At 34.4% G+C, this 63146-nt stretch overlaps 8 protein-coding genes across 9 annotated transcripts; 3 read left to right on the top strand and 5 right to left on the bottom strand.

Annotated features, from left to right (window-relative positions):
- Nucleotides 1-2578: 2578 nt before the first annotated feature.
- LOC144559615 (protein NEN1-like) lies at nt 2579-6330 on the top strand. Its single transcript, XM_078308680.1, has 6 exons — nt 2579-3092; nt 3409-3566; nt 3988-4034; nt 4117-4180; nt 4954-5504; nt 5860-6330. The coding sequence occupies exons 1-6, from the start codon at nt 2789-2791 to the stop codon at nt 6092-6094; spliced, it is 1359 nt and encodes a 452-aa protein (XP_078164806.1). The 5' UTR covers nt 2579-2788; the 3' UTR covers nt 6095-6330.
- A 3340-nt stretch (nt 6331-9670) lies between these two features.
- Nucleotides 9671-11393, top strand: LOC144559159 (uncharacterized). Its single transcript, XM_078308138.1, has 5 exons — nt 9671-10067; nt 10326-10412; nt 10557-10706; nt 10816-11013; nt 11112-11393. The coding sequence occupies exons 1-5, from the start codon at nt 9837-9839 to the stop codon at nt 11268-11270; spliced, it is 825 nt and encodes a 274-aa protein (XP_078164264.1). The 5' UTR covers nt 9671-9836; the 3' UTR covers nt 11271-11393.
- Nucleotides 11394-12106: 713 nt separating this feature from the next.
- LOC144559563 (plant/protein) lies at nt 12107-13971 on the bottom strand. Its single transcript, XM_078308625.1, has 5 exons — nt 13503-13971; nt 13287-13386; nt 13067-13199; nt 12507-12602; nt 12107-12395 (listed from the first exon to the last, which is right to left on the bottom strand). The coding sequence occupies exons 1-5, from the start codon at nt 13870-13872 to the stop codon at nt 12273-12275; spliced, it is 822 nt and encodes a 273-aa protein (XP_078164751.1). The 5' UTR covers nt 13873-13971; the 3' UTR covers nt 12107-12272.
- A 7232-nt stretch (nt 13972-21203) lies between these two features.
- LOC144559379 (uncharacterized) lies at nt 21204-22653 on the top strand. The gene is made up of 4 exons (XM_078308394.1): nt 21204-21614; nt 21712-21715; nt 21882-21989; nt 22086-22653. Exons 1-4 carry the CDS (start codon nt 21276-21278, stop codon nt 22547-22549), a joined length of 915 nt encoding a protein of 304 aa, XP_078164520.1. The 5' UTR covers nt 21204-21275; the 3' UTR covers nt 22550-22653.
- A 921-nt stretch (nt 22654-23574) lies between these two features.
- LOC144559407 (Galactose oxidase/kelch repeat superfamily protein) lies at nt 23575-26757 on the bottom strand. Its single transcript, XM_078308427.1, has 3 exons — nt 26454-26757; nt 25651-25963; nt 23575-25143 (listed from the first exon to the last, which is right to left on the bottom strand). The coding sequence occupies exons 1-3, from the start codon at nt 26514-26516 to the stop codon at nt 24203-24205; spliced, it is 1317 nt and encodes a 438-aa protein (XP_078164553.1). The 5' UTR covers nt 26517-26757; the 3' UTR covers nt 23575-24202.
- A 9483-nt stretch (nt 26758-36240) lies between these two features.
- On the bottom strand, nt 36241-40815 carry LOC144559158 (fatty acyl-CoA reductase 2, chloroplastic-like). The gene is made up of 9 exons (XM_078308137.1): nt 40004-40815; nt 39782-39885; nt 38851-39050; nt 38537-38637; nt 38247-38442; nt 37933-38094; nt 37775-37856; nt 37272-37669; nt 36241-36681 (listed from the first exon to the last, which is right to left on the bottom strand). Exons 1-9 carry the CDS (start codon nt 40326-40328, stop codon nt 36516-36518), a joined length of 1734 nt encoding a protein of 577 aa, XP_078164263.1. The 5' UTR covers nt 40329-40815; the 3' UTR covers nt 36241-36515.
- Nucleotides 40816-45315: 4500 nt separating this feature from the next.
- On the bottom strand, nt 45316-47980 carry SDG38 (SET domain protein 38). 2 transcript variants are annotated; one of them, XM_078308650.1, is made up of 8 exons: nt 47656-47980; nt 47483-47578; nt 47327-47382; nt 47115-47241; nt 46942-47011; nt 46236-46380; nt 46047-46118; nt 45316-45971 (listed from the first exon to the last, which is right to left on the bottom strand). In XM_078308650.1, exons 1-7 carry the CDS (start codon nt 47911-47913, stop codon nt 46052-46054), a joined length of 819 nt encoding a protein of 272 aa, XP_078164776.1. In that variant the 5' UTR covers nt 47914-47980; the 3' UTR covers nt 45316-45971; nt 46047-46051. The 2 variants fall into 2 exon arrangements, with proteins under 2 accessions (XP_078164776.1, XP_078164774.1); XM_078308648.1 differs by having other exon boundaries at nt 46201-46380; nt 47656-47971.
- Nucleotides 47981-49383: 1403 nt separating this feature from the next.
- On the bottom strand, nt 49384-52173 carry LOC144559673 (Lipase/lipooxygenase, PLAT/LH2 family protein). Its single transcript, XM_078308771.1, has 3 exons — nt 51934-52173; nt 50785-51165; nt 49384-50300 (listed from the first exon to the last, which is right to left on the bottom strand). The coding sequence occupies exons 1-3, from the start codon at nt 52112-52114 to the stop codon at nt 49624-49626; spliced, it is 1239 nt and encodes a 412-aa protein (XP_078164897.1). The 5' UTR covers nt 52115-52173; the 3' UTR covers nt 49384-49623.
- Between the last annotated feature and the right edge of the window lie 10973 nt (nt 52174-63146).

The raw sequence follows: 63146 nt of genomic DNA, 5'->3' as shown, positions 1-63146 counted from the left end.
CCACTCTTCTAGTTACGGTACTAGTAGGTGATCAAGTTGAAATTAAGAGAGTATCATCAAAACACAATAGACCAGGAGACGGGAAATTGAAGATGTCTATTATCTCTATTTTTTCTAACAGATGGAATGGAATTCTTTATTCTGAGAATTATCTTGCACAAGAACATCAAAATAAGGTCCATCTGTATCAGTGCTCCAAGTTTTCAGCCCAAAATTTATCCTAATTCATAATTCATCAATCATGCTCTATATTGGGCTTCGAACAAGCGCGGCCCATAATCAGAACTTATTTAAGGGTTTCTTTGCGCGACCTTTTCTTCTTTGGAGCCCTCAGTCGGCGCCGTCCATTCCAAAAGGATAAAGTTCATTAGGGGGTAAATTGTTCATAATTGATGAGTCGTTCATAATTTCTTCATTAAAAAATTGTTTAAATTTACTTATTTATTAACTTGCTTAAACTCGCTCATTAACAACTCGTTCATTTACTTAATGAGCGAGTATGAGCACGGTCCAACTCGCTTATTAAGGATTTGTCACATCTAATTCCTGCAACATTCAATCCTGTGTAATCCTGTGTAACATCAACATTACCTCATTAAATACTGCGTAATATTCATAGTTTCACACATTCATTTTTTTTGTATATCGGTATTAAATCCTGTGTAATATTACTTAATGAGTGAGTTGTTAATTTTTGGTGGATTTTTACAATTTGTTAAATTTTGGTACTCATAAGTCATAACTCGTGAGCCGCTCATAACTTGCTCATTAAAAACTCGTCCATTTGTCAACTCGTTTAAACTCACCCATTTAATAAATGAGCAAGCATGAGCATACTCTAACTTGCTCATGCTCACTCATTAATCACCCCTAAAGTACATACAACCAAATATTGACAGAGGTAGTTTAATTTCGTACAACGCATACATTCTGTGGAATTGTATCGTACTATAGAGGATTACACTCACTTTACGGTTTAAGATTAAATCTCAAGCGGCTTGGAATCTTGGTTACAATGGGGGCAGTTAGTGTGGAAAAAACGTGCCGTGCCGTAACTAATACGCCGTGACTTTGATCTCGTGCCGTGTCGTGTCGTGATCAAGTGAACAGTGATCTGTGTCGTGATCAAAATATCAAGGGGTAGTCACGGCAAGCGAGTCATGCATGCCGTGTCCAAACGTAACCAGTCACGTTTCTCACGTTTAACTATTTTTCATAATTTAAGTTAGTTTATTTATGATTCACCATTTGATTAAAACATAACGATCTTAATTATACGTGACTCACGTGATTACGTGCTGTGCCGTGACTAAAATATCAAGGGGTGATCACGGCACGCGACACGCAAGTCACATCATGGAACAGTAACATGTGCCGTTCCGTGACGGAGCCAATTCTTCCGTGCCATTTTTCCCACCCTAGGGTAGGGGTGTCAATGGGTACGGTACGGGTCGGGTGGAGACATTTTCATACCCATACCCATTAAAATTGACCTTACCCATACCCTACCCATACCCATTAAAAATTGATCTTACCCTACCCTACCCTTACCCGTTAATATTATCGGGTAACAAAACGGTAGCGGGTGAATAACGAATAATACTAGTATAATAATTAGTTTTATTATATTTTACAAATTAAACATCAAAAACTCATTCATTTTAACAACTAAATTAATTTTTATAAAGAATAAAAATTAAAAAATACGAATATACATTTAAGTGGGTTGGAAATTGAATTAAATATACATTTAAGTAGGTTGGAAATTGAATTGAATATATATATGGATTTTATAATTACTCTTTAGGGTAACAGGTACGAAATAGTCATTACCCATACTCTTATCCATTTATTTAACGAAAAAAAATTCTTATCCATACTCATACCCAATAAGCTAATGAAAAAAAAATCTTACCCATACCCGCCTTATCGAATACGATACGGGTCGGATAAACGGCTAAAAAGGTACCATTGACACCCCTACCCTAGGGGCAGTATTATTGGATTTTGAAATTCGTGCGAGTTAAAAAGAACGGTCCGATCTAATAATTGTCGTTCGTTTTAACTCGGTGCCAAGCCGCCGACTGGAATTCATATCCTCTGAGATATCTCAAACTTTGCGTGAATTTATGAAAGATCCCAACCGTTTAAATACGTTATGCATGAATCTCAAAGCACATATAATACTGACCCCTACATCACTCCCGAATAGGCACCGGACACGTCGGTCACGCAAAAGTTGAGATATCTCAGAGGATAGGCACTCCGCCGACTAAGGGCTCCAAAGAAAGGAGTTCACATCCTCTCCAACTGATAAGGGAATCTTTTACAATTATTAGATCTGGACCGTTATTTTTAACTCTACACGAATCTCAAAGCCCAATAATAGTGCTCCCATTGTAGTCCGAATTTCAAACCGGTTGAGATTTAATCTCAAACCAAACCGTAAAGTGAGGGTAATCCTATGCGAATCCTTGGCCATGGGTATTTTCACTTTTTCAGTCGAGCAAGATAAGAAACTTTAAAGAGAAGCGAACGATTAATTTTGACGAGATATAATCTCTATTTATTTATAAATCATCCGTCACTACTCACCCGGTCAAATTTGAAGCCTTGTTCCCACGAAACCTCACCTCCTTCCTTCCCCTACGAAACCCCCGACCGCATTACCTCTCTCGGACGCCAAGCAATTCCAAATCCAAACCCCAATCCAATTCAAGCGCTGGTCATCTCAACCTCATTTCTTATATTTCAAGTCCGAATCCAGCGGAAACAGGGAAGGAGAGAGATGGATACCGCCAGTCCTGCCAGGTGGGTCCCACGTCCAGAGGGCCCTGAGATTGCTTTCTTCGACACCGAAACTACCGTGCCTTCGCGCAAAGGAGAGAGCTATTCCCTGCTGGAATTCGGTGCTATTCTCGTTTGCCCTAAGAGGCTTGTGGAGGTGTTTAGTTACTCCACTCTGATCAAGCCGGCCGATTTGGATGCCATCTCTGTCACCTCGGTGAGGTGTAATGGCATCTCTCGCGAGTCGGTTGGGTCTGCACCGACTTTTGCTGACGTGGCTGACACAGTCTATGCCATTCTTCATGGTGAGTTCTTTTTTTTTTCTTCTTTTCTTTTTACTTTTATTATACTTTTTGTCTTTATATCTTTACGTATTGCATATAGTAGTTGTTATCATGGTGTTGTTTATGAGTTATGACCTTGGAGGATTCAGAATTATCAGTTTCTTTAGTCAATTTTTTCTTCATTTAAAGCACAAAAATCTGGCTTCTACGTTACTTAATGAAATTTAATTTTGAATTGCTTGACAAACTAGAAAACAATAATGAAATTGAATAACTTGGGGTCTAGCTAAACATTTTACATTTTGACAAAGTATTGTATGATGATGTGTATATGCAGGGAGAGTATGGGCAGGGCATAACATAGTGAGATTTGATTGCCCAAGAATAAAGGAGGCCTATGCTGAGATTGGTCGGCCGGCGCCAGAACCAAAGGGTTTGATAGACACCTTACCGCTACTCACTCAGAGGTTTGGTCGGAGAGCTGGTAATATGAAGGTACTTGACGTTTTCTCTTGAGGTTCTATTTTTTTTCAGAAGAAAAACTTGAACTGTTACCCCTTGCTATCATAAACTTTTCAGAATTTTGAAATATTGAGTGAGAAAAATCAATTTCAAAACTTTATATTTTGGTTTTTAAGGGCTGTTTCCCTGTATTTGTTAAGTTGCATATTTTTTCAGAATGAAAATTTTGGTAGTGCTTAAATAGAACTTGAGGGCTTAATATTTATATTTGCAAGGAGGTTTATATTTTTCCTTTCATTTTTTCGAATGATGGAAAAGGATGGCGCTTTCTGTAATTTGTTTTTGTACAGTATTTTTGTACATTTTCCTTTCCCAATACTAGTTTTCTTGTAGAAAATGTATTGAAGATAATTATCGGTATAACATTGTTGAACCTCAATGTTGCTATTTGCAGATGGCTAGCTTGGCATGTTATTTTGGTCTTGGACGGCAATCACACAGGTTGAAGAGGCATTTTTACTATTATTTTCTCTTCTTCTATATTTTTATTTCGTGTTTTTAACCCTCAATAAATTATTAATAGGAGCTTGGATGATGTGAGGATGAATCTTGAAGTTGTGAAGTATTGTGCTACTGTGCTTTTCCTTGTAAGTACTTTCCTCTATTTTTACCCAATGTGTCATATCAGGGAGCGAATTTCTTGGATACCCCCTCAAACCTCAAAGTATAATGGATAGCTAGGGGTGCAAACGGGTCGGATATTACCCGTCCGAATCCAGATTTTTTTTTATGCGGATTCGGATAATTATCCGGATCCGGATATTTTAATTTTTCGGATATCCGGATATATTAAGACTTGAGAGAATTTTTTGTTGTCTATTTATCTTTTATATTAGAATATCTTTAAAGAGAATCTTGTGTGTTGGTATTTTTAATTAAAGTTATATTTATGTTGGTGAATTTTAGTTAATTAGATATATATTTTGTAATGGTGTAATAAGTTAATTAAATATATATTTTGAATTAGAAATCCGAATTATATCCGTATCTGTATTCGTATCCGAAAATATCCGATCCGTATCCGTATCCGATTACTATCCGATCCGTATCCGAAAAAAAATACAGATACGGATATGGGTTGAGCACTATCCGATCCGTTTGCACCCCTATGGATAGCACTACAAAATAAGAGAACTCGTATGCTCCTGTGCGGAACATGGAAAATATCATGCATAAATTAACATTTTTGACTTAATAGTAAATCATTTTCTTTCAGTTAGTTTTGTACATTTGGTTTCTTCGAATAAATTAGAAAAGCAAGGGTGTCAAGTGGTTCCCAGTGTTTTTAGGGATATATATGGACTTTTCAGGTTTTGAAGGGCACAAATGAGAAAATATCTAACACAAGTTTGTTTTTCAGGAAGCAAGCTTGCCGGATGTGCTATCTGCTGCTACACCAATAGATGAACTTCCTATAACTAGAATCGATACAGACATAACTACATCATCTAATGAAACCTCTGTTCTAGTAGCACATATAGAAGAAATGAAACTTGACAGCTCAAATGCTGGTACAACCCCATCCCCATCTTACACTACTGTACCAATTACTGAAGGCTCAAGTGGTTTCTCAGGCTACCTAGAACCTGAAGAAGTTATGACCCAACATATTACAGTTTCATCCCTTCCTTTCGGTCAATTTGCAAAAACGGCTGTGTACCACAAAGATGTACCGCTACATTTGTGTTGTGCCAATCTCAATGTATGTTTTGGTGTTAGCACAAAATTTCTGGATAATGCTGGACGACCGAAGCTTAATATAGTGGTTGAAATACCAGAAAATTTGTGTAAAGTACTAGACAAATGTGATGAAGTGGCACATAAGATGTCTCAGGAGGCGGGAAGCATTTCTCAGTGGAGACCTCTGGTGAAGAAAGATGGTTATGTTAATCTGCCGACTGTTCGTCTACAGTACGTTTTCATATGAACCATTTTAATATTTTTTGGAATTAGTTATTCTGACAATGCAGCACTGTAAATTCTTATGTTACCAGCAACAAAATTAAAATTATGGAATTAAGGCTATTTGAACTGTAGACTCTGGGAAAACACAATTGAACAAAAATATTCTGTAGTAGATAGATGGTACAGTAGTGAATGCCAGTTGACCACATTTGTTTTATTAATCTTTATTTGTGCTTGAATGTGCTGCGAGCATCATCTAATATATTCAGACAAGAAAATTATATCTTTTACATAATCGGGATGGTGAGGAAGGAAGATATCAAAGTCCCTTATTCTGACATTTCTGACCTTCCTTCTGTAGCATACCCACTGTGGCGAATGGAGACCATGCCATCTATTCGACAGAGATGTATCAGAGAGAGTCATCTGGAAATATCCAGAAGCTCGTTTTCACCAAGGTTGATGCATCAGAACTGGATACTCTCTTCGTACCTGGTAATATGCTAGATGCATTCTTCGACTTAGATGTATATGATTATCAACAAAATGCTGGAATTCGATTGGTGGCCAAGAGGCTAGTTTTGCATTCCAAATAACTACTGGTGAATCATCTTGGAATCTAAAAGTGCTAACACATGGCATTGATGTAGCATATGTAAATTAAACATTGATTTAGGTTTTATTTAATTTAACTTAGGATTGATTCTCTCGTGTGAATGTTAAAAGACTAATAATAGAAGATACACTGTTAATTAGTTTTCTCTGCTCTTTCAATGTAAATAAATTTATTACCCAATTTAGTAGTCAAATTTGTTAGATAGTTCTTATATAAGTTCTTTTTCAGACATTAAATTTAGTAGCAGTAGTTCAGTGTACACTTATATTTGCTTTTCACATGATAGTGTAGTGCAGAAAATTAACGTCAATAATATATCTAGAGAGCTGGTTGTAAAAATTGAACTATGAAAATATCAAAATGTCCTGAAAGCTATAAGCAATTTAAACATGTCAAAAGAAAACAAAAGAAAACAAAAGAAAAACTGCCTCCCCTAATTTAGGTTTTAATGAAAGCTTATAAATCAGGACTCACAATGTAAATGTCAAAATATCGGGAAAGCTATAAGCAATTTACAATTTTTAACATGTCCAAATTAAGAAAACAAAAGAGAGACTGACTGTCTCCCCTATTTTATGTGTGGCCATGGTAATTAACTAATTATTCAAAAAAAACATGATTCCAAGAAGCCAAGCTAGCACGATTTGTTTTACATTTTTATTCGTTGGAATTAAAGTATCCCTCTTAGTTAGATGTGCTTTTATATTGTATTTTCTTTTCAATGGAAATTGCTTACGGCCTTGATGTCAAAAGAAGAAAAAAACAGAGAATAAGCTGCATTATATTCTACAATATATATTTGTTTCATCATACGAAGCGCCAGATTGGTACGAGGTACAGTTTTATGGTGCATTTGGCTAGAAAGTAACAAGCTTTGTTTTCAAAATTGTTCAATAGGAACAAAAGTTATATCCATGGCCTCCTTTTGGTGTCATACTTTGGGTAATAATTATTTTCTTAAATTATCTTTACTCATGCCTTTTTTTTTTGAAGGTCAAGGGCAAGGTGTCCTCCGACAATTTTGTATTAAATAAAATAGAGAGTAATATTTACAGGGTCACCTCAGCATATCAAATTTTCACTAATCTATCTATTTTGAATAAGCTGCAGTCAATAAAATACAAAATCCTCGCACAAAGTCTCTCTCTAAATCACCTCCTATAGATGGAGTGAGCAGCTTATAAAACAGCCTGCCTTTACTCATGCCTTTAGATACTATTAATTTGCAGAACCAGGAAATGATCCAGATAAGAGGAAGAGGTAGAGGTGGCTTCGGCTGAGCAAGTGCTAGAGGATGGGCTCCCCCATAGTTGGAGAGCCCAATCCTTATGTATGGCGTAAAACCCTGACTCCCCTTAGAATTACATACAAAGCTGCTGCTATTGGTTATAGTGCTATGCATATTTTTGTATCAGTTTGCTTTGTGTTCTTAGATTGTCAGTATGTTCTGGTTTTGTTTAAACCAGCATCTTTTGTTTTTTGTTTATGCAATTCGGCAAAGGCTGTTTTGGTAAAGTTTAGGGGCTGATTTGCTTAGTGTCAGGTATGTTTGGTTTGTTTAGATTGTCAGGTGCCATATCTTTTTCATGACTTTATTGTAAAAACTATACTGGTACAGTTCCAGAGATTTGGAGCTGTGTACCAGTTGACTCTGTGCGGTTTCAATGAAATCGGTGAGGAAAATAATTAAGCCTTTGTCTGCTAGATCCGATTTTTCCTATTTTTTTTTTTAATTAGGTGAGGATGTGACCTAGCTAACCCAAAATATAACTACAGAAAATTCAGTTGGATTTGGGCACTGATACATGATATCTGGAATTTACTGTAATCAACCTTTCTTAACTCTAGAATCAGATTTAACAGATAAAACTTAACATATGCAAGCGCATGCAAAATTACACATAAATATAGAATCCCTTTGAGACAATATAGATGTTCATTTATGCTTGCATATACACATAAAGACACGTACAATATAGAATCCCTTGACAATAATTAAGTTAGCATTTTAACATTTTTGTAAATAATCAAAACAAAATTTTATGTACATCCAGTTATACAAAAAGAAAATTCATTTATTGTCAAATTCTGAGAAATCTAACTAGGTACTATTGTCAAATTTTGTTCACTAAAATTAAAATTAAGGAAAACTCGTAATTTTTTATGCGCTCATATATGTCAACAAATACGCACGTGAAGAATGATGATTGCAACACGGCCGACAAATTCAAAATTTGCTAAAATGGTTTATCGATGGTTAAATTAGCAATCAAATATGTTTCCAGGGTAGTCCAATTTTTCAAACATATTTATCAGCTAGTCAAATATAATGATAAATATGAAAGGAAAAAAAATAAAGAAGAAAGATAACAACAAAATAAAATACACGTGGCACTCTAATGCTTTCGTACACGCAGAAACTTCTCATTTTCTGATACGGAAGCGTCTACGCAACTTTAGAAGGTCAATTGTTCAATTGATTCACCCGACCCGATTAGTCTCTTAAAATTTATGTTTTTAATTATGCATAATTTTGGGATGAATATATTGATACTGTCGTTATCAGAAGGCTTTTGTCTTTTTGTGTGTATTTTAATAATTTTTTTTTTTAAATCGAAGATGGAAGTGTATAATTAGCCTACTAGTTTTCTTTAATTATTCATAAAAACTTTTTATCTGAATTTTTCATCCATAAAATGCTGTATTTTGCCACTAGGTTAAGAGCTAATTCTTATATACATTTTAATATTTAAAATCCAAAATATTAAATTTAAACTGTTGATTTTTTTATGGATCGTCATTTAAATATTTATAAATTTTAAGTACACTTTCTACTATACTAAGATATTTCCCAAAAGTAAATGAATCTAGTTTATTATGATAAATTTATTTTAATACATCTATTTGGACTTTTTGTTTAGTATAAAATGAACTCAAGTTATAATGTGTGTGCGCGCGCACACACTAGATACATTTCTTGTTATAAAAAAAACAAGATCTTAGTTCGATTTGAATTAGACTTTTACGTTCTATACTGTAAGACATAAAAGTCCGTGATATATTTTATATGGAAGCCCCCTTTTCCAGAGGCGGAGGGAGTAAGGGTCAATGAGGGTCAATTGACCTCCATTTTTTTTCAAAAACTTTGTATTTATACACAGTTTTCTATATAATTTATAGTAAATTGCTACAATTACGGTAAACTGACCCCCATTCGCATCATAAATTTTTTATATGATTGACCCCCATAGTTAGAAAGTCTAGCTCCGCCCTTGCCCTTTTCCAAACTAAAACAGTAGTGAAATAATTCTAAAATTCAGGTGTTGTATTCATTACACTCGCTCAAACAAAACCCAAGCTAGTAACCGGTTAAGATACTAAAATAGAGATGTAGTAACCGGTTAAGATATACTAAAATAGATGATAATTAAGCGACATCTCACTATTTCTGATTTCATATTGCATCCATTTACCAACCTCGTTGATTAGCTCGAAATTAATATCTTATGAGGAGGGAATAAGAATCTGTATATATATAGCGTCATGCAAGGAAAAGCTTCATTTCAAGACAGGGACGCACATGCACCGACACCGTTAATTGCACACGCAAGATATGCACGGAGATCAAAGAAACAATAAAATGACAAGGAAGAAGAAAAAACGAAGAACAAATTATAACTGCACAAGAGAGAGAGAGAGAGAGAGAGAGAGAGAAAAGAGAGATGTCTCTTGTTGCAAAGATAGCTCCTCTGTGTATGCATCATGAAAAAACGACTACAAAAAAATGGCAAAAGAGAGGGAAGCATCGGGTTTTTGCCATGGAAAGATCAAATTTTGCAAATTTACCAAACTCCCGCGGTGCTAATTCCACCTTCTCTTCTTCGACAAAAGGGAACACTGTCAATTATTCTTCGATAATTTCCAGCAATATTCCTCTGTATGAATCTGCTGAGGTAAACTAAATTTCTCGCTTCTTTTATGGCTATTTGGTCGCAAGAAAGAAAATTTCCAAAACCACTCCTTTTTAGTTCATTGCTATAGTACTTTCTATAAGCTTAAGGTTTAGGTTTATGATTGATATGTCCGTTCTGTTGACATCATAACATGCGCTGGTGGCTCCTCACGAATTTCCTTTTTCTGCACACTTGTCATAATAGCTTTTGTTTTTTTTTATTGGGCTAATTATTTAAAAAAATGTCTAATATATATAGGTTTCCTTTGATGAATACCTTCAAGACCGGCCAAGGGTACTCAGAGCTGTCTTCCCTTCTCATCAGCAAAGCAACAGACTAAATGAAGTGAGACAACATAATTTTCTTCTTCCGTTTCTTTTCTTTCGAATGAAAGAAGAAAAAAAAAAGATTTATATATACTATAGATATACTATATTGATATAGTTATTCGAAGATATACTAGATTGATATAGACACTATGAATTGTAGGAAGAATGGAAAATTCAGATGGTACCAATACAATTTCTCTTCGTATCAGCATGCATGGTGGTCGTGATGCGCTTGAGATGCAAAACTCATGGCAAAGAATACCCATCCACCGTACCAGTTGAGGCCACGAGTGTTTTAGAATTGCAAACAGTAAGTATCACATACATTCAAAATGGAAGCAAAACACATATCACTATCAGTCAAGATTGTACTTTTCACCATAACATCTTGAAAAAATGATCAAATTGGATTGATGCAGACTAAATGGGAGCTGAAAGGCTTGAGTAGCTCGTCTATGGCAGCCCAATTTGCTCTGTGTGTGAAAGGTACACTTTACCCTGAGAGGAAAGGAAAACAGAGTCAACTAAAGGGACACTTAGAGATGGGTATCAGCTTGGTACGGCAACCATTGCTCGGTTTAATTCCTGATAGTGTGCTTGAAGGCATGGCCGAGACAGTAAGGATCAATATCAACCGCCCCCCCCCCTTCTTTTATTAGAATCACTTTTATAAGGAACTTATTTTTTCCTCTTGTATTTTTGTTATGGATGACAGATTTTGAGAAGCATGGCAGAGGAGATGAAACATAGCATGGATGTCAGCTTGCCAAAAGATTTTAACAATTTCCGAAGAGAAAGGCTTACTATGCTCCGACAATCATCTCCGCATAATAGTGGTTCTAGGTCAACTAGAAAGATAAAAAGAGATTTCTGAAGTTGTACAGATTCATTTGTTATCGTTCAATTGTTTTTCTCCTCTGATTTCTTTTGGTTTAATTCAGGTTTTGTGATGTATCAAGGTCTATTTTGAGAATTGTACATCATATTCTTGATCAAACACCTTGGTATAGTAATGGTACTACCTGCCGGTTCTAGATCCTGTACCAGTCAAATTGGCATACTAGTAGGGAAACGGTCGGATAGGGATCTTACTGTATTCGTATCCATTATAATTTTTCGGATATGGATACAGATAGTCTCGGATACGGATGCGGATTGGATATTAAACGTTACGGATATTTTTCATACTTAGTTTGTTGGTTACAAATCATCTATTATATTATTAAAATATTAGTCACTAATTATGTCATAGTATTATATTATTTATCAAAATATATATATCTATATGCAATTTAATAAATTATTGGTACAATATGCAGTATAATAAATCAATTTAAGAACATATAACACATTTGTTATGATTTAAAAATGTAAACGGTAGGATACGGATAGTTAAATGTCTAACCGTATCCTTATCCGTTATAATTTTTCAGATACGGATACGGATAGTCTTGGATACGGATATGGATACGAATACAGATAGTCTCAGATACAGATATGGATCGGATAGTTTAATTAATTTTCCGAATTTGAATCCGGATAAAATCAGATAATATCCGATCTGTTTACACCCCTACATATGAGATGAAGCGGATATCTTTCACATAATACTGAACGAACCTTTTTTTATCAATGCAATTGTTGGCATTTTCCGCCAACCATAAAAAAAAAATAAAAAAATACTGAACGAACTTTGAAACATCCACATAATTTTCATATAGAACAAATTATCGCAAAATCTTTCAAATATTTTGGCAAAATGCCAACTTTTACCCAGACAGATATGCACAGTTTCACTGTCTCCCTTCTACTGTAACATCTGTAGTTTAACTATATATACAGTTGCTAACTATACAACATATGAAAAGCAGCATAACTAATCTTCGAGTGACCTCTTTCTAGCCCTCAAGTTCCTCTCCAGGCTTTTCGGCAATGGAGGCGTTCTCCCTCTACGAAACAGAACAGCAAGCGCCTTCATCTTGTGACAGATGTCAAAAACCTATAAAATTGTTGGAGAAGTTGAAGTTTTAAATGCAAGTATAAAAATATAAAATTTTACAAAATAAATAAGTACATTATATGAAAGGCAATAATGTAATTGAGTACTGACAGATGATGCCTCGAGCTCAGCAATTCCTTCACATCCCTGACCACCCCCTTGAAGAATATCACAGTACTTTACTGCATCATTTTCATCTTCAAAAACCTATGATGAAAGATTTTCATAAAAAAATGAGCTTACATGAGCAGAAACACATTTTGTAGAAAGTTATATTAGTACATCATGTATTCTAAATTTTTTCAAAAGGTAATTAAATCCATGACTGTTTGCTGTGACGAAAGTCTTCCATCTATGCACAATTAGTTTGGTTCGGCTCCACTCTAATGTAGGTATGTGCATAATTGGAAATTCCCAAGATAAATCTGAGCTATCTGTTTTCACATCATATGGTTCAGATGGGAACTATGGCAACTAACTGTGCCTTTTTTAGATCAGACTGTGTGGTTTGGACAGCTGTCCAATCAGGCAAACCTGAATCTTCTGATCTAATATATAAACAAACAATTGAGATCTGCACTGCTTGTACACATCGACTAGGTACCAATATCCTGGTAGATAAGGGTAAAAATAAATTAAAATCACACTACTTACAAGATTAAGAAACTTACAAGAACTCCATCCCTAATGTCTTCAACAAGCATGTTAAATCCAATGCCTGAATTTCTAGCCTTGGTACCAAATCCTGTTACCTTATTACTGCCCCCTTTTGAGAACAGCATTCCAAGTTCTCTTTCCACCTCACTGTATTTAAAAAATATGCAACTAGATATTTACCATAAGCTTTTGGATTTAATAAGATGTAATACATGAAATGAGACCCGCTCTGACCTGCGACTCCTCCTAGTTTTCATTGTCCACAGATGATTGTCCCTCTGAGTTAGCACATAAACGGGTTTAGCATCTTCCCTCCATGGATTCTTCTCTAATACTACAGAAGTAGAGGAAAAAGATCGCGTATTCTTTAGTTTTTGAATTGCAAACGCCAGTAATTCTTGAGTTTAGAAAGACATGAAAGAGAAAAAAAAGAGAGAGAGACGTAATTACCATCGTAGCTCAGAGAATCGATAGATTGAATTAGGTTCCGGCGGATATCATAGGCGCGAGAAGAAACGCGCCTGACAAACTCTTGCGAACCCCCAGGTATGCTCCCATCCATGCCCAGAGCTCTCTCCACCTCTTCCCCTTCTTCATTCTCCTCTCCTCTCTTGCCAGAGGATGAAGGCAAGCAATTAAGGCTCGTAGAAGAAACGGATCTGCTACCGCCGTGGCTTCTCAGATCGAGAAAAACAGGGGAGGAAAGCTTGGAAAGGAAGCGATGATTCGTACGGACAAAAGAGAGAAGAGAGGAGGGCTTGGTGGCGGAGGATCTCGCCGTGGGGAGGTTGATCGGAGCCGGAGAAGGTAGAGTGGCCATTCGATTTTCGTTTTTTCTTTTCCAGCTTTTTTGGAGAAGAGGTTTATGAAAGAAAAAAGATATTTTTTTATTTTTCTGTCCGTGAGGTAGTAGGGAAAAAAAAATGAGAAATTTAGATATATACCCATCACAACTTATTAAATTAGATATTTTTCCATCCAAATTTGAAATTTAGTTATTTCCCCACCTAAACTCACTTATTTTATTAATATACCCATTTCAGAATTTTTTCACTAAACAATGCATATTAATAGTGATTGAAAATTAAAATGACAATTTTAACCCCTTTTAAAATTGGGTACTCTCTCTCTCTCTCCTCACTGTATCTTATCTTCTGTGTCATCTCCTCTCCCCTCAAAATTTTTTTTATAGCTAAATCCTCCATCTCTCTCCCATCTCCTCTTCTCTCATCTGCTATTGGTTTCATTTTCGTTTAAAAGATAAGAGAATAGCCCAATAAATTACTTCACTACTTGAATTTTCCTCCATAGTGAGCAATTATTACTGCATACTGCAACTCTCAATTTTAGAATGACCACCAATTAGGCGAATTGGGAGATTGTTCCTCAACAATTGTACCATTTCATAATTTTGTGAATCCACAATTTGTGCAATGTTAAACAAAGAATCTCAGCTGACCAACACACCCTAATCACCAGCTTTAACTTTTTACAACTCCTTGAGTCAAACTTTTTATTCTAACCTTGGATCGATCAGATTATTGGTTTTACAAAGTCGCTACGACATGCTTCAAGACGTTTCCCTTTCTACTTCCAGCTCTTAAATAATTATTGTTTCATATTTCTCTTAGAGGCCATTGCCAGATCAAACCATTTAAACTCAGCAATCAAGTCAAAAGCAAGGTCTTAACAAGCCATCCAGTAGACCCACGCCATTGCCAGAAATAGCAATATGCGACACGTGCACTAAGTGAAATGCTATATCAGATGCTATTAAAGATATTCAACAAGGTAAGGTTTGTTGCTTACTTGTGGTCGATTGGGTGAGGAGATAGATGAGAGAACATAAACAAAATGGAGAAAGACGGAGGACTGAGCATACATAATTTTGAAAGGAGGTTAAAATTGTCATTTTAACTTTTAATCATCATTAATATGTATACTTTAGTGGAAAAAATCAAGGATGGATATATTAATAAATATGTTATGTTTAGATGGGAAAATAGCTAATTTTGAATTTTGAATGAGAAAATATCTAATTGATCAAGTTATGATGGATATATATCTAAATTTCTCAAAAAAAATTAAAGAAGTGGAGACGAGTTTGAGGTTTTATACTGACTTTTGATCCTCTGTGACGCAAAAATAGAGGATGATTACTGGAAGGTTGCTGACATGTGACATGTGTGGGGCCATGTTATCACATTATAATGTAACGGGACCCAGCGTTCAGACTGCCTACGACACTAGTTTTTCTCTGGTTCAATCAGTTTCTGAATTTAGATGGTCAAAGAAAACTGTTGACCTTGGAATGTGAATCTAGATACACCCAAACGGAATACGTAGAGTCGTACGGGCAAAGATACGCTGGGACCCACTGCGAAGAAACGGGCAAGTAGTAGTCTGATACGTCACTCGAAACGATTCTTTTTCAAAAAAAAAAAAACGTTTCTTTTCAAAAAAATTATTTTTGAGAAAGTAAAATTTTGTTTTCATTTTTTTCGGGAGCTAGTTGAATCAAGTTAAAAAAAACTTGATTAAATTGATTATTAAGTACTTTTTAGACGTTAAAAATTCACTAATAATACTTTGCTCGTAAATAACAATGAAGTAGTAACTAAACCGGTTAAAATTAAATGATATCATGATGTTAAATGTCGTTCAACAGTTTTTCAAAGTTTTGAGTTGAGATGATAAGATTCAGATGCATAAATTAAGTATTTATCGACCATACGCGCTCAAATTTCTAAAATTTTAAATGATAAGAACTCATGCTCTCAATAACATTTTTAAATGCAAGCATTAAAATTTTAAATATAATTTGGCTAACATTCCGAATAAAAAATATGAATATTAATACATTTATTATATAAATAAACGAGATCGACAACGAGATTTGCACGCAAAACTCCTCACGAACTGCGACATTACACAAAAGAAAATAAAAAAACAAGGGCAAATGAAGTACTAGCAAGATTTGGCTTCACTTAATTCTTCCTTCTAATAAATTCCATCTCATACTAGGGAGTAAATTTGTTGACAATACAATGAGCGAACTTGGAAATTGTGATAGGATTCAGAATAGAACATGATTCTATATTTATGTGAACAACAAACATCTTTTTACAAAAAATTTTTTCTGCAAAGAGTATGATAAGCAAGAGTGTGATAAGTATATTTTGAATTCTTTTTGGATCATTGGCAGTTTTAAAAAAAATGCTCGGGATGGAGCTTCCTTTTGTTGATGTTCAATTCTACAGAATATATCTGTATCAATTACAATCGAAGTAATATGCTTTTCAAGATTTTATATATATAAATACACACACACAAACATATTAGTAATTTAACTAAATTATTATAAGATCAAATTCTAAATTTTTTTTATTCAGAACGTAAGTAGCTTAATAATTAATTATATATTAAATTTATATAATATTAATTTTTACTAATTTTTAAACTTTTTTACAATATAATTACTAATTAGTTTCATTACTCGACAAAAAGTTGCTACAATTTACCAATTGCAAAAACTTAAGTAATATATATCCATGTCAGATTTAAAAAAAAATAGAATTCATTTTAGGTATTATAATATAACAAGCACCATTGAGTTGCCTTTTATAAAAAACAACTCCACTGAGATCAGTGAAGAAAGAAAAAACCAATACAATTTTTTTAGAATAAAATTTAAATTCTACCATCACTGATCTTCAGAATCGGTGAAGTTATTTTTTTTTTTGTAAAAAACAACTCATTTTATTAAAGGGATCAACTAAAAGTCCCTTAAACGCCCCCCTAACTAACTAATGTATAAAGTACGATGGGGACCACTAACTACCTAGGAAGACTACTAACTACTTGGGGGACCACTTATATTTAAAAAAAATTATAATTGACGCGTGCATGTATGAATACTTATACCCACAAGTATTACTATATAATATATTAAGCATTCATACCTAAGACATTAAGTATTAAAAAAAAATGGACATCCATTTTCTTCTCTCTAATCACACATCTATCTTTTACACGTTTTTATAAGTGGGTTTTTTTTTCGTTTAATCTTGTAAATATTTCTAATGATCTGTGATGAATTTTGCGAATCTAAAACTACGAATATCTTCTACGTAATTTTATCTTTCAAATGAGATCCATGATGAAGTACTTTCAGGTTCTTCGTCGTTCAAGTATTCATCTCTAATATGTCAAGTATTTTTCTCTAAAATGTCGAGTATTCATACTTACGAATTGTTGTCAGTGCTGTAATGACCATCTCAAGTATCAGTGTTGTAAATGTTCATTTTTAAAATATCAAGTATTCATACTTACGAATTGAAGTGTGAATTTTTATGTTGTAAAATATTTCTGAAAAATCCCTAAATGTGTTCTGTGCATTAACTACTTAGGGGGAGGGGGGGGGGGGGGGGGGGGGGGCACCACCGTACAATCACCAACACTTTTAGGTTTAGTAAAAATATGAATATATAAAATTTTAAGTATTCATACTTACACTTTGAAGTGTGAATTATTATAATGTAAAATAAATTAAATCAGTTAATCAATTTGATGCTTTAATTTATTGATAGATACTGAAGAAAGTATTCATACTTATAACTGAATTATGAATTGTTATGTTGTGAACTATCTTAATTTAACCTTTTTTTACAAATGACTTTGGTTGGTGCTTGATTGTATTAATATGTAATACGAAAAAGTGTTGACACTTGTGCATTGATGTGCGTATATTTACGTTGTATTAATATATAATACAAAATTTTATTGATACTTGAAAAACTTAGTATTAATACTTAAGCATAATATCTATCATATGAAATATTTATATCTAACTACTGAAGTATGAACTTTTAGATTGACAATATATTTAAATTATTAATATATGAAACGGTAAGTAACAATAGTTAAGACAACAAGTATTAATATATACTTGGTCTAACTTTAGTGTTACTGTGATGCATATGTACTTTTATCAATTTTTAAGACATAAAATATTTATATTTACTTGGTCAAATTTTGATGTTATTGTGATGCATATATTTTACCAATAGTTCAGACGGAAAATATTCATATCTACTTATTTATTTTATTATTTTTTTCATACATGCTTTAATTGAATTATTAATATCTAAAACACTTAGTATTAATATTTATCAAGTTCATAAAATTGAAAATAATATAAAGCCAGAGAACTATATCAACATGTAAAAATAAAAACTTACAAAATAATCCCTAATTGTACCAGAATCAATTTTTTTTGCTGGTACCAATTGGCAGCAAAATTTAGAATGCATAAAAATAGCAAAATGATTTGGCATAAAGAGAAAAACATTGGTATAATGCAGTTTTCATTCGGTACCAAATTAATGTGAATAAAGAAGAAAGGAATCAATTATATAGAAAATTGAAAACATTATAAGAAGTCGACAAGAAAGAAATTTTCGTTCTTTTTTTCTTATTATCTCCAATCAAATGTCTATACAAGCTGAATAAGAACAGACCACATAAGATTTGACCCTAAAACAAGTAAATAGTGAATAAAAACTTCTCTTGAGTTTCGGATCTGAGAAAAACTTTCCAACAATCTGAAGAATTTGATTCCCAGCCTTATCGGATCCCTCAAGGTGCATGAACTGGAGTTGTTCCACACCCGAGAAGTCTTCTTCCTTGCGATTGCCACTACCACGTCACCTAGCCGCTCTCCTCCATAAGGCAGTGCTCCGACGGAGCAAGGAGGGAACGGTCGTCGATGCTGTGGTCCGACGCTAGCACCACCAACGATAAATCGTTGCCCATACTCACCTTGAATGCCATCTCTCATTCCTCTACGCTTCTTGTCCAGGCTGGAAAGTTGGAAATTGATCCAGGTAGATTGGATCTGAGTTTTGTACTAAAATACCAATTAATCAAGTAATTAGTTGCAAAAAATTACAAGTAAGCTTTTTGCAAGACCATACAATTCTAAGTTGGAAATTGATCCAGGCCGTCGATGCAGAAATTGATTTTATTTAGTACAAATCAGCGTATGATCTTTCTAAGAAAATAACAGGTCATGTAAAGTTGTATAGGTTGTTACATGCATAGTGTTCATCAAATGAGCTTTTCTGCTTCCAAAAATGATATTTTTTTATTAATTAATTTTTCACTTCTGTCTTATTCAAGGATTAGGTCTGTGGTGAGGAACTTGCGTGAACTGGCAAAGCGGCTCTCTTCTTTACCTAAAAGCAGTGACAAAGAATACATCTGTATGTGTTGCACATAAGGTATTTGTGGAAATGCCTAAATGGGAAGAAATGTTCTGTATACATTTCAGAAATAAGTACAGGTTGAAGCTGACATTTTATTTAGTGTTTGTATAGCTAGTTTTGATTATCTAGTCTAAGTTTCTTCTTCATTTGGTTAGTGTTTGGAATTTTCTGTGTTACCAGTTCCATTCTTCGGTAGTGATCAATTCTCAGACAGAAAATGTGGGAGACACCCGTAAACAACCTTGTACAAACTACCATGATTAGCATGTATGATTGTGAATCAAAGAATTACGGTATAGCTAGAATACGGTACCAATTGGGATCATGCGGTACCAATATGATTTATCACTAATTGTAATCTTAACTTGACATCATAACATCTCTCTCTGATTTTATGTTAGGACCTTATGATCTGTCTCAGTTTGTCTGTCTTTGTATTACACTAAGATCAAACTATCATCTACAATATAAGGGCCTATTATGATAATATACATTTTTAGGACAAATTCTATTATTTTAAGTGAAAACTAGACCTATTATTTTAAGTGAAAAATATACATTGTATTATGTTGTGGTTATATTAATATTTCGAATTTATGTGATTGTTGTATTAATATTTATTGTGTCACAAATGGAGATATCAAATTTAGGTGTGTCTCGATCTCTTTCTAAGGGTGTCAGAAACAATTGCAACGGTGGTCCTTGCTAATAAATTCCTCCTTTTATAATAAAATAATATAAACCGAAACTTAGAAAACATTAGCAACGGTGCCCCTTGCAAATAGTTAAGCCCTTCACAATAAACTAATATAATATGAAACCTAAACTCAATTGCAACGGTGTCCCTTGCAAAAATTCTTGACTTTAATAATAGAATAATATTAAAAAATATCATTAAACATTTGCAACGGTGGCCCTTGCAAATAGATATGGCATTAGCAATAAAATATTATAAATAGCATCCTAAGAACTTATGCAACGGTGGCCCTTGCAAATAATAAGGTCTTTCAGAATATAATAATATAAAAACCCACTCCAAATGCATTTGCAACGGCGACGCTTGCAAATAGTTTGCAACGGTTGCCCTTGCAACAAATGTGTGGAACCCATCTACGACTCATTTGCAAGCGCAACAAAACTGGTAATTGCAATGGGTTTTAATAAAAAATAATATCTGGGGTGTTTGGAGTGGGTCTTATTATTTGCAAGGGAAAATATGTGACATTAGCAAGGACCAGTGGAAGACATTAGCAAGCATGATTATTTGCAAGTGCCTCCCGTTGCAACAATATTAATTTAATCAGCGAAATTCAAAAGCTTTATTTCTATTGCAAGAGGGCTTCCTACGCTTGCTAATAACGCTTCCTATGCTTGCTAATATTGGGAATTCTAATAGTGTCGGTGGCCGGAGGCCATCGAGGTTTTTTTAATAGGAGGATCAGATCTCTTCTTTGTTGAGATGTTTAATATTTTTTTTATTTTCTTGTAAGATTAGGAAAGGTTGTTAGTTGAGAAGTTAGACTAGAAGAGAATCTGATGAGTTGGACTGTTGAGAAGGATGATTAGAGGACTAACTCGATCTTTACTCTTTATTAAAATACCTAAAATGGATTCTATTTTAAAAAAAATCTCCAGGCCCGGTAGAAACAAGCATATCGCCCGTGTTTCTCTTGATAAAGATGCATCGAAATCAAAACATGCCGACCTTAAAAAAGAAAAAAAAAAAAAATCAAACATGCCACCTCACTGGGCACCTGTCTAGCAAGCAACGACCTCCCAGTTGCACCCCCACACGTGTCCACAAACACTCTCGTCGGTACCTCCTTTAAAATCCCTTGTATATTTGGATTCTATCATACCAGGCTCAGTGGTTGCCAATCTAAGCAAATAAAAGAAAGGAACAACTCTTACTAAATTAAAGAAGGAATTGAGATAAGGAACAACTGAATAAGCAGAAATGAAGGTTTCCAGGAGAATAATCGTTCCCTTGGTGATGCTCCTTGGGTTGTTACTTGTCGCAGCAGCAGTGGCGACAAAGGAAGATATAGAGGAGCCTGAGGAGGAGTTGTGGAGCACCTGGGCCAAGGACAAGAGCAGTGAAGGGCTGGGATTAAAACATCCAATGGATGAAGAGGTCGGGAGGAAGGCCGGGGAGACCATCAAGTCAACCAGAGTGAACGCCCAAGAGACTGTTGGTGAGTTATGCACTTCTCTTTGTGATCAATACAGACGACTAATTATATTGAATACGAAAATATATACTGTTAAAGATGCATGGTATATATATCATTATATTGTGTACATTAAAAAATGGCCGTAATAGTATGAATGGTACAGGGTGGAAATCACGGGCATCTTTTTATGGGTTTTTCTTTGGGGTTGGTTATAATTAGTGTAGTAAATGAAATGCAAGTTACATGAACTTAGTATATAAATTATATCTAGCCAGTGCGGAGCACATTGAATGTAATTTAAATGATCTTTGGGTCACTTGTTTTGCACGCCTATGTTGGCACCGTCTGATTGGTTTATGTAGAACTCTTGTTTCTTTGTTACATTTGAGAAAACAATTTAATGGAAGCTCTGGTTTTCCCTGTTACAATAGAGAAAGCAAAGCAAGCAAGAGGAGGTGCAAAAAATAGCACTGAGAAAATCGAGGAGGTAACCTCAGGTAATTAGTTCTAGTGCGTTCTTATATGATTATCAAATATGAATTCTCTAATCTCTTTTCAAACAAATAAGTTGATCTATGTTTCAAACTGAACAGAGGCAAGAAAGCAAGCAGCTGACAAGGCAGAGAAAGCCAAAGAAACTACCAAGCACACAGCAGACCAGGCCACTGAGGAGGCGAAAAAGAAGGCCGGAGAAGCTAGCGGAAAAACAAAGGAAGCAAAGGACAAGAGCAAGGAGAAGACCGGACAAGCACAGGGAAAGGTGGACGAATCGACGGAGTCAGCGAAGCAGAAGGTTCTTGAGGGGTATGAGTCGGCAAAAGAGAGGGCTGGGGAAGCAGGTGCAAGAACAAAGGAAGCGGAGGAGGAGACCAAAGAGAAGGCTGGACAAGCACAAGAAAAGATAGACGAATTAAAGGAGGCGGCGAAGCAGAAAGTTTACGAGGGTTATGGGACGGTGAAAGAGAAGGCGAAGGAAGTGGTTGATACCGCGAAGGAGAAGTTCAACAGGGCAAAGGAGAATGTAGTTGGTGGTGAACATAAAAAGGAGGAGCTGTGAATCTCTTCCTAAATATCTTCTTTTTCACATCTTGTTCACGTTGTATTTTGTGTTTTTCCTCTTTTTTAACAATTTTTTTTTTCTTATTTGTGTTGTTTTTTCGGAAGTCTGGTTGTAAGTAGAATGTTCTGCAGAGTTGTGGTTTGTTGTTAAATAATATAATCTAGTGATCTTATGTTTTCAAATCATGCGCTTATTTCAATCTGGTAAATTTATGTTGGATGTACCAATTGTAAGGTACCGCCAGGCTAGTTGTGACGTATGGCACTTCAATTCTCTCTTTTAGGATGCAATTTATGTGTTTATGCGTTTCAATCTGGTAAATTCATGTGTTTCAGCCTTTCAGGTCTCTCTCGTGCCTGGGTCAAAATTTTCTCCTGTAAAATGAACCTGATTCGCATTCCGTGACTTCCGTCACCCGCCAACTTCAATTAACAAATAAAAAGACACAGCTAAAGCATTTTGTTGTAGTTTTCACTACCTTTTGCTTCAACGTTAGTGGATTAAGAATAGGACATGATCCGACATCACGCATTTAGAAGTTAGAACAGTGTAATGATATCTAAAACAAGCAATTCGTTCGTTATCCATGATAGGACTAATGTAATCTAAGAACCAAGACAAGTTTCAAAGGAAATTTCTTGATTTGAGATGCTCAGGCAATTTTCATTAAAATGGTACCCACTGAATTACCCTGAGCTCAGACCAATCTATTCAAATTCATCTAGAACTCTTTTTACGATTAAGCAATAATGAAATATAGTTTAAGGAAAATTACATAAGTGATGGCTATAAATTAGCAGATTGTGTTCCAGCAATAGCTATTGGTGGAACCCAGCTCTGCTATCATGTAGTACCATATTTGGGAACTACCACTCATTTCCTAAATGTAGCATGGACTCAAATATACCTTTGATGCTTTGAACCAAATTGATGTGCATAAACTTTCATAAATTTAATACTGCCGGTGCATTTACCAGTAAATCAGGCAACTGGACCAACCAAGAAGCAAACAGTAGAATCATAAGTATTAACATTTTTAATTCAAAAAACTATAAAAACTTGGTTCCGATTATTGATGATCCAGCACTAAAGGTGAAACACATTCAGAGATCAACAAATAGAAATAAACACCTACATTACTCCATCCCCTTTAACCTCACCACCAGTACTGTAATGTCCTCGAAACCTAACCACAACCAAATTTCTCTGAAAGATTTCACATCTGTGCTTCAGCACTTGAGAAGCATCTAGTTCACAACAGGACCTAAACATCCTCTCTAAATATCACCATCAACCCCAAACACAGAACTACAAAACAACTTCCATCTCCTAATTGACACCCTCATCAGGTATAAGACCAAAATTGAAATTTGGTATATTTCTGTTCATAAATTCCACCAAAGCTCAGCAAGGAATAAATGCACCTAAGCCACAGAAACTAATTTCCACCTAATTTTCTTTCAGAAAAAACCACACCTTTGGTAAAAGTTTGAATCAATGCACCTTAGAAAGTTCTGGTGTGAAAAAAGTATGAAGGATGCTCCCGGAAAAAAAGGAAGTTATTTACATGGGCATTTTATAGTTAATGTGGCTATGGTGCAATTACCCCTCCGAGAAAAACTATATATTAGATTACCTAGTAAAACCAAGCTATACTTGAAGCACCTGACAATGCACGATATGGCTCTTCAATCCACCCCGACCCGCTATGGTCGACCACAGATTTGCCATAAAGGATTTTTGCTGAAGCACCTTGCCCCCAATAGTCTCCCACAAAGGAGCACTACCTGTCTCCACACTCGAACCTGAGATATCCACGAGACTAATACTCATGTCATTTCTTATCACACACAATTTCCCATTTAATGACACCAAAGCAGCAGCATCAAAGACACGAGAACTCCCCATATGGTTTTTGCTATCAGTGAACCGGGTCCATGAACAGGTGGACCTATCGTAAACCCTAAGCTTGCAACCATCCTTACAATCAACTGCATAAAGCCGACCATTGAAGGACAAACTAGGGTTCCTCCAACCTGTCACCATGCCATCTCCAACTGTCGACCATGCATTTGAGCTTGGTAAATACACCTCGCTCACCACCTGTCGGTGCGAATCAAGACCCTTGAGAAACCACTTGCCTTCATAAACAACCCCTATAAATGGTACCATACCAGTACTCATTTCGGCTACACAAGCCCACCTATTTCGATTTGGATCATACACCTCAGCTGACCTTAGTGTTCTTTGTATACCTTCACACTCACCACCAGCAACATAAAGACAATTGTTTATGACACATGAGCCGAAGAAGTGTCTTTTCCGTAGCATATCAGGTGCTCTTTGCCATTTATTGGTCCGGGCATTGTAAAAGACTACCCGCCTCATGGAACCCCTTATCGGGTCTTTACCACCAAAGAGGTACAAATAGCACCCGCTAAGGACAGCTGATCCGAACCCAAGTGCCTCAGAGTATTCAGGAGGAACAGGTGGCAATGGCTTCCACAGTTGATAAATTGGGTCAAAGGCTTGCCATGATATTTTACCTTCTCTGTCTCTTTTAAAGACATAGACCCACTCTTCAGCCATACCTAAAATTAATAGGCTACATAGTCAGGCAAGTGCATGACTTCATTATACCTAGTACTTGTAAAATACTTGTAATGTTTCTTAACAAGATGATCTACTGAATAAATTGTAGTAGTGAAATGTTAAAAAAGGTTGCTTCAGAGTTACAAAAGCATTTTTGCGGAGCTTTTATCCATGTTCAACCACACATACAATACCAAAAAAATGTGAAACCCCCTATGAAACTAAGACTTATCCTGTACACCCTAAAAGCATGAGCATTCTTTAATAAGAAAAACAATTTAGCCCTTCTCCGCATTGTGTACACAGATAAATAGTGAGTGGACTGGGCATATATGTGATACATCCTGTTTTGCAAGCATACAAGTAAACTATTTGGGGTTTCACAAAAACACAAGAAATTACCTTTATTTTTGCAAAACTATCTAAAGTTGAAGGAAAAGAGAATATTGGTGCTAGCATGCCTTTGCATGTAATGGAGTATTATTCTGAAAAATCTAAACCAATACCTGTTTTCTTCCTGAGAGAGTAGAAGTAATTTCCAGACAAGAGACGATTCCACCTCTTACACACAAGGCGCAAATTTGGATGCACGGCACGGGGGACACGAATCAGACAAGCAATCGCCAGGTCATCAGGTAGACCAGGCAGAAGTGGGGCCTGAGTGCGAGCGCGGTCTTTGCGTGAATTTCTCGGTTTCCGCCTTATGTTTGGTTTGATATCAGGTTGTAGGCATAGCTTCGCACCGGGCACAAACTTTCGGGCCCCCACTACAGTTTTAAGACCCGCATCCACACGGCAGTAGCATGAAACAGAATCAACCTGTTTGCACAGTGAAGCTTAAAAGTAAGAAACTAAAACCTAACTGACCTTTAGCTGTCTCACATTGTGTAATTGTTTTCAATTCACTCGACCTTAGCCCAACTATTCCATAAACTTTACAAAAATATCCTAACAAAATACAGGTTATTATAATTCGCTCATTTCCAAAAAGGGGAAAAATATCAGTTAGTAAATACTCTCATGAAATCCGTCCATACATAAATTACACATCATTAGATTACACGAAAATTGACACGGATCATAAGAAATCAACACATGGACATAAATTAACAGGATTAGAAACAAAATTACAATAAGAAAGCCTGTCCGACCATATAAAAACTGAAATCTTCCAAAACCTAAATCAAGCACTAGTAGTAAACAAAATATCACCAATTGAAGGATAAAGCTTATAGATCCAGAATTAACAAAAATTCTACCAAATACCCAAATTAAGCTAAAAAATAGGAAAATCACCGAGCAAGCTTACCAATGGAGCTTGAACCCGTACGCCTCTAAGCGCGCTTCGCGAAACTTCTGTGGCCCCATCCATGGATCCAGGCAAAAGGACAAGAAAAATATGAGACAGAAGAGAAAGGAGAGAGGAGACGAACAATCAGTGCATGAAAATGATTTTCTCTCTTTAATTCGTTCTTGTTTTGAGTCGCGCTTCTCCCGACATTTAGAACCCAATAAGAGAAACAAATAAAAGGAGCTGAGGGGAGAAGAAAGGGCAATTAATCGCGCTTCTCTCAACTTTGCTTCGGTCTTTTCACCAGTGAGTACTGGCGAGATTTCGGGTGTGATTCCTTTGAGTTTGGGAAATTTCTTATTTACCCCCCAAGATATTCAAATTATCACTAATCAGATAGCCTCTTGTTGAACTTTAACCGTTATTAAGTCTAAACAATACAATTGCCAGTTTATATTTTATTTTTGACTCTTATCGTTCATTCATAAGCAATTATTTGGTATGCTTATCTACAGAAATATTATCCTACAATTTTTATTCTTTGGAGAAAAAATAGTATTCTATAATCTCATTTGAACAATATATTCGTAAGAAGATAAAATGTTTGTTTTTCTGACAAAAAAAATCTTTAATAATGATATGTAATGTATTTTTTTATTTCATTTTAGTGAGATGCTATGAGATTCATGTATATTACTAATTTTACAATTATAGAATTAAAAAAAAATGTATAACCTTTTTTATAGTTTAGAAATATTGTGTATTAAATTTGATATAATTTAAAATAGTGACTGACCTTTGCCATCTCATATCAGAATTTCAAAAGAACTTAAACTTTTGAGAGGCAATTTACAAGATATTTTGTCTTTCAAAGAGTAAATGTAAATTGTTGAAGTTTTAAAGGTATATAAGGAATTTGGCCTTTTGAGTGCATAATTACGTATTAAATATTAGGAAAGGAGAACACAAGTCGTCGCTTTTTACTGTCTCCCTACTTGCTACGATTTGTTTTAGCAATTTCTAACTAAGACTACACACACAAAAAGTCGCATCTCTGGACCAGCTTCACATTTTATGTGGTCACCAAACTCCTTTTCCAACATTTCTTTTTCGCTTTTGTATTATTTTAGGAAATGTTTTCGAAATGATGAAATTCGGTACAATAATTCCGCAAAGTACATTTTTTTGTTGACTCAATGTTGTTTTCATTGACTAATTAAATAGTGTATAAATACATTCTTATCCCGTTTATAGTTACGTGTTTAGTATTTCATGTAACTTCTTTCATAATTTTTATTTTTATTTTTTACGATTAAATTGGTCATCAAATGTAATTAACAAACTTACTAAATATATATAGAGAGAGATAGGCTAATGTGCTTTCGGTAGCATATGGGTCAAAATACACTCGGTTCAAATTTGAAATTTGAAATTTCAAAAAGTCGATCTGAACCATTCATCTTGTTCTCCATATTAATATGTGCTTGGAGACCAAATTTTAGATTTTTCTGAATTTTTTTTATTTATTAAGTCACTTTAAAAATTGCTGATCCAACAGTGGCTTAACAAAACAGTAAAACCGTTGGATTAGCGATTTTCAAAGTGGCTTAATAAATAGTAAAAAAATTCAGAAAAATGTAAAATTTGGTCTCCAAGCACATATTAATATGGAGAACAAGATGAACGGTTCAGATCGTCTTTTTGGATTTTGAAATTTCAAATTTTGACCGTATGTATTTCGGTCCATATGCTATCGAAAGCACATTAGCCTATCTCTCTCTCTCTCTCTCTCTCTCTATATATATATATATATTCTATTATTAAGCACGTTGGGTGTCCGATCCGCCAACGGCTACGATTGAGAGATGAAACTTCAGATTTGATTTCAGCTCTCCAATTACATATTTTGTCTTCTTTTGATTAAATGCATCTGTTTTATGTATAGAAGTCTAAATTTAGTTAAAAACATAACCACCACATATGCTGCTACATGATACGTTACAATTAAAATTGAATAAATTCTGAAATTTAGCGATATATTTATTCGTTTCTTTTTTTCTTTTTCTTTTTTTCTTTTTCTTTTTTTCATATTTCTCCTCTTCAATTGAGAAGGCTTCACCTTCCATTTTCTTATTTATTATTTCCTTACTTCGTTTCTATACGGATCACAATGAAATTTTTTTTTTATTTCTTTATTTCTCTTTCTTTGTTTCTATACATATTGGTGTGGGCAATTTATAATATATTTCCGATATAGAATATATCAATGTGTGTGTGTGTTCTCAATTGGAAATAAAGAAGAATATAAATTGGAACGTGTGTGTGAATATATATTTTTCTTATAATATGTGTGTGTGTGTGTGTCCTATACATACACACGATAACACTTTTTATTTATGTTTTTTGATATCATATTATATGTTGATATTGAATTGTTGTATGATATTTGATATTAGATTCGAATAGAGCTATTATTTGATATCATTGGTACTTAAAAATAAAAAAACCATCACATCATTAAATTGTTATCAGAGATCACGATTAAAGTTAATTAAAAATACAGAATCATATAAATTTTCTATTAACATGTGTTTTAGTTTTTAGATAATTATTATTTTCATTGATATATTTATTTCTTATAATATGTCCCCGTTGCAACGCACGGGTACGATACTAGTATGTATATATATATATATAGAGGAGGGATTAAGTTACAATAATTTTTGAATTACAACAAGTTACAACAACTATTTTTTACCCATGCGTTGGAGACATATTGTAGAGATCACATCTAACGGTATCGACGATTTGGACTTTGAAAATGTAGAAAATGGTTGTTGTAACTTGATCCTTCCTCATATATATATATATATATATATAGAGAGAGAGAGAGAGAGAGAGAGAGAGAGAGAGATGAGCTACGCTACTCCATGGAGTAAAATGCGTTTGTACTCCACGCCGTATTTTCATTTTGAAAGTCCAAACGACCGATCCGAACCGTTAGATGTGATATTCATATTGAAATGTGCTTGGAGACCAAATTTTACATTTTTGAGAATTTTTTTACTATTTATTAAGCAATTTTGAAAATTGCTATTTTACAGTGAACAGTAAAAATTTCTGGACCATCGGATCAGCGATTTTCAAAATTGCTTAATAAATAGTAAAAAAATTTTAAAAAAAATGTAAAATTTGGTCTCCAAGCACATTTCAATATGGAGACCATGTTGAGCGGTTCGGATCGGTCGTTTAGATTTTCAAAATAAAAATATAGTGCATGGAGTAGCGTAACTCATTTCATATATGTGTGTGTGTGTGTGTATAATTTAACAAACAAACTTTGTTAAGCGGGAAAGATTTAGGGTGTGTTCGGTTGTTACAAAGTTATACGGAAAAACTAATGTAGTTGTACTGTAGAAATTGTGTGAATTTTTTTAATTTGTTTTCAAAATATGTATATTTATTTAAATTTATTTTTATTATCTGCATACCAAGTTATAGAAAATAATTGTTTTGTATATTACAAATAGTGTACTTTTATTTAATATACAAATCTTAACTAACAATATCAATTTTTTCATTAAAATTAAAATTAAAATTATGTATTATTCAAATTTACAAACTTGGTGCAACCGGTTCTAGACTAACTTCTAAAAAATGTACAAGATTTAATTAATAATAATTAAAGAGCCTTGATTGCTACATCATTGATATCAGCCTATTCTACCCCTATGGATAATCATGTGCTGGATTCCGGAGGAGAAATTATGTGGGAGCTTGGCTAGGATATTCATTGCATGGGTCTAGTAAATATAAAATAATGTCGTTGTCAGAAATTGAATTAATGAAACTTTTTTTTTTGCATGTGATGAGTCATGGGTAGGTAGTGAATAACCAAAAATACGGAATATTTGAACATATTACGTATGTTATTTACTTATTCTTGAATATGGCATAATATACGGGATGCTGCACGTGTCGTTTGTAGACATGTTTATGTTGATATGTTCGAAAGGAGAGAATTTAGACACTATACGATACGACAGAATACGTACGGTTAAGGACGCATTTAGACACGACACATACAAACATGCCTACAATTTGGACACGAAAATTTCATCAGAATTGTATCAGTTTAAGTAGAAGACCTGTTAAAAGACCTAGTTGAATTTGTACCTAAATATGACCGAAAAATTGAAAACTACATGAAAAAAATTAAGAAAAGGAAAAAAAAAATGAACCCATGATATATAGAAAAACAATATGACAGATTACAATATTATTAATTTGTCTTTATTCCTTATTTTTTGGACAACATTCTATTTATTTTATATATTTAACTAATTTTTAACATTTTCGGGAGCATTCAATGGAAAATCCCCCCACCAAAAAAAAGAAAAAAATAAACACCATGACACGACATTATTTTGGCACAACCAAACACGGAATGCCAACTTGCACCGTGTCGATATCCATGTTGTGCTAATTTCCTACACTGTGCAACACCATATGGATTATTTCTTAGTCGTGCCCGCACTGACGCCAAACACGGGGGAGCACAACATTAATATTATTCCCTCTGAGTAGGCATACATATAAGAGGAGGGTTCAAATGCCTCCGTGTTTTTGTGTCTCCATCATGCCTCCATCTCTCTCCATCATTTTCAAAGTTCAAACAGTCGATCCGAACCGCTCAACCTAACCTCCATACTAAAATATGTTTGGAGACCAAATTTTATATTTTTAGGAATTTTTTTACTATTTTTTTAGATAGGTACAAAAATACTGTTTTTAGATGGTTCAGATTTGCTGATTTTGTACCTATCTAAAAAAATAGTAAAAAAATTCCTAAAAATATAAAATTTGGTCTCCAAACATATTTTAGTATGGAGGTTAGATTGAGCGGTTCGGATCGACTGTTTGAACTTTGAAAATGATGGAGAGAGATGGAGGCATGATGGAGGCACAAAAACATGGAGGGATTTGAACCCTCCTCTACATATATATATAGTAAGGTTATAATACATTGCAATGCATAGGTATCTTTGTGCATTAGATTATAAATCACCGGATTCAAAGTTTAAATAACTCATCTAAACCGTTCATCTTGTTCTCCGTATTAATATGTGTTTGGAGACCAAATTTTACATTTTTTGACAATTTTTTACTATTTATTAAACCACTTTGAAAATCACTGATCCAACGGTGCCTTTTGATTTTACTGTTACCGTTGGATCAGTGATTTTCAAAGTGGCTTAATAAATAGTAAAAAAAATTTCAAAAAAAATGTAAAATTTGGTCTCCAAACACATTTCAATATGGAGAACGTATTGAGTGGTTCGGATCGGTTGTTTGGATTTTCAAAATGGAAGTATAGTGCCATGGAGCAAAAACTTGTTTTACTCCCTGACTCATTTTAGCCATCTCCTATATATATATAGATGTTGACTTGGGTGAGCCATGGAGTAAAACGTGTTTGTACTCCACACTATATTTTCATTTTGAAAATTCAAACAACCGATTCGAACCTTTCAACATATTCTCTATATTGAAATGTGCTTGGAGACTAAATTTTACATTTTTTTTGAATTTTTTTTACTATTTATTTAGTCACTTTGAAAATTGATATTTTACTGTGAACAGTAAAAAACAAATTATTCTTGTTTTTATTATTTATTGTGATGATTAAGTTTTATAGTCACTTAAGTTTATTCTTGGTGACTTGATATCCTGTAAATGCGCTATATCATTAATGAAGAGATTAATTGGTGTAATGCAGATCACAAAAGTAGAAAAATTCAAATTACTTGTGGCCCATAACTGAGAGAAGAGTACCGTTATAATTTAATGCAAAGAGCCAAAGACTAAACTAGGAAACAGAATTTTTATTCAAAACGTACTGTATCGATCCTATCCAACACCAGCGAGTGTGTTTACAGATTGAGCTCATGCCTTCAAATTTCATTAATAAGGAACACCATAATAGAGATTATATTTTTTTATTGACAATTTCTAAGTAATGGAAGAGTTTCTTTCCGTTTGGAAAGCTGTTATCTGCTAATTAATTGGAGAAATTCAACTTAATATTATTATATTACTGAAATTTTGTTTCGGGCTAAATTTGCAAGTGGAATAAAGTAAAGAATGAAGACATGACTATATTCTTAGTGACTATATATATATATGATAAGCCGAAATTGTATTTATTGAAACCTAGGGTTTGTTATGTAAATTAAGCCAAGTTTTGATTAAATTAGGTTTGATTAGGTTAGAAATGTCAAAAAGTTCAAGTTACTGCCCTAGTTATGTTTGTTCTACAGGTAATCAAGTGTTTGGAGCTTAACGAAGCAAAACGGGTGAGTTAGCACGAAGATTGGAGCTTCTGCCACCATGCATTGCGGCCCGGAATGGATCCTTTGCGGCCCGCAACCAAGCAAGCCAGAACCAAGCAAGTCAGAGCATTTCAGCACATCCATTGCGGCCCGTAATGGGTATGATTGCGGTCCGCAATGACCTCCATAATTCTTCTGCGCAGTCTGATTAACTGCCTCCATGCATTGCGGCCCGCAATTAGGTCGGTTCAGAGCCCGAATTTGCTATTTTTGGTTAGTTATTTCTAGGTTTTGGAGGGGGGATAAAAAGGGGACCTGTAGAACAGATTGAGTACGGTTTTTTAGGCAGAATTTCTAGTTTTGAGCAAGGAAAAGCAAGGAAGAGAGAAGAAGGAAGGAGAGAACATCATTGATCAACCGGTTTTATTAATTTCTTTCCTTTGGAACTCTTTTATTCTTTTGATTTCATTTGTGCTTTAGCCATGACTGGCTAAAGGCTTTTCTAGGGTTGATTAGGGTTGTATTTGAAACTTTTGTTATGATTTAGTTGGTTTTATTTTATATATTCTTGTTCTTTGTTATGATCTATTCTTTATTTTAATTGATTGTGAAGACTTAATCGAAATCACATGAAACCCTAGGATTTGGTATTTGCAATTGAGAAATTGAATATTAGGTTCAGACCATAAGGAATAGAGTATTTGAGAGGCTAGATACCGAGAGGTGACACTTGTCTTATACGGGCTTTACCTAATAGTTTAGAAAATTGTGTCAAGTACCGAGAGGTGAAAGATAGTTTTCTAGATCAATTGGGACAGTAAAAACTTAATGACTTTAGATTAGAGTAGCCAAGTACCGAGAGGTGACGTTTATTCTAATTGAAAGATGGTATTAATATAGAGATATCACTTTGTACCTACAACATCCAACTGTGCCTTCATAAATATAAGAACAAAATCTATAAACCAATTAGTCATGACATTAGTGGAGAGGAACCCTAAGAAACCCTAATTTCTCATTCTTGTTGAAAAACCGAATTTCGCCTTAAGACTTTAGTTTAATTCAATTTGATCACTATCAAACAAACCACTTGAACAAACACAAACCCTTTTTATTTCACTTTTACTAAATTAAATTGTTAGGTTAGAGTTAATATTCCAACTTGTCCCTGTGGAGACGATCCCTAAGTACTACTCGACAAGGTTGTACACTTGCAACCGAATTGAGCGTAAATTAGGATTTATTACTTGTATTGTAACAATCACATCAATATATATGTTTGATGAACATGATTCAAAATTGAAAGACAATTTGATTAACATGATTCAAAATATTTTCATGTCTTTCGTATCTCAGTTGTGCTTCACATTTTTTAATTAATCTGTTTTCAAAGTTTCTATAATTAATCGATTTGAACTGTTCAACATGATCATCATATTAAAATGTGTTTGAAGACCAAATAATTTTTTTTTTAACATTTTTACTATATTTTTAGATAGGTACAAAATCACTATTTTTTTAGAATATTTTGGATCATTCAAAAACAATGATTTTATACCTATCTAAAAAATAAATAGTAAAAAAATTACAAAAAATGTAAAAATTTGGTCTCTAAGCACATTTATTATGGAGATTATGTTGAGCGGTTAAGATCCACTGTTTGAATTTTGAAAATCAAAATAAAGATTTGAGGCACAACGGACGATTGCCTACATTTCATATTTTTTTAAAAACTTTTTTACTATCTTTTTAATCAGTACAAAATCATTGTTCTTGAATCATCCAAAAACAATGATTTTGTACCAATCTGAAAAAAATAGTAAAATGTTCTAGAAAAATATAAATTTGGTCTCCATGCATCATGTTAAGCAGTTTGCATCGACTGTTTAAACTTTGAAAATGGAAATAAAAAATGTGATGTAAGATGAAACATGAAAGACAAACTCTCCTCTAATAATAATTACATCCCTACAGCGTTAAAATCATATTTTAAAGTTAGAGGGGCTTAAATGAAACCAAAGAAGAATAAAGCATGAAAATCTTTTGATAAATCTTCACGTAAGGATTAAAATCAATGTGCGCTATGTATGATATCGTAGCCTCACTCAGGAGATCTTTGTTTTAAGGAGCATTTTGAATTGTCTTTTGCACCCGTTGAAATGGCGAATGGGAAAAGCTGTATGGGGTAGAGTCACCCTGGTAAAAGCTGTACTATCGGCTATGCTAATTCATTTCATGCAAGCAACCAGATTACCCAAAGGGACCATCAAGCAAATTGATAGAATGAGAAGGAGCTTCCTGTGGAGAGGCATTGCATCGTGCAAAGGAATAAACTGTCTGGCCAACTGGGAAACAGTTTGTAATTTAAAATGCAATGGAGGAATGGGAATAATTGAGCTTGATCGCCAGAATCAGGTGCTTCTACTGAAATGGCTGTGGAGATTGCAGCATGATGGGGAAGGACTCTGGGCAACCACACTACGCCAATTATATAACATCATGGAATGTTCACAGTTAGTGGATGCTACAAACCTATCTAGCTTCCTTAGGGAACTGGCGCCTCTCACACCCTTCTTCTCCGCCTCAGTGAAAATGGATTTGGTAACCCAAACACTACAGTGGAGATGGACATCAACAAAAGTCTTCTCCTGTGCATCGGCATACAAGGCAATGCACGATACAGGCGTTAGATCCGAACATCATCAAACGCTCTGGAATTTAAAAATTCCAACAAAGGTAAGAATATTCGTATGGTTGATGATAAACAACAAGATCTTAACTCAAGAGGTGCTCGAAATGAGAGGGTGCGAGGTGGCACAAGGGTGCAAGTTGTGCAACAGTGACCAAACCGAAACATGTGACCACTTGATGAGAACGTGTCCATATGTTGTAAACTTCTGGAATGACCTATATGCACAATATAATCTACAGAGGGTGATAGGTAATAGTTCAGCTGAAATCTGGAGTGAGGGCCGACAACAACTGAGGGGCCAAGTCAAACAATGCTGGGACGTGACATGGGCAGCAGGCTCGTGGGCATTATGGAAGGAAAGGAACATGAGGACCTTCAGCCTCAAGAGTAAATCTGAGCACATTTTAATTAATGAAGCAGCAATTGATGTACATAACTGGGTGCTATTTAGTTAAAAATATCAGAGAAAATAGTGGATTAGACACTATTGGGGCTTTTTTTATTTTGTTGGCAGAGCTTTTTACCATATAATAGGTGAGGAGGGCATTTTTAGCTTTAAACTTTTTTTATTTTTTACTCTTGCTACATTTGGTTCATGTAGCACTCTAGTAAATACTTTTATATATCAATATATCTTAGTGGATCTTCCACTAACCCTCAAAAAAAAGAAATGACGAATTTTGGAAGCTAGTATAATACATTACATGCAAGAAAAATATAAACTGAAACACATGAGCAATTTCAAAGGCAAAGCAATGCAAATTTATTTCTTTACTCGTGCTAGATTATACCAATTTTATTACCTGAAAACAGAACTTCAAATCCCTTTTCCACAATAGATGTGTACATAATAGTTTAATTCGTAAAGGTCTCTCAAGAAAGATTACATGAGAAATGCAGGCAAATTTAACAGCATAAGGTAAAAATCTATTAATTATATAGCTTCAATCTAACTTTAGTATATAACTGCAATTAATTGCAAGTTTGATTGTGCTCGAGTTGAACTAATATACAACTTTTTGATGAACTTCAATTTGAATTTGATGCATCCACAATTTAAGGGTTTGTCCCTCTTCCCTTCATAACATGCTTCCTTAATCCTGGTATATGCACATTTGCAATATAGTCCTTCCAATCAATGCTCTCAACATCAAATTGAAAATTCTTTCTATCTTCCTCAGACATCTCATCTATCAACTCCTCTGTGTTTGCATTGTCAAACCTACATTTTTCCAAAACTGTCCGTCAATTCATGCTTTATGGGTGAAGCAAAATTTTCCTCATGCTAATGTCATGATTTGCCACATTATCATTCCTTGACAATTTTGGAGGGGAACTTTTTTTTATTTCTAAAGTACATTATGTCTAAATGTACCAATAAATAGGAAATGTTTACTGGATACATCTACTAGTTTGCACTAAAAATTTTCACTTACCAAGTTTTTATGAATACTTTAATGAATTTCTTTGACCACCTTATTTTCCATTGCAAAATAGCATCTAAAGTTTCTTCATTGAGCAAACTTCATTTAGAAAGAACCACACCTTTCCTATCTTTTTTTCTATAAAAAGACTCAATTGATTATGCATTGTAAATTATTATTTCTCTCTTTTTATGGATTTATTTCACATCCTCTGTGACTACATATGCATGACCAAATCTGTGTTCCGTTCATATTTCATATTAATAATGGTCAACTAAGATTATGCATTCTCAGGTATGTACGTACCGGTTAGTAAATTTTTTTGGTCAAGCTATTAGATAATTAACAAATGATATAAAAAAGGGGACTAAATATGAGCCTTAATTACCTTCCACCATAGAATGTATATGGCTCATATATGGTGGCCAAGTACTTGGTTCGCTCCACCAACTTCATGAACAAAGCTTTCAGTCGATCGGATATCCTTTCTTTTGAAACAGAGCCAGCTATTTTTGCGCTCTTTTCCATGGCATCGGTTAGAATAAAATTTGAAAATTCACTCATGTCATGAAATAGTTTTAAAGGTTCAACTTGAATTGGCTGGCCTGTCGAGTCAACATAGGGAAATGCGCTAAAATGTTCAAACATTATATCAGCTAATTGACTGAACACCAGTGGGTTCACATTTGATGACGCGACATGGTATATATGCATGCCAGGATCGGTGCAAGACCCATGCTTCGCCATGGCTGCAATAGTCGCATTTACGACCATGTCAGCTGGTACCTGATTAAAGAACCAACAAATTATAGTAATTTGTCTGTGATATCAGAGTAGTAATTGAGCATGTACAGTCGTTTATTTAAGAAAGTTTCTGATGAAATCACTCACAACATCAAGCACTCCACATGACTCGACCAGAAATCCCGTTAGTTGTCCTTTACCATAGTAAAGCACAATTGGGTCCATCATCCTGAAACAATCCAATAATATAAATGAGGCAATAAGAAACTGATGTTGAAAAGAAGATTTTTAGGAATGACAATTACCTGTTTCCTTCCATCCAACCAGGGAAGGGCTCTTTAAATGTGCTTTCGATGACACTAGGCCTTATCGTGACCACCGGTATCTCTCCACGCATGCTGTTTATGACCATTTCGCCCATGGCCTTGGTAAAAACATAGGTATCTTGCCATCCGTACATTTTTGCCCTGAAAAACAATATTTTCTTATGAATGTACATAGACAAACATGCACAGACATGAATATCGCCAGTGGGGTTTTTGCTGCTCAAAAAAAAAAAAAAATTAACACAGGTAGGGTTGTTGTTCTTTCCTAGTTTCGTTTTTTTTAAACAGCTCACCTCTTTAAACCCAAATCTTTCATCTCTTGAATATCTGATCCATCATCTTTAGTTGTAGAAGAAAATGCCAATTTTATCTCTGCCTCAATGTCCAATACTGGACAATCCATAGATGATCTTATCTCACTTGAAATGGTATCGCCTAGACAAAAAGGTCTTTCTGAAATAACACCTTGTCTTTGCCCATTTACATAAGCTGTTAAAAGTCACAAAGAACATAATCGTACTAAAAGGAAATTCATTTTTTATCACAAAAAAATAGAATAGATGGCCATGATTTGAATTTTAACCTGTTGATACATGTAGGAAAAGCTTGAGTTGCTTCATTCTCTTGGCAAAGCTCATAAGCCTGTAAGGCCCCAAGGTGTTTATGTCTAAGGCTACATCGTACCTACAATATGAGTGCTTTACATGATCCAGTTAGGAATTTACATATTAAAATAATTAAGAAGATTTCATTTTCGCTTATATAAATTGTAAAAAGAAATTTGGGAGTTATGGTAGTTTGTCACTTAATTCCACAATGGATCCATTAGTATAACTGTCCGCCTTTGTTGAGATCTAAGCTTTCAAATCCATTATTAAAAGATAGTTAACGTCGAACCTCTCATCAAAAGTAGTATTTGCTGCTGAGTTCACAATGATATCCACTTCCTCCGCTATTTTTTCAGCTATTTCGGACTTGATTCCAATGCCGGTTTCTCTAACATCGCCTAAAACTGGTATAATCTTTTCAAGCATGAAATCTCGGTAGTTTTTCCCATGAATTTCTTGTAAAGATTGGAAGAGCTCTGTGTCCACTATCTGATCATTGATAAATACACTAGTTTATACCTCAAATTGATTTCCTGATCAATTATATTAAAAGGAGAATGAACTTGAATACATGGCTTTCCTTTTCTACCCCAAAAATATAAGAACTGAAAATAAAATTAATTTCGTGCAGTTTAATTAACTTTCTTACATACATCAATAATATGCAATGTTTTAAATTGATGCCTATATCAGACATGTAATTGGCCACATTATAGCACATAAGTGAATGCGGATGCATATTTCATAAAAAGGATAAAAAATTACAAACTAAATAAAATTATTTGAAAACAGCTGTTGAAAATAAGGAAATACAGTAATATTTCTTACATTTATTTAATAATAGAGTCATATATATCCTTAATTTTATGTGTCTAACCGGATGAAATAAAAAAGAAAAAAGTGTCATTCAATATATACAGTACATATTCTTATGCAGACATTTTTTTTTACTGCATTATCCAATGTACTGCAAATACAGACTGCATTTATAAACACAATAATGTTTCATCCTATTTGATTCAAATGGATTGCACCTATGAGTTTTGATCTCAGATGTGTCGATATTGTGCAAACATGCACAAACCACGGATGAGAAATAAAGTAAGCTTTAAACAAATGAATAACATTGGATATTTAACTGTCAATGTGAAATTCTGCAGCAATTTGAAAAATTAATTTAATAATTTGACCATGTTTTGCAGATGGTAAAAAGTTCATACTTCATTAATAAGCCTCTCTTTTGCAGCTTCATCATCCTTTGCCTTAATTATGATATAAAACTTGCCGACATCATGATTTGTTCGCAATATTTTCTCTATAAGAACTAAAGAAATAAAACATGGAAAAATTAAGATGCTGGTAGATATATAAATACCATTTCTCAATGAATGTAGTATGATTTTTTCACATTAAGAAAATGAATCATAAGAGAAGCGCCTTACCTTTTGCAAGAAAACCAGTTGCTCCAGTAATGAGGAAGTTTTTTCCCTGTAAAAACCTGACAATTCCTATACCCTCATTACCAAATTCTGGCTGCGCACAGAATGTGTTGCTGATGGTTTGTGCTTGGCACTTAGGAAAAACATAAGAATTCCCGTTTGAGGCGCCGTAGTCTCCATTTAAATGGAAATAGTTTATTTTTGCGCTATTTTTCTTTTGTAATGGAAATGAAAAGGCACTCCTTTGCAGAAGTTTGTCCCTTTGAGATGAAATAAGAATTGGCGGTTTTTTCATGACATGAGAATAATTTAGACAAGAGCTCTCCATGGTTCTAGAAATTAAGTATAGAAGTGGAAGGGAAGTGAATAAACTAAAGTCTACAAGGAGTAAAAGTTAGGTTGAAAACCTAAACTAAACTCTTCCTATAACATTGATGTGAAATAGAGAGAGAAACCAGTGAACCACAAAAGATAGAAAGAGGTGGAAATAGGATGGTTGAAGGTTAAGTTGTATGGATATTTTAGAAGGTGAGGGGATGTGGAGGTTGGTAAAATGTTGGGATGGAGACTCTTGTTGCCACCTTAATTTGCTCTTAATTTGGTTATGTTGCTAAAATGGCGGGTTTTGAAGGCCTCTTGAGCTTATATAAAAGAAGTTGTGCCAAGAGAGTTGTTAAACTATATATAGTTGGTTCTTCTGTAGCTATTCTTGTTGTGTACCATTGTGACCAAAGATGTCAATTTATAAGTTATAACCCTATTCAAATGGGTCAATCTAATATTCATTCATCCTAACTAAGCCTTACTTGATAAGGATTTATATAAAAAAAATTTGTAGAATATATGTACGTTATTGCTCACTGCATATATATTATATAAGTGATCATTAATTTACGGATGCATATGCAGCAGCTAGCATGTGAATGTATGTTGTGAAAGAAGTTTCTGTACGAGAATTATTTAAAGAACTTCATGAAAAACTAAAATAATAATATTAACATAGATTCAAATTATCAAACGTTAGAGTCAGATTTTACTATTATATGTCTAGCCGGATGAAATTTTTAAAAATTATAATACATATTTTTAAATATGCGTTGCATACTCTTATGATGTAATTTTATACCACACACACTGAATAAAAATAAGGTTTGCTGCTTTATAATTGCTAAGAAAGATTGTAGACTAATGATGATTTTTATTCTCTAGTCATCCAATATTAATGCATGTTGGCTCAATAAAAAAGACTATGTGGTCTACGGCCTACATCTACTGCTCAGTTGTGTTACAAATTGAACCTCAAAATGTATGAATTATTGCACATTCGCCTATTTCTCAATAAGAAAAATCCAACCTAATTAAGTAGCTATAGAAATTGTATGATAGCAAAAGATGTAGATAACATGTATAGAAAGAGCCGTGTGGCTTACCATAACAGAGAACAGTGTCAGCACAATTTCAAAGAAAACTGTAAAATTACTTAGCTTTTGATTTTATTGTTGCAGTTTATAATTTTTGAAAAAGCAAGATGTGCTTCAAATAACCATTTATGTTGAGGCTTAGAATAAGTGATAATTGAGAATATAATAAACACAAAGGGCGACTTAGTTAATTTTGCTAGAGTTGTCCCTGCTTTTATGAAATTGTTATTGTTATTCAAAAGATGTTTGTGCAAAAACTGTCGGGTGATGTTTACAAATCTAGAAAATCATTGAATGTAATTGTAATATTCAAACAAATGCCAGTCATTAAAAAAAAAAGTAATGATGAGAGCGATATAGATCGTGCAAGGAAATCGTGAGCCCTCTTTGCTCTTTGATGCTGTTTGTTCTCTAGGTATGTAACAGTTCGGCACATTAGACAGTGCATCATTCCTTATATATATTAATTAAAGCATGCATGAATATCTCAGTTCCAACTAATAAAGGTTCAATGGTTGATCATGAATCATGATTGAGCGACTTAATCATGGCTGATCTCAGATTCTTAGTCCTCTGATCTCAGTTCCAACAAAAGGTTTTGTGGTATGCTATAGGTCAATGGTTTGCTGCATTTTATTCTAGACTTCTTTCACGGTACACTAGCATTTTCTTTTTCCTTCCCATGTTGTTTTAGCTTTTTTTGTTTGGTTGGAGGCTGATAGCCCGCCAACGTTTTGCATTGATAAGAAAATTATTTACAAAGTTATTTTAGCTTCTTCTTTTTTTTTTAGAATTGCCCGTAGGCCCAGTTATTTTAGCTTTTACTTTGGATGTTGAGAATCTATTAACCCTTTAGGTTTCTTGAATGTACCTTGGCATTATAACATCACAGAATCTATTAACAGGCCGAGGATAGTGAAAAATACCTTGGCATTATAACATCACAAAATGACCATCAGCTTAACCTAACACATAACCTGCTGTTTGAGAAAATCTCGTCAAGGTTAGCAGGGTGGAAAATTGGCCTATTGTCACATGCAGGAAGATTGGCGCTCATCAAAGCCGTGTTACAATCTATACCAGTGTATTATATGGCTGTCATGTTATTGCCAACCAAGACAACAAATGATCTCAATTCTGTCATGAGGAAATTCTTTTGGGGGAAAATAGATAGGCAGAGATTCATGTCATTTATTGCTTGGGCAAAAATATGTCAACCATTTAACCAAGGGGGATTGGGAATACGGGACATAAAATTGTTTAATGAAGCCTTAGTGCTGAAGGCAGTGTGGCAAGTAGCCTCAAACAGTGACAGGTTATGGGTACCAGTGGTGAAGGCTAAGTATTGCTCAAGAGGTGGTCTGTGGGGAACAAAAAGAACAACCAGGGTAAGCCCTTTCTGGAGAGCAATTCAAAAGCTGAAAGGTTTTTTCCTACAAGAGATGCAATGGCAGATAGGCACAGGGGAACTAATCAGAGCACTGAATGAACCATGGTACGACGCATGGACACCACAAAGAGTACTCACGAACAAACAAAGAGATGCAACGGTACAATCTCTATTTGATCAAGAGAATAACAAATGGAAGGAGGATGAGATAACCATGCTTATGGGGACCCAACCAAGGCAACAGATCATGCAAAATGCACAAAAACCGAGACTGGAGGCTTTATTGGCAGATCGGCTAATATGGTCTCCAAGCAAGAAAGGCAAGTATACAACAAAAGAGGGGTATGAAAAACTATGTCAGCAGCGCCTCACTACACCAGCATATGACCAAGCACAAATGCAGATGTGGAAGAAGCTGTGGGACTGGAGTGGAGTCATACCAAAAGTCAAAACTTTCATCTGGAGGGCACTACACAATGGGCTGCCTACGGTACAGGCTCTACATATCAGAATTACAGCAATCTCCCCAAATTGCCCCCGATGCCAGGGTGAAAACGAATTTGTGATGCATCTGCTTTTCTTTTGCAACCTATCAAGAGCAGTCTGGTTCATTTCTCCCTTTAGTCTGCGAGTTGATACATTACCAATGTGTTTTCCTAATGCACTGTTACATATCACACAAGCTTTGAATAAGGAACAAACAATTCTCTTTGCAAATCTCCTATGGTGTCTTTGGAAAGCTAGAAATGAAGAAATATTTCAAAGCAAGAAGAATACACCTCAGGAGATATTAAAAAGAGCAATGGAGATGAAAGGGGCAACAGAGGAAAGTACCAATCATGTAACACAAAGGATTGCATTACCTATACCAGTACCACCAAACAATTTCACCATTATGTATGATGGATCATGGGATCAAAATGGAAATGCGGGTATTGGAATTGTTATCTACAACAGCATAGGGGAACTGGTACGAATACATGCAGGAGCAATAAGGGCACACCACCCAATTGAGGCGGAAGCGTTGGCACTACACTGGACACTGACTCATATAGTGGAGCGGCAACATCAGGGTGGTATGGAGGAATACATCTGTTTTGGAGATTGCAAAACACTGGTGGCAGCAGTGCAATTCGGTACATTAGATGATCTACCACATTGGAAGGCAGCAGAGGTAGTAGCACAGTGCATCGGACTGTACCAGCAGGTACAACACAGGGTTAGAATCCAACAAATTCGCAGGGAGGCAGTACAAGAAGCTCACCGTGTGGCAAACTGGGTGAGAAGATCAAAGAGTGTGTTCACAGGGTACCCAAGCACAGAATTCAGACAAAGTCTGAATATACAAGAGAGAATCAACGAGCAGCGTTTTACTACAACCTGAGAGAAGAGAATCACTGGGTCAACAAGACTAGTGAAAGATCAGTAGAATTTAGTCAGCTTTTATAATTTCAATAATTTCGTTATCTTTAGGTAGCTTTAATTTCCCTCTAATAGGACTATTCCTGTATAAGTAGCTAGTAGTCGGGTTTTATTTCCAGAACTAATCTTTAATTTTAGTACCAGTATGTAAGAAATTCTTATTAATCAATCCATGCCTACGGGTTTCTAATCAAAAAAAAAAAAAAAAAAAGAATCTATTAACCAATCAAGCCATGTGTACAGAAGTATTGTAAAAAAGTTGAAGCTTAATTGCTTTTTTGAGTTGGAAGTAAGTCTCATGTGGTACAGTTTGGTTATAATCGGCTGCACTGATGTATACCATACTAAACTGATGTCGATTGATTATGCGCGATACATCCTTGCTGGTTTTGAAACCAGATCTAATCAAACCAGATATGGGAGTCCTCTTAGAAGTCAAAAGAGTTAATGCAATTTGAATTGGAAGCAGGGGCCTGCGTATAAATAAGTTTTGGGGTCAGTATGATAAATAAAAGGATCATGGGATCAAGGCTGACTCGACTCACTGACAATGAATCCTAGGCTACACTTCATAAGCTGAGACGAAAACAATCCTCTTTTTTTGTTTTATTTTCTTTCATTTGCTTAGTTCGTATTTATTATTTCCTAATTCCTCCCTAGTTGACGAGACTTTCGTAAAAAGGTTGAACATATTTTGCTGGGCCCACAAGTTCATTATGTGAGAATCCAATTTCAAAGTTTGTTCTCAATTCTATAATGTAGTAATAGACTATTTTTTGGGCTGAGCCGCTGAGGTCTGTTACCACTGATCAAATGTACGAAATTCTTCCCTTTTTTCACTTCACCGAGTGTAACAAATTTAAATCTGCGACATGTTACAGATTTAATGAATGCATCTAAGACGGCTGTACATTGGAAATAGGCTTTGTACAGTGTTCACCAATTTCTAATGATGAAAGTATAATGATCTCTCGTTAAATGTTCAGAAATCGATGCTAAAATGTTATTGGGAACCAAAAGATAGTAATTTTGATAAACATCACAAGTCCACAACAATGCTCTAAAAATATAATCAACGAAAGTACCAAACTATTTTCTACTAATTATGCTCTAAAAAATAATCAACGAAAGTCCCAAAATATTTTCTACTAATTAGACTTTAATTTCTATACGGGAAAAGCTGCTGTCAACTCCACTATCACATAGAGTAAATGTTGCCATCAACTCATCTTTATCAGTTCAGTGCTTCAGTATTACCTACATCAAAATAAACAAAATCTCTGCGATCTTTTCCCACAAGAGACTTTGTAGAATTTTCAAATTTAGCATTCCCTTTCTGATGTCTTTTCTCCTCGTGCATGACATTTTATAAAATTTCCCAGAATATCATTCCCCTACTATTCTCAATCTGATTTCTCCATCGAATCTGCTTACATTCCCCTTTTAGGCAATTCATTCTTCCATGGAAGAGTTTCTCTTCTGTGGAAAGTGTTGCAACAGAAATCTACACTACTGCAAGCATTGACCGTACATACTCATTATTACAACAACTAACAAGCTTCCTTCAAGTCTGAAAACAGAAGTAGAATAAAAATAGAGAGAGAGACAGACAGACAGTCTTATTCGCCTGACAAGCAACGGGGACAGTTGCAATGAAAACCAAAGCCTTCTGAAAGGATCTTTTGCCGTGCTTCTATATTCATGCTAGCATCAATATAGCAGATTCTGAGCTCCTCACCTGTGACAGATTCTCAAATTAAAGAGCATGAAAATAAATATGAATAGATGAATATTTATTCATGTATGCATGCACCTTCTTCAATATCCCGTAGAGCCTTTATCTTCACATCTGAGCTGTCCACCCACACTATGTGTGTATTTGGATCTGAGAGAGAGAGAGAACTGTTTACTCTAAAAAATAAAGTCAAATAACACAAAACATCTAACCAATGAAAAAAAGAATATACCGCAATCATGGTTATAAAAAGAGGGAACGATGTACACAGCATTTCCAACTGCCGCATCATCGCTAACCAACGCAACTGCTGATGCGAGGAGATCTTCATATGAACCACAAGGTAACTCAATTCTGAATGCATTTATTCGTATCCTTGCTAGCACATTAATGTACCATTCTTTGCTGAGGACTAGAGTGGTTAAAGATAACTCCACCTATTGCAAACTTTTTTACACCAGGAAAAAATAAGGTGGAGTGGTTGCAGCTAAGAAATTTGACTGCATGTTGATTTTGGCAACCATCACGATTGGCATTGTATGATAAACTAAATTCTTCATTAGTACACTGGGACTGTTTGGCACGAAAAATCTTTCACATCAGATCCCTCATGTATTAGTACACTGCACATTTCAGTTGTATAATTGTATAAATAATATTTGTCGTTTTTCTGCAATGTGTGTGATACAATAGTAGAAATTGAACCCTTACCAACAAACTACTGCATTCACATTTTTTTTTCTTCTTCGTGCAATTGACATTTAACCATTAACCTATCATTGAATATTCAATAAATGTAAAATCAAATTCTGATAGTACCCTTGCTAAAAACTGGTTGTTGACCTCCATAGTTTACCCACTGTACTTTGCAATGATTATTTCCTTGTTATAATAGATTGTAAAATTCTGGGATGAGGGTCTTTAACAACTTAAACTCCTCCTCATCAGCAATGGTAATGTGGAGAAAGGATACATGTCATCACCTCATCAGCAATGTTAATTTTTTTAAATGCATTTTTCAACAACTTAAACTCCTCCTCCATCTACATAGTTCAATTTAAAAGTTATCAGAAAATTCAACCTAAGTTTGCAATCATAGTCAAATAAAATAACAAAATTTTGTAGGAGTACGAAACTTATTCTCACCTCAGGTAGCATCTCCCTGTGTAAAAGGGCTGGCTGGAGTATATCAAGGCCGTCTGATGACACTGCCCCACACATAACCATACATGCCAGCCGCTTCACCATCAAAGGATATTTCAATCCTCGATTCCTTCATAAGTTAAGAGCAGCTATCAATGTGATCAATGACCACAAGATCTATAAATTAAAATGATATTAATATTCAATATGATAACCTGCAGTGTTCGTTGAACATCGACCAATCTCCTCTTCTTTCAACTTCATGAAATGCCTAATAAATGTATGAAGAAAGATAACCTAGAGGTGAGATTAAAGAAAGAAAAGGGAACACATTTTTTATAGAGATTAATGATTACACAAAAAGTTCACACCATAGATTTCTCTCGGCAGCTGTCGCTACAGAAATAGTACAAGCCGGGGACCACATCATGCTTTCCCTCCTTTCTCCTCAGGCAATAATAACAAACCTAAAACCCAAATTCAAGCTAAATTAGAAGAGACCAAAACGAATAGGTGGCGAGAATGTAATGAAAAGGTGCATTACTTCGTAAAGGCGAGAGAGAGAGGGATGAGTGACGAGAGGCTTGGCGGAGTGGATCGTTTCCCCGGCGGTGATCGGTCGCGTGGCAAACACGCCTCGCCCAGCAGAGCTGGTCTGGGAGATGCGGATTGGAGGCGGGTCGGGTCTAATTGGATCCGATTTGTCGGAGGGACCAATAGAGGTGGCGGTGGAGAAGAGTTCAAAGCAGAGGATGCGGCGAAGATACGGCGGCGACTGGCGCCGAAAGGCGACCGAGAACATTGGATTAGAGTTATCGTGGTGATTGGCGCCCGACCCGATATTTACGGCCTCACAAAACCCGACATTTTTATGGCTCTCTCGCTTCTTACAGGAGACCTAACTAAACTGGGCTTTAGGCTCGTGATTTATGCCAAGTTACAAACTTTCTTTCAAGTTTCCTTTTTTTCTTTGGTTATTAATTGGAATTTTTTTTACATTATACAAGTCGATTTGTTTTTTTTTGTTCTTACATGCAAGCCCGTAAGAGTCACCATTAGAATTAAAAAGAATTTACAAAAAAAAAAAATGCCCAAAATTGCAAGACCACCACCAAATTCTAATATAAATACAAAAATTATATAATATCCATTGAACTGAAAACATAGATGCCACTCTGCAAGAATTTTTCCACAAGAACGAGGTAGCAAGCGGATAGCATTCACCAACCTTTTTAATATTTTCATAATGGAAATTGTGTAGCTTTTCAATATTATTTGGTTATTATTGATAAACAGCATGGCATAGATGCACGTTACAGTGGCTAATAAGGCACAACTAAAGGACGATGAAAGGAAAAACAAAACAAATTCAAAGACGAATAAGAGGACTGAAGGCTGTTTGGGGTGGCAAAAAGAGAATGAAAGTTTTTGGATGCTCATTAATTAAAGGGAAATGAAAAGAGCACGCACAGAATCTGGGTCTTTTATATAAGATCAGATTGTTGGAACTACACCTGATTAGAAGCAATTATTGGTGGTAAGTACTTAGCCGGGCAACTACGACACAATTAAAAGGACTAATTGAAGAACAATCACAAACTGCTCATATCTATTTGGAACGCCAATCGTCTGTGTAGATCCATTCAATTGAAGTATTTAGAATAGAGAAAAATATAAAAGGAAATCCAATCATCTCGTAAGATTTAAACAGGTACTTCTACGCGGAACTGAAGCAAATAAATTCCTGGTATACAAAAACCAAATCTAAATTTGAGCAGTGCTATTACCATTTGATAGTAGTGCCAAACTAGTATTATTTATAAGAACAACTTTAAAAAGTGGTAAAACAATGTTATTAGGAACAGATTAGAATTGTTATTGGATAAAACTGTAAAATATTAGTTGAAAGAATAATCTATACTATACCAAAATAGTTTAGCTTCATTGCCTCTCGCTATAACTTTTTTTTTTTTTGGGGTCAAACCACCCGTAGTCATATATTTCATTAAGCACATAAGAGTATAAGAGTAGTACATCAGAAAAGTTACATCTAGTGTGTTTACAACATCAGCATAACTTTTAATCACTAGATATGCCATAACTGGTGTACTGATATATTGATTTAAGGACTAATATTCACTCATCTTTTAAATAATAATTTTTTAGTAAGTAATTGAAATGATTTAATTTATTGAACTAAGAAAAATAAATTGAGAGGATTCGCATTTTTATTACTCTGAATCATATTTTCATTTTTTATAATATTTACCAATGAAAGAAATCTAAAAAATAAGAGTTTTATAATCACAATTTGTTACAAACTACATAATTAGATGAATTATACAAACTTTTGCACAACTATGATGTTAAATTACATGCTTACATAATTATTGCTAGTTAAAACTGGAAGAATGCTTCTCCAGCTGTTCCGACGCTATTCGAAGTTGTTCAGCAAAGTTTTTAACAATTTTCAACGCTTTTCTGCTACCAAACGATACCACAACGCATTGATTCACTCCTTCGATTCCCTTTTGATTGGCTTAAATGCTGCAAGAAGAACAGAGACTTTACTGGCCCAAAAGCCAGCAGCACCCACAAATAACTCAGCCGGTGTCAACACAAAACTCGCATCTCCACTTCCATATTTTACCAAAACTGCACTTGTGGCAATCACCAATGCCAGCACCAACAATGGCCTTCTCGTAGAATTTTGCGCATTACCACTTTCAGGGTATAGTTCGGGGCCGGGTATTCCATCAACGGACCTCTGTAAAAGAACTAAATAAAGGAACCCACAAAAACCACCAAATAAAAATGCATATGCCTCCTCCTCATAAGACGATAAAGTCAACACCGTGAAACCGATTAAAACAAGGACCAAATCATAGCTTAGTAGAGAGAACTTGAGATCAGCATACTCTCTCATACTTTGTTCCTTTGATTCCTTGTTTGGTGTTAGGTTTGATGTAACTGGACTTGCAGGTAGTAAAGAAGACATGTCTTCTCCTAGCAACTCAGTTGTCAGAGCAGGTCTTAGCTCGGCAATAGAAACACCCCCTTCTCCAAGAGATATTGAACTTGTATCAAACTTGTACTGTACACCGTTAAACTGCAATTTTTCTGATTGGGCTTGGTCTTTTGACAGTGAGTCAAGGACAGTTAGCTGAACTGCATCTAGTCTCCATGAGCCTAACCTTTATGGCATAAATGAGATGTTAAATTAATTCCAAGTAGTTGGAAGAAACACATTATATTAGGCCAAGTAAAACATCACAGGGGAAATAAAGAAGCAGCAAATGTGTACCCTTCCATACCCTCAAACTATGACAGATATCTCTTAAATAACAAATATCAGTGTAACCTTGAAAAATAAGAAAATATCACATATATATGACACAACAAAATAATACATGCCATATCAATTATTTTTCACATTTAATTTAGCTGTTACCTGATCCACGCATTCTTAGCTGATACTAGTCCCCATACTATAAGAGAGGCACATTTGAAGTTATAGCATTTTTACAAAAAAAGAAGGGATTAAATAACAAATGAGTTTTTCTGGAATCTATATAGATAATATTTCTCATTTTGCAGGCTACATGTGGTATCCAAAGTATCTGTGGTTATAAGGGGCACAAATACAATTTTACTAAAATAGGATAAACAGTACCTGATTCAAGGCCAATCCAAAGAGCCACAATTTCCCCCAATTTGGGACCCTCAAATGTGACGGTATCAACCATACCCCGCTGAAAGGGTACCCGTTCCACAAAATCAGTTCCTTCTTGTTCAAAGTTGTCCATATAAGGAATAGATGGTATTCTTTGCAAAATCGAGTTTCCTTCAAAATCAACCAAGCACAGCAACATAGCAGCATTTAGGTCACTCAAGCCAGACCCAAAATCTCTACTGGTACTTAGCTCAACTATGTAAAATGAGTTAGATTGTGCCAATCTTAAGGGGTAATAATTTTCCTTGGGAGCATTTTGGGAATGTATCTTTGGCTCTTCAGCTGGTACGAGACATGCTGGCTTGACGAAAGCCTGAAAATCTGACAATTTTTACCATTTATTATCAGGCTTATACTATAAACTAGAGGCGGGCTACAGTGCTTTGGGAAGTAAAGAGGTTGATGTAATTCCCGCCCATATCTTCATTTTCAAAATTCAAACAGTTGATCCCAACCATTCAACATGATCTCCATATTTCAATGTGCTTGAATACCAAATTTTACATTTTTTTTGGAAAAAATTCACTTATTTTTTAGAATTTTTGAAAATCACTTTTGTTCAGAAGACCATTAAAAAAACAGTGATTTTCAAAAATTCTAAAAAAAAATAGTAAAATATGGCGGAAGTAAAACAGAGGCTTTACTTCCCAAAGCATAATGGCCCACCTCCTATAAATTAGAAGGGAAGATTGAATCATAATTATTTATTCAGAGAATTAGTAACTAATTAGGAACAATTACTACAGTTTATAAGGGGCAAATTCTGGTTCCAGTCAAACAGGTAGTTTTGGGAATAAACTAGTTTTTCTCATTTACTTCCCAGCCCCAAGATTGCAAAATTTACTTGAAATCAAGTAAATTGTACTCAGCGATTGTTCATCTGAAATCAGGTTCTGTTCTATACCTATAATCTTAGTTCTAAGATTTAGCTAGACAGGGATAAGGAATGAGAAAATAATCAAATATTGAGCAAGGAAATTTGTCCCTTGTAACTTCTCCCATCAATTAACATTCTAACACAGAAAAATTACTCCAACAAAAATTAAAAGCCTTGAAAGTTGAAAGTAAAGCTGAAGAACAGGCAAGTACCTTGAAATGGAGACTTTTTTGACAATAGCGGTGATTGAGAACAGCGCTTTTGCTTTCTTTTCACTCTTTCCCACAATCCAAACCCCAAATTTACCCTCGAAAATTCATTTACTAAAGAACATCTAGTAGAGAAATTCACGCGATTTAAAGAGAGAATATGCTTTGTGGAAGTAATCACCATCTGTCCTTGCCAACCTGAACTAAACAGGCGAACAGTTTCAAGTAGAAATGATGAGCAGGGGAATCAATGAGAGCAAGAAATAGATTTTTACTTTCCGTGTCGTCAAAGTTTTCTGCGAGATTTTTCTCCTGTTAGGAGATATTAATATATCGGGCCTTTTGGGCTCTAATTGACATCAATTTAAAAAACTCAGCCTTGAACTTGAAATTGTTGAAACATGTTTCCCAGACAAGTCCATAGGTTTTCTGAAAAATAAAAAATCTGTTCTCGGCAGTTAGGTAATTATTGTGGTGTGTTATTATGTATACAAATGTGCTATCTTAATTTGGACTTCGTAAAAGAAAAAATAATAATAACGTTACAAAAATTTGTAACTAGAGAAGGGGCCAATAGAGACTAGTCACAATATTTATATAATTTACCTTTAAAATTATACTTCCGATTATAAAAGTTTGTATAAATATACTTAAATTTCCAAGTGTTATGCTTCATTGAACAAAATATCCTCATCCTCACTACTATAATACCAGGCATATTTTTTTGGGATCCAACCCTCTATCTGTCAACAGAAGATCTGAGCCGTTCATTCTATAAATCTCAGCCACTCACCAAAACAGATCTCAATCTCACCTTTAATAAATAATTTTGATTTTATACAACTGTTTCATGTTGTCAAGCATGTAGAAGACCAAATTTAGTTATATACCTACCCGCTACCCGCTACATGAAACGCATTTTTTCTTTCTGACACGCCTCTCCTTGTCTCCTTCCCGAGTCCCGACGCAACGACGCGTTTTTGAAATCTCTCTCCCTCTCACCTTTTGAAATCGAATTCGTATTTGAAGGGTCGATTTCGGTCGGTCAATGATCGAACGCGCCTGGGGCAAGATGGATCCTGCAGCTCGAATTCATAGACGCCGAGTTGGTGATCTATTAACCGTTGGATCTAGCCAATAGATATAGGGATCCTTTAAAAGTCGCTTTCATTTTAGTCCGTTGTTTAAACGTGGTTTCTTTCTGAAGCAGTGGTTATTTAACTGAATTGTAGGACCATCCTTCAAATATCGTTTGAACCGGGTCCATACAAAATTCTCATTCATTCGTTTTGTATGGTTAAAAATAGTTTATTTTTAATTTCACTGAAAGTTTCTTACATTCTTTCCAAACTGTTGCGTGGTTTAGTATGATTGGCTTGATGGTAGAATTGGTTTGAACCGTGCTATTGACGTAGATAGTTGTACATTTCACGGTGGAGTTGTTTACTCGATCCATCTAGAGAAGTTTTATTTAAATTATTTTTGTTTGGGTTTTTCCTCTTTTCCTTCGTTATTTAATGGTGTCAGATTAAAAGCATTTTCGTAAAGAATAGGAAAAAAATAAATTCAAATTAAACACTTCTCCATTATTTGTTGATTAATTATAGCTTAAAAGAAGTTATTATGCCCAGGATGGAGTTATTTTTGGCGCTAAGCGACAAAACAGATTGATAGCCACACATTTATTTGATTTCGTAGGAATGAAAATATACGGACAAAAATGTATTTTTTAGAAAATTTTCTAATTCATGTACTTAAATACAACCTATAATTAATAATTTATGTGAATGACCCAAGGACTATTATTTTAAAAAATTGTAATCTTGGCATATTTTTAGGGTCAAAAACACTAAATTTTTTATTTGCTTTTATTATTCACTAATACATAATTATACAATTAATTTTTAAATTAATCACATTTAAAAAAAGTGATCAAAACAGATTTTCAATCCTCACGGCGTAGCGTGGGCACTTGACTAGTTTTGTAAAATATGTCTATAACTATATTGCTGTACATAAAAAGTTAAGTCATACCCTAAATTTTTGGTCCATCTTGTTCCTACCTCGGCATCTCTGTCTCCGCCGTATTGCCACTGAATGCCACTAAACTGTTTAGACTTTAGAAGCTTGCTCATTATCGTAGTTATCTACATATTTCAGGAAAAAAAGAACGATAATATATATGAAATACAGGTCAAGTTTAGGTCATTTGATTATATTGTTAAGCAATTTTATATTATTATAATTTTTTTACACTGTTACAATCATTCAACACCTAACAACAACAATAATAACAAGGAAGCAGCTAATAGTCCCCGGACATCAGTCCCCCAAAAATCCCCGGACCTTTAACACTAATCCTGTAAACAAGTATATTAGCTTCGGTAATATGATGCAAATAATTCTGTAAACAACTTCAAATGATGTTAGACATATGAAACCGCGTGCGTCCAAAGCAAAACGCGTGAAATCAGTCCAAACCGCGTGGTCAACTAAGAAAGTACAATCAAAGTACAGCTAGCAGTTATAATGGGGACCACCTTCTAGAAGTTGTAACCGGTACCAGATTTTATAATTTTTTAACGGGGACCAGATTTTATAATTAGTGAACAATTTATGTGAATTAAAAATTTAAGAAAAAAATTATTAAAAAAAATTATAAAAAAATTTCATTTTTCAAAATAAATTTTTTTTTAAAATAAAATAAATTAAATTAAATTTACGTTTCTACAAAAAAATTGATAACTTAAACAATATAAAGTAAAATAGTAAAAATTCTATAAACATTATCAGTAAAGTCTGTAAACATATATGAATTATTCTATTAGCAATTTAAATTGATTCAACAGTACTAAATCATATAAACATATATACTAAATCCTATAAACATATATAATAAAGTCTATAAACATATATACTAAATCCTATAAACATATATGAATTATTCTATTAGCAATTTAAATTTCTTCATCATTTTTCGAAACATATACAACATAACACTGAAAGAAAAAAAAAATTACAACAATTTTACATCATACAAATCACTATTTGCATACTCTTTAAAAATTATTCTGCAAGTGTCCAAACTGTAATCACAATAGTAACCAAATACTGTAACTATATGAAAGTAATCCTGTAAACAAAACGATATAATCCTATAACTATGTAATCCTATAAACAACTAGAATCTGTCTATGAATTTTGTGAAAACACCAAAATTTGGTGAAAGACATCTCCCTTTTTCTATTTACGTATTCGCTGAAATATATTCTGTGAATGAGACAGAAGTCTCATCGCAAGAACAACCCTCTCTCCAGTTATGTCCACCTGCAAAAACATATAGGTTTTGAGAAATTGAAATTACAATAAGAAAACAAATACAAATAGAAAATAAAATTTACCTGAGTAAAATTCATTGGAGTATCTGTTATAAGGCAGTATATGAAACGCAACATGAATATTGCACAGTCATGAGAACGGTTTTGTTTCGGACATGCCTGACAGTCATAAAGACGTGTCTTCCATGAAGGGTCACCTGGAAAAGATCAAAAACCCTAATAAGTCTATAAACATTAATAACAACAGTCCATTAATCCAATAATTTTTGATCCATAGAAATATTAAATAATAAGCACTCACGGAGACGCCATGCAACAAAAGAATCAATCCACATGGTTGTATGCCATGCACAATTGATGTATGCTCCATTAGTTTCCCCGGCAGAAGTGAAGTAAAGAACTTGCTTCCGTTTCAATTCATAAGCAAAAAGTACCCAGTGGTTCTTTGCACACACTGGGACAAAAAGCCACCTCACCTTCTCAAATTGGTCGGAGAAAAGTTGGGGAATATTTTTCAGAGCAGTCTCGTGATCATACGTATGCATGATATTCTGCATTATAACATACAAAAAAAAACAATAGTAATTATAACAGGGCTATAAAAACTTATCTGACAATTTCAATAAAGATATGTAAACCTATAATAACATAAATATAATTCTATAAACATAAGCTATAAATTCTGCAAACTAACACTGAAAGATATGCAAACCTGTAACAATATAAAGATAATTCTAGAAACACAATATATAAATTCTGCAAATAGTCCCTGAGTTTTGAAACATAAACGTTGAAACTGACATAATATAAATCTGCAAACCTATGCAATTAAGTTCTGTATCTGGAAAAAAAAAACCATACAGCAATATATGGTGATATGAAGAACCATGGTTCTCTGACCGGAGTATCCATTTGCATGACGCTTAACACAACGTCAACAACCTTCATATAATATAAAAGAATATTTGAACTAAGAAGATTCAAATTAACATTTAAAATGAACAAGTATAAAACAATTCAAAAATAACAAAATACCTCGCTCGAGAGATCTGTCTCAGGCATCAACAAATCCTTTAAGAATTGAACACGACAATAAACGTGCTGGGCCATCCGGTGCTCAAAAGCTGTTTCATTGTCTGTCAGCTTTTTTTGTTTTATTTCAACCCACCAATCATCCAAAATGCTTGTAACATCATAGGACATCTTCTCCCTGTGTTGGTACATGTACCGTTTGGGAAGTGGGGGTTTCTGAATGTGTTGGTCACCTCGATCACAAAACAACGAGTTTGAAAAATTCCAATCAGCTTCGAATTTTCTGAACCGAAACGGTCCAACCTTTCTTGGGCTAACATACTGATCTTTAAATTGTAACCATCGCAACTTTGGACGAGGTGGTGTGTAGTGTTCTGATACTACAATATTACAATATTCAGTTGGTAGTCCATTGTCACGAACATCATTTCCCTTTGCCTGATTCTTTCTTTCAATAACTGTTGTTACCTTCTTTTTCCGCACTGCCTTTTTCTCACCCTTTTCAAACACATCCTTGCCCTGAAAAAAATGAATTACATTATGCAAACACATCCTTTCACTGAAAAAGATGAATTACATTATGCAAGCACATCATGTGTAAATTTGAAATTATAAGAAATGTGTATTCTTTACCTCCACAATCAATTCCACCACTTCTGGGCTTTTTCCTTTGTCAACTCTTTCTTTCACAATTATTTCTTCAATATCACTATCCTGAAATTGATTCAACAGTTCTATAAACATAACTCTTGGATTCTGCTAAGTATAACTAACAATTCTGTAATATAAAATTAAAACTAATACTCAAACAGGAAAGAAGAAAACTATATTAAGAAGAACACAATACCTTATCATTCGGCTCAACGGTTTTCACTGGAATTTTTCCCTCATAAACATCTTTCAGAAAATCAGATTTCTCTTCAACTGGTACATTCTGTTCTTCCATTGCTGTTACAAAATCCTCATTCACTTTCTGATCTTCTAACTCTGGCGAGCTTTGTGTAAAACCCAAACTAAATGATGGTAACAATTCATCAACAGCTCCTTTCTGACGCTTTGTAAATTTCTTACAATCTGCCGGTGTAGTACTACCAAATTCCAATTTCTTTTTTTGTAGAAAAGAAACAGGAGTTTTGACCATGACATTGGTAGTTTGTCTAGGAGGCTCCAATTTCCCTATCTGGAACTTTTTTTCTGCTGCAAAAATTCATACAACATGCTTTTCACGTTCTCAGCTAAACATAATACAAGCAAGATGATTTAAAAAGCAATATTAGATTTTCTAATGAAAGCATGGAATGTAAATCTTACGTGTTTTCATGAAATTTTTCTTCTTTTTTGAAGTAAATTGCAACTCTATTTGATCCACTTCTTCAATTATTCTATCCATGACATCGTGGGGAATGTCATCTAAAGTAGGAAGTGCACGTTCCAGATAAACATACGAACTGATGTCTGCTATCTGATCTTTCAGATACGCACAGGGAACCACACCAAATTTCATATAAATAGGACACATCTCTAGCATAAACTTGGAGAGTGGCTGATTTCGATATTTGCGCAGATTATCCTCATCACCTAACAACTCCAAATATTGTCCTGCTTTAAACCCTTCCATCTGATACAAAGAATCGTACGGTTGCAGATCCAAATAATCCATAGCTCTAGAGACCGCACATCCAACCAATTCGTCTTCGAAAGTGCTCCTGAACCATTTCTTTGATAGAGTGGTAACCCAGTCTAAATAGCGTGGTACGTGCCCAGTGTAACAGCGTAGCTTTTGGAACTGAATTCTCTCAAAAAACCAAACCTATAAAATTGAAATTGGATAAGATTTTGAATCCAAAAATACTATGCGTTGAATCCTATAAACATAAGGGATAAATCCTGTAATCATAAAAACTGCAACAAAAAGAAGCTTACAATTAGTGCAAGAGCACATCCTGAAAGGTAACCCGACTCTGTCCCTTCGGATTCTACTGACTCGTCAGATTCTTGTAGATGACACCATAGTGCAGCATTTGGAATATGCATAGCTAGCATATCAAACACAGCACCTCCCCAATTATACGAGTACAATCTATCCAGATTTTCAACATAAGGAAATAAATGGAACGGGACAGACCCAGCTGTATTAGGGAAAAGAATGGTAGTGAAAATATACAGCACCAACAAACTAACAACTTCATTTTCCGGGCAATTCATTTCTGGGCAATTGTTATCTAAAGCAGCCTCAATAACTTTTTCCAGTTGAATTCTTGTGATTGTTCTCATCCCTGGGAAAAACTTCTGACGTAGCATTGTTGGACTTGACCTAACATTAGCTATATTTACCATATCTCCAGTACTCGGAAGGCACATAATAGTGGAAATTTCCTTTGAGTTAAGCATTAAATTCCTGTGATGGAATCGGAACAAGCTCTTCGAACTATCCCAGAGACACAGAATGTGATGCAGAATAGCATTTGGGGCGGTAACTCCCCTTGGAATAACAAACAGATGAAGGAATGGTGTTTTAATCAACAACTTGCGATGCTCCACATTTAGTAGGTGCATCACTTTTGTGTGGAACCACTTCATCGCCACATCAACTTTACATTTGTTGTTGATTATTGTGTACTTTGCCGGCTTTTTAGCTTTCACATTCCCTGTCAATAAGATGAATCCTGTGTTATGTAAAATGAACAATACATTTTCACTACATAATGAACAACATAGCACTATAATATAGATCTTATCCTGCAATCTACATATATCTTTCAATTAAATATTTATATATGATCCTGTAAATGTGAAGATCTGACACTGTCAGTTGTGAAAAAAGTTTTTAAAAAAAAAACTTTTAAATCTTTCAAAAAAAATTTTATAGCTCGAAACAGTTTGTGACGAATATATCCTCTTAACTACGCATATTAATCAAGTAACAGTTTGTGACGAATCCTGTAAATCATTCAATTAGTGTACAAATTTGAGATGAAAATTACTGAATCTAATACGGTCAGTTCTAGATAAATTCAAAAAAAAAAAATTACGGACAGTTCTAACACGGATGATGCTGTAAGCAAAGATTAAATCGATCCTGTCATGAATCAATCAATCACAATATTTTGAATAACCTTCGATAAAACAAATTGGCATTTATATTGATTCTGGCGAATCAAGCTTAGATCAATCACAGCGAATAAATACAAATAATGACGAATAAATTCGTTTGCAAGGGAAAATTTATGAAAAAACCTTCACATGAAGTTCTCTGCGAAATGTCGTCAGAAGATTCTACGCCAGCTCGACTGACAGCTGTCATGGAATGAACTTTCGCTTTCTTCATGGAAAAGAGTGATCAGGGACGATGAGAGAAGAAATAAGGTAGCAGTACGGGAAGAAAGAATTCACAGATAAAAAATGAGAGAGAGAAGAGTAGCTCGATCTAGAGTGAAATGGCGCAAATGTGGAAACAATTCAATTCCCGCTTCTTATAAGAGGGTGGTTTATTTAGAAGATCGCCTCCAGTTACTTAGATCTCCATTTCACTTACTTAACATACAACTTGTAACGCATTCATTAATTAACAACAACAAAATATTGATGGTCCACATATAACTCTATGACTACAGCAAAATGTAAAAAAACAAAGAAGACTTTTATTTTTTTTCTTCTTTTGTAAAATTTTTCCTTCAATTCGAAAAGCAAAATGTACATTTCTAATTGATTATATTGTCAGATGTTTAAATTATGAAATTCCTTAGTATATATGTACATATTCAATATTATTGAAATCAACTGTTATCATCTAACAAAAAGCATTCAATTTTATAAACTTCAATAAAGTACTATGAAATTCTATAAGAAGAACTCCTAAATTCTATAATACTTTTGAAAATATTTTGTGAACATATAAACCAGATATATATGATCATAGGATCTACATCGTGGATCTTAAATAGTAGGAATTCAAACTGCAAAAATTATAATAACATGTGTTAAATCCTATAAACATATTGTCCCAATCCTGTGAACATTAACGTATTATCCTGTAAAACACCTCGTCATAATGTAATAAATATTATACTCTTAATGTATTTGGTTCGTTCTGGTTGAAATGTAAACATTTTAAAAAAAATATTTTTACATACAAATATAATTCATACAATCATAGATATTTACATGGTACTTCTGAATTTTCTTAATTCGATATTATCCAAATAAACTGTTATCATCACAAAAAAAACATTCAATTCTATAAACTTCAATAAAGTACCATGTAATTCTATAAAGAGAACTCCTAAATTCTATAATATATTAGCAATATTCTGTGACCATATCGCTCCGTATCTATTAACATATCACCATAATTCTTCAAAATGAAACACTCAATATCTATTAACATATCACAACTACTAGATAAGAACAATACATTCAGTTAAAACATTGAAATCTATATTCAAACAAAACACGTCTTTCAACTATCAACTTAATTAGAAGTACTCGCAGTTTTACGACATTTATTATCAGGGTGAGTTAACAACCGATACACCAGATTAAGACGTTCCTTACTTATATCGTCCTGAAAAAAAAAAAAAAAAAAAGTTAACAATAAATAGTAAAATTTACACTATATACCTAAAAAATAAAAAAAATAATATAGCTCACCTGATTGAAAAAGAAATGTTGTTTGGTTATCAAGCAGTAGATATAGCGCAAAATAAAAATTGCACAATCATTACCACTGCCATTTTGCTGAGGACATTCCACAATATTCGGAGATTTTAACCATGAATCATCCTCTGTGTGTAAAAATGTATTAATAACGAGCTCTAAATAAATTATTTTCTGTAAAAATAACAACTATGAATATGTAAAAATAAATTCTTACCGAGACGCCAAGCAATGAATCCTTTAATCCAATAGAAAGTATGACTTATCGCATTTGTGAACCTATCCTTCTTATCTAGTGGTAAAAGTGAGTTGTAATACTTAATTGATTTCTCGGTTTTGTCTACAGCATAAAGAGCCCAGTGATCATCAACACAAATTGGAAAAAATATCCATCTACATGTTTTGATATATTTGGTAAACAAATACGGAACATTTCGAGAAATATCAACCAACTCCATATGTTGTAGATTACTCTGCATAACAAAAAAAAAAAAAAAAAACTTAAGCATAACTTCATATAACATCTTTGAAATCTCAGCACAACATATTACAATCATTTTTAATAGAATATACAAGTACATTTTCAATATAAATACATAATAACTTATAGCCACAATTGAAGGGACGAAAAACCATTGAGACGAAACAGGTATGTCCATTTGCATAATCCTTAATACAAGATCAAAATAAAAAAATAAAAAAATAAAAAAATAAAAAAATAAAAAAATAAAAAAATAAAAAAATAAAAAAATTAATAGATACTATAACAAATGATATGATTGAATTAATATTATCCTACAAACATCTATACTAAATTCTATAAACATCAATACTAAATCCTATAAACATATATGAAGGATCCTTAAAACATCTATACTAAATCCTATAAACATACACATATTATCGTATAAACATAATAAACATACACATATTAACCTGTAAACAAGATATTGAACTTGAAAATTTTCATTTTTAATATTTAATATGTAAAAAAACAAAATTTTAATCTGAAATTCATACCTCACTGGAAATTTTATTCCCTGATAAGAACACATCTCTGAGTTGTTTCACAGTGCAATACAAGTTGTCTTCTACTTTGTGATGGAAACAATACATTTCACCAGACAACTTACGATTTCTCCAATCCTTGCTCCATTGATCAAGAACAGCTGCAACTTCAGGACTTAACAACTTCCTATTTTTATAGTTGCATCCTGGACCAGGTTTTTTAGGCATCAAAATGTCTGTTGGAGATGTAGGAGTATAAAATAAACTGTATTCAGGATTAATATCCTTAGGTTGACCATTAAATTCTTTGAAAATGATTTCTTCAACAATTTTGTGAGATTTTCTTCCTTCCTTCACTACTGCTTTAAAAGATGGCCAATCAATGTTGGAGAAATCCGGTTCCCAATCCGGTGGCAAAGATAGATTTCGATATTCTTCTGGTAATATTTCACAATCAGAATCGCATACACCTTGGTCTGACTTCTTTCTTGCCGATATTTTCTGAACTTTCTTCCTTGAACGATAAACATTTTCCCCTCCAATATCTTCCAGTTTGTCTTTGTTGCTCTCTTTCTCATCATTTCCTTCCAAATCCTGCTTGTCCTTTCCAGATTCATTGTTGTTGTCCCCATTATTTCTGTTATCCCTCAAAACATCACTCAATGCTGCTGATTTAGGTACCTCAGAATCCTCAGTCCCATTTACCATTAGAGTTTCATCCATTCTAATATCATTGAGAACAGATGTGATATTCAAACTTGCTTTCTCAATCTCATCAGCTGGTACTTCTTTGTGATCTTTTCCTTCTGATTTGGTGCCCTCTTTTTCTTCTTCTTTTTCAGCAGTTACTGAACACTCCACAGTCGATGAAGTTCCTTCATCAGTATGAACAGCATGTGGTACTTCTGCTGTCATCTCGGTGTGCTTCACAAAAAATTCAACATTCAGGTGAGCTTGATTCCTGCATCCACCTTCTGCTGTACTCTCTTTACCTCCTCCTCCATCTATTGATCCTGTACAAACCATCTCAATGTCAGACATCTGTGGACCTTCTCCTGTCACACATGGCACTTCGTTATCATCTACCTCTTTACTTGTCATATCTCCTGTAACATCTTGGTTACCTTCAGATATCTGTGGACCTTCGGCTGCTTCATCTTTATCTCCTCCTTTAATTTCTGC

This window comes from Carex rostrata, chromosome 9 (genome assembly GCF_964058835.1).
Source record: "Carex rostrata chromosome 9, lpCarRost1.2, whole genome shotgun sequence".
NCBI lineage: Eukaryota > Viridiplantae > Streptophyta > Magnoliopsida > Poales > Cyperaceae > Carex > Carex rostrata.
The sequence above is the reverse complement of the archived record's forward strand: the minus strand, read 5'-3'. Positions and strand labels throughout refer to the sequence as shown.

What these genes read in the sequence shown, in the direction of transcription:
- LOC144559615 (XM_078308680.1), top strand. Translation starts at nt 2,789, where the DNA reads ATGGATACCGCCAGTCCTGCCAGGTGGGTCCCACGTCCAGAGGGCCCT. An exon ending in AGTCTATGCCATTCTTCATG is followed by an intron (nt 3,093 to 3,408) that starts GTGAGTTCTTTT and finishes GTGTATATGCAG; the next exon opens with GGAGAGTATGGGCAGGGCAT. An exon ending in GGAGAGCTGGTAATATGAAG is followed by an intron (nt 3,567 to 3,987) that starts GTACTTGACGTT and finishes TGCTATTTGCAG; the next exon opens with ATGGCTAGCTTGGCATGTTA.
- LOC144559407 (XM_078308427.1), bottom strand. Translation starts at nt 26,516, where the DNA reads ATGGATGGGGCCACAGAAGTTTCGCGAAGCGCGCTTAGAGGCGTACGG. An exon ending in TACGGGTTCAAGCTCCATTG is followed by an intron (nt 25,964 to 26,453) that starts GTAAGCTTGCTC and finishes CTGTGCAAACAG; the next exon opens with GTTGATTCTGTTTCATGCTA. An exon ending in CTCTCTCAGGAAGAAAACAG is followed by an intron (nt 25,144 to 25,650) that starts GTATTGGTTTAG and finishes TATTAATTTTAG; the next exon opens with GTATGGCTGAAGAGTGGGTC.
- LOC144559673 (XM_078308771.1), bottom strand. Translation starts at nt 52,114, where the DNA reads ATGGTGATTACTTCCACAAAGCATATTCTCTCTTTAAATCGCGTGAAT. An exon ending in AAAAAAGTCTCCATTTCAAG is followed by an intron (nt 51,166 to 51,933) that starts GTACTTGCCTGT and finishes AAAAATTGTCAG; the next exon opens with ATTTTCAGGCTTTCGTCAAG. An exon ending in TTGGATTGGCCTTGAATCAG is followed by an intron (nt 50,301 to 50,784) that starts GTACTGTTTATC and finishes CATAAAGGTTAG; the next exon opens with GCTCATGGAGACTAGATGCA.
- SDG38 (XM_078308648.1), bottom strand. Translation starts at nt 47,913, where the DNA reads ATGTTCTCGGTCGCCTTTCGGCGCCAGTCGCCGCCGTATCTTCGCCGC. An exon ending in ATGTTCAACGAACACTGCAG is followed by an intron (nt 47,242 to 47,326) that starts GTTATCATATTG and finishes TAACTTATGAAG; the next exon opens with GAATCGAGGATTGAAATATC. An exon ending in ACAGGGAGATGCTACCTGAG is followed by an intron (nt 47,012 to 47,114) that starts GTGAGAATAAGT and finishes TGAACTATGTAG; the next exon opens with ATGGAGGAGGAGTTTAAGTT.
- LOC144559159 (XM_078308138.1), top strand. Translation starts at nt 9,837, where the DNA reads ATGTCTCTTGTTGCAAAGATAGCTCCTCTGTGTATGCATCATGAAAAA. An exon ending in CTCTGTATGAATCTGCTGAG is followed by an intron (nt 10,068 to 10,325) that starts GTAAACTAAATT and finishes TAATATATATAG; the next exon opens with GTTTCCTTTGATGAATACCT. An exon ending in TTGAAGGCATGGCCGAGACA is followed by an intron (nt 11,014 to 11,111) that starts GTAAGGATCAAT and finishes TATGGATGACAG; the next exon opens with ATTTTGAGAAGCATGGCAGA.
- LOC144559158 (XM_078308137.1), bottom strand. Translation starts at nt 40,328, where the DNA reads ATGGAGAGCTCTTGTCTAAATTATTCTCATGTCATGAAAAAACCGCCA. An exon ending in TTTCCTACATGTATCAACAG is followed by an intron (nt 38,443 to 38,536) that starts GTTAAAATTCAA and finishes GACTTTTAACAG; the next exon opens with CTTATGTAAATGGGCAAAGA. An exon ending in TATACATTCTATGGTGGAAG is followed by an intron (nt 36,682 to 37,271) that starts GTAATTAAGGCT and finishes GGAAAAATGTAG; the next exon opens with GTTTGACAATGCAAACACAG.
- LOC144559563 (XM_078308625.1), bottom strand. Translation starts at nt 13,872, where the DNA reads ATGGCCACTCTACCTTCTCCGGCTCCGATCAACCTCCCCACGGCGAGA. An exon ending in CGATTCTCTGAGCTACGATG is followed by an intron (nt 13,387 to 13,502) that starts GTAATTACGTCT and finishes CTACTTCTGTAG; the next exon opens with TATTAGAGAAGAATCCATGG. An exon ending in AAAACTAGGAGGAGTCGCAG is followed by an intron (nt 13,200 to 13,286) that starts GTCAGAGCGGGT and finishes TTTTAAATACAG; the next exon opens with TGAGGTGGAAAGAGAACTTG.
- LOC144559379 (XM_078308394.1), top strand. Translation starts at nt 21,276, where the DNA reads ATGAAGGTTTCCAGGAGAATAATCGTTCCCTTGGTGATGCTCCTTGGG. An exon ending in AATCGAGGAGGTAACCTCAG is followed by an intron (nt 21,990 to 22,085) that starts GTAATTAGTTCT and finishes CAAACTGAACAG; the next exon opens with AGGCAAGAAAGCAAGCAGCT.